Source organism: Perognathus longimembris, chromosome 20 (genome assembly GCF_023159225.1).
Source record: "Perognathus longimembris pacificus isolate PPM17 chromosome 20, ASM2315922v1, whole genome shotgun sequence".
Classification (NCBI taxonomy): domain Eukaryota; kingdom Metazoa; phylum Chordata; class Mammalia; order Rodentia; family Heteromyidae; genus Perognathus; species Perognathus longimembris.
In genome coordinates this window covers 1,994,177-2,066,265 of record NC_063180.1, presented here as the reverse complement: position 1 = coordinate 2,066,265, position 72,089 = coordinate 1,994,177, and the positions used below count along the sequence as shown (strand labels likewise).

Genomic DNA, 72,089 nt, shown 5'->3' with positions numbered 1-72,089 from the left:
TTCTTTTTGCTAAAGATTGGCATTTTACCACTTGAGCCACAGTTCAACTGCTGGCTTTAAAAAAATACTTTTTTTCATTTCTTGGAGTTATAGAAATGGGTTACTATTGAACAAATAAGTTTATAAATACAGTGCAACTTGATCTATATCACCTCTTTTAATCATCCTCCCTCATCCCTCCCAACCCAAACACTCCCCTCAGTTTTCCAAGATTCACTGAACATACATTGAGTGTTGCAACAATATTCTCCTTCCCAAACCTTTTTACTATTCATTTATTTGGGTAATTGAACGTAAGGGTCCATGGATTTGTCTGAATAACCTGACATCCAACTTCAATTCTCACATCTCAACATCCCTAGTAGCAAAGAATATAGACATGAACTAGCTACTTCACTAAGACGTTCGAATGCCAACCAGAGATACAGCGTTTTAAAATTTTAAGGAAAAAAAATGCCAGAAAGAGTTGTAGGAAATATAAAGTTTTGATGGCAACTAAAAGTCATCAGTTTACTTATGTTTTAGCTCCAAATCACATCAACTTGCCAAAATAATGGAAAACTGATGGTTGAACTATGCATCATTCCAGTTCTAAATGTCACACAGGTAAGGAGATATCAAGGTGCAAGATGGAAGAAAACCAGGTGAATCTGAATTTCAATTAAAGTTAGCTAATCTTTTTCATGAAAAGCAAGTGGCTCATTCTTAAATGTAAAAAATAGTGTTGGTAGCAGTTATCTGTACTTATTGAAGTTAAAAGACAAAAAATCTTAGATTAAAGATACCTCTTCAATTGAAAGAATGTAGAGTAGGGGAGTGCTACATTTGGGCAACAACATATACATATCAACTGTGAAGTTAAAATATTGATATAAATGAAAATAAAAGCACAAATAATAAGCTGGAGCCAATCTGCTTTTCTGAGAAATATCAAAATCTTTTATCTGTCAATTATAACTTTAGTTGGCAAAACACCAAGTTTTTTTTTTGTTGTTGTTTTGTTTTTTTTTTTGCCAATCCTGGCAAAAAAAATCCTGGCTTGAACTCAGGGCCTGAGAGCTGTCCCTGAGCTTCTTTGGTACTCTACCACTTGAGCCATAGCACCATGTTTGTCTTTTCCTTTTTATGTGGTACTGAGGAATTGAAGTCATGGTTTCATACATGCTAGGCAAGAATTTTACCACTGCTTTGTTGCTAAGCCACATTCCCAGCCCTACCAACTCTGATTTGATTGATTACAACTGCAAGAAGACTTTGGAATGTTGGCTTTGTTTAGGTGTTTTGTTTGTTTCCAGTACTGAGGCTTGAAAGCACAGTTTCATTCGGTCACTGGGGCATGTTATTTTTGCTCACAGCAGGCCCTCTAACCACTTGATCCATGCCTCAGGTTTAGCTTTTTGCTTGTGTAATTGGAAATAAAACGCTCAAGAGTTTGCTTGTTGATTTAGAACCTCAGTTCTTAGAAGTCAGTCTGAATAGTAGGGTTATAGACATAAGCTGATCTATCTATCTATCTATCTATCTATCTATCTATCTGTATACATATATACACATATATTGCATATATGTCTCTCTATATATTGCATATATACTGTCATTTCCTCTTTCTTCATGGCATCATCCCTGTGGGAAGGTGATTTTGCCTGGACATGAAAAAAATCATCATGTTAATGAATAATAAAGATCAAAGAAGTATACAAGAAGGTGGGGGAGCACCAGTCTTAGCATTTAGTTACACAGAAAGCGGCTGAGCATTGTTTATTATTCTTATTGTGGGTTCTGATAGGACCCAGTGCGATGTGTTTTCTGTAGAATGTAGATGCAGAAGCCATAATCTGTGGTGGTTAGCCTTTGTCATCTTGTAAAATTCAGTGTCTTCTCCTCCTGTGGCTGGAACACAAAGGGACCCATCCCTATCTTTTCTTTTCCCCCTCTCCAGTTTATTTGTCAAATTTCCTGAAATGAAATCTATCTTCCATGTTTCCATCATCAGAAATGGATTTCTGAAACACTGATGTGATCATGGCACTCTTTCAGGCCATAAATTCTTCCTACCGAACTTACCATTTGTCCTCCCAATAAAGCTGAAACTCTCCTAGCAAATGTGTTTCTTATTTTCTGTTTTTGTGGTACATCATAACCTGCTCTTCCTATCTTCTGCTCTTCATATTCTCTAACTTTCCCACTATGCTGAGTAACTTCCTGTGTGATAGGTGGGCAATGTCTTTGCATTACTGTATGGAATCACAAACTTTCAGTGTACCCACAACTAAATTTTAATCAAACATACTTATGAGCACCAAGGACAAATGTTATGGAAAGGAAATTATACTTTGTAATGGGACTGGAGTATTAGCAACAAAACTCTGAGTTTGATGGAAGTGTTGGCTTAAGGGTGTTAATTTGTCAGAATGTTAGTGTTCTGGTATTACTTAAAGAAATGCAAAGTTCAACATGGCTTAATAATATAAAGATGATCTGAAAAAGATGGTTCTTATCCTTGTCCAACTATAGAAAGACAGTTGGAAGTTCAAGTCTAAGGACTGTTACATGTGATATTTGAACTTGTAAGGCAGGGAAGGTTTACATGCTGTTGTTTGTTGTATGAATGAGTTAAAGATTTAAAAAAAAGATGAACCAAAAGCTTCACTTATTAGGCAAAAAAAAAAAGAATAATAAAGATCAAGTAAGTGTACAAGAAGGTGGGAGAGCACCAGTTTTAGCATTTAGTTAGACAGAAAGCGGCTGAGCACTGCTTATTATTCTTATCGTGGGTTCTGATAGAACCCAGTGTGATGCCCTTGCATCTGTCAACATAAACAGTCACAATAAAGCTGCCGGTAGTAAATATGAGGAAAAAAGAAATTCAAAAATCACAAGGACATCAATATACCAAAAGAGAACTTCACTAAGTTAAAAAAACACAGAATTATAGTATATTAGAATAAACACTTTATAATTTTTAAAAATTCAAAAGACAATAATTATTCAGGCTTGATATCCAAAACAATTATGCTTAATATACCTACAGTATCTAAAATTTGAATAGGCAAGTGAAAATATTTCAACAACACTTTATATATGTGTGTGTGTGTAGTGTGTGGGGGTGTGTGTGTATAAAACTTTTCCAATTTAAGAACTAGGAAAAGAAAAGCAAACTTTCCAAATCTAATTGAAATGGAAATGACAAGAATTAAAACTGAATTAATTAGAGAATGCAAAAACAATAAAGATGAATAGTAAAACATGTTCTTTGCCAAGTTCAAAATTCTCAAATTATTTGCTAAAATGAGTAACAAAAATAGAGAAAGATACAACTACTTGGAGGCAGATATGTGAATAAAACCACCAATATACTTTAAAAAATAACAAAACCCCACACTTTAACAATATACTGAGACCTTCAAATGTATAGTTGTAACAGAGTACTGGGTTCTTGCCTACTCTAACTACTCCGGAAGCTGAGGATTGTGGTTAAAAGCCAGCCTAGGAAGAGTTTGCGAGATTCTTATCTTAAATAAACTACCCAGAAAAAGCTGGAAGTGGCACTGTGGATCAAGTGGTAGAGTGCTAGCTTTGGGGACAAAGCTGCTCAAGGACAGTGCCCAGGCCCTGACTTCAAGCCCCAGGACTAGCAAAAAAGGGGGAAAAAGTATAGTTGTAATAGAAGCTAAAATGATAACTGTTAAATATTACTACCTTTATGTTTGAAATGATTATCATTAGGCTTTACAGGTCTATCTGTTAAATAGCTAATAGTGAAATTTAAAGAACTAAACTACGTGTTGTTCTGATTGTGAAATTCTACCATTTAATAGGCAAATATAGAGCTTCCTCATTAATAGACGGGCTAAAGACTTAAAGAGAGACTTCTCTGAAGAAAAAATGAAAATGGCCAAGAGAAACATGAAGAAGTACTCAATATTCCTGCCCATAAAAGAAATGCAAATTAAAACAACACTGACTTTCCACCTCACCCCAGTAACAATGGCCATTATGAAGAAAATTAATAACAACAGACTCTGGTGGGAATGTGGCCAAAGGGAGCACTACCTAAGGCTAAACACAGAACTCATCTAGGACTCAGGAACTCCACTTTTGGGCATTCACAAACAAGGTCATATCAAAGCTACTAGCATAACCATGTTCATTGCAGCACTATCTGCCATAGCTAAATTATGTAACCAACCCAAATGTCCCTCAGTAAATGAAAAGGTCAGAAAGTCGTGGTATATATAAACAATTAAATTATATGCTTCTATCTGAAACAATGGCTTTACCCCATTTGTAAGAAAATGGAAGGACTTGGGGAAAAAAAATCATACTAAATGAAGTGAGCAACACCAAAAGAAATATACACTCTATGGTTTACCTCATTGGTAATAATTAGTTTATGCTAGTACAGTCCTAGCAGATGATCACATTTACTTAATAGCTATGCACATATGATGACATAAGATGATACTAAGCAAAATGATGTTCAAAATATGGAAACAAATTGTTTTATTGATGTTATTTTAGCATATTATTTGAAATCATTTCTTTTTTTCTTCATTTTTCTTTCTTATGATTTTGCCTCTGTTGTCACTCTATTTGATTCTGGTATGCTGGGTATTGCATATATGTTTGTCTGAATTAAGGAAGAGAAGGGGAACCTCAAAATGGTGAGACAAAGGGTAAAAGGCGAACCAGTGTAACAGCAATACTTAAAAGACAATATGTTGTAAGATAACTATACAATTGAGTATGGGAAACTGTGGAGTAGGGAAGGTGAGGAAAGAAATGAAGGTGAATGTACTCACCACCATATGTAACTGTAACCTCTCTCTACATCACCTTGACAATAAACATAAATAAAAATGAAAAGAAAACTAACTTTTGCATAATTGATGCTTGCTGGGATGTCTAAAAGAGGATGCTAGTACACTGTTGCTAGGAATGCAAACTTGTTCATCCACTCTGGAAAGCAACATGGAGTTTTTCAAAAGACCAAGAAAGAGCACCCCTATGACCCCACAATTCCACTCCTGAGCATTTATCCAACTGGCCACAAAAAAGGACATGCTATAGCTACCAGCCCAACCATACTCATTGCAGCTTTGTTTACCACAGTCAAGATATGGTAGTAACCCAGATGCACCTCTGTGGATCACGAAAATGTGGTGTATCTACACAATGGAATTCTACACTTTCATTAAAAAAATTATATTGTACCACTCATAATGAAATGGAAAGCCTTGGAAATTTTATAATTTATAATTTATATTTATATTTATAATTTATAATTAAGAAATATAAGGCAGACACAATGACACATATATTGCAAGGTTTCCCTCATTTGTGGAAACAAGAATGTGCCTATATATCTACAAGTAAACACACAGGATGATAGAATATTTAAAAAAAAGTTATACATGATAAATTATAGCAGAGTCTAGATATTTACACAGTGAGACCAAAGGAGGATATTCTTTTTTTTTCCAATTTTTATTATCAAACTGATGTATAGAGAGGTTACAGTTTCATATGTTAGGCATTGGATACGTTTCTTGTACTGTTTGTTACCTTGTCCCTCATACCCCCCTCCCCCTTCCCCCTTACCCTTTCCCCCCCTGAGGTGTTCAGTTCACTTACACCAAACAGTTTTGCAAGTATTGCTTTTGTAGTTGTTTGTCTTTTTTTACCCTGTGTCTCTCAATTTTGGTATTTCCCTTCAATTTCATAGTTCCAATACCAGTATACACGGTTTCCAATATACTCAGATAAGATTACAGAGATAGTGTAGGTACAACCACTGGAAGGTGATACAAGAACATCATCAATAATAGAAGCTACAGATACACATGGGAGGTTGAAAGTAGTTACAACTGTGATATAACAATTGTCTCCATAACATGGAGTTCATTTCACTTAGCATCATCTTATGTGTTCATAAGGGTATAGCTATTGGGCCTTGTGATGCTCTGCTATGACTTGCCTAGACCTGTACTAATTATTCCCAATAAGGGAGACCATAAAGTCCATGTTTCCTTGGGTCTGGCTCATTTCACTTAGTATAATTTTTTCCAAGTCCTTCCATTTCCTTACAAATGGGACAATGTCATTCTTTCTGATAGAGGCATAAAATTCCATTGTGTATATGTACCACATTTTCCTGATCCATTCGTCTACTGAGGGGCACCTGGGTTGGTTCCAGGTTCTCGCTATGACAAATTGTGCTGCGATGAACATTGTTGTGCTGGTGGCATTACTGTGATTTTGTTTGTGGTCTTTTGGATAGATACCCAAAAGTGGGGCTGCTGGGTCATAGGGGCGTTCTATATTTAGCCTTCTGAGGAATCTCCATACTGTTTGCCAGAGTGGCTGAACCAGTTTACATTCCCACCAACAATGAAGTAGGGTTCCCTTTTGGCCACATCCCCCAAAGGAGGATTTTTTTATGGGAAGATCACTAAGTCTCATGATCATATGAAAGGATATTAATTTAATGAATTTGTGAAACTCTTTGAACCTTGATACTTTCTAACTACCTGTGACCTTACCCCGCCCATGATCCTCACTATGCATCCTATCTCCTGAGTCTCCTCAGTTCAGTGTGGTGTCCCTCTTCAATGTCATTAAAATTGATCGGGTCTGTTGAAGTTGGTATCTTTGTTTTTCATTTTTCTCACCTTTTGAACTTGTCCTTTCCCTGAAAACTCAACACCCACAGTTTCAGAAGTTTCTGTCTATAGCCTTTGGTTCTGTTGATTATGGGCCAGTGAATTAGTAGAATACTATGGTGGAAGTAGCTGCCCACTACATGTTACACAGGAAGCAGAGGAGAGTCAAGGCAAGATATAACCCATAAGGACACACACATTTTCAAGCTACACCTTCCAACTGAGCTCTACCAAAATAACAATTTCTGCTGGGGAACAAGCCTTTAACAATGAAGCTAAGAGAATCAGTTCATATTCAAACCGTAGCCCCTGGTACCCACAGTTTTTTGTACTGTATCATGTTATGACTTTTTGGTGAAATATTTTCTACAAGTAAGTGAAATCATGCAATGTGTTTCTACCTATGCTTGGATTATTTCACTTAATGTATCCCTCCAGCTCCTTTATGTTGTGGAAAATGTCAAGAGCTGGCTGTCTTCAGGACTGAATAATAGAGTATTCCATTATTTATTTGTGCTAAAATGTCTTCATTGGCTTATCAGTGGAGATAGATTATTTTCATATCTTGGCTATAGTGAACAGTGGTGCAATAAGCATGGGAGCCAAGAGTGATACATTCTGAGGTAATAAGCTCATGCTTTTTGTGCCCAGAAGAAAGACTACTGGCTCATACTACAATGATATATTCCTTAATTTAAATTTTAATGGGAATATTAAGTTGCACATATATAAATCTATGGCTATTTTCCCTTGCCTTAGCACAAGGGGTATTATTTAAATTCTTACTCTCTTTTCTCTTTTTCTCCTGATTTTTTCCATATCCTTCTGGGAATTCCATGTAGCCTTGGTTCTGTTATACTTACTTTTTCTTTCTGTCTCTCAGTATTGTTTTTGAAGAATTTTCTCATGTGTTTATTAAATTTTTCCATGTTTACTCTGGTGTTTTCACAGGCCTTTATAGGAAGTGTTTTTATTTCAGCAAGGGAGACAGCTATCTCAGGGTTTCCCATTCAAAGTACTTCCCTCCACCTATATGCAGTCCCAAGCTCTTGCCTCTTGAACCTTGGTAATATTAAATTCCCAGCCACTGAGCAAAACTAGCGGTAGCAAAAGAATGTATGAACAACTGTACTGCATCAAATTGAAGTCAAGAGAGCAGCTCTGACTCCCATCAAGAACATTATTTGAAAAAGTTTGAGATTACTGAGCATCATGCACTCACTTGCCAGGCTGGTGTGTTCCTCATAGCTAATGTCAATGTTAGAGGCAATATCTACTGTATAAGCTACAAGATGTTTTATTTTAATTGACAGATCTATGCCTAGCTATTTTGAAAATTCACATTTGTTGCTTATAACTATATAATAATAAATTTTAATCATATAATTTGTAAAATCTAAAAATAAATTTATAAAAATAGTAAATATATAAATATAAATGAGTGAATAAATATGCTAATAATAGGCTACATAATATGCTGTTGGTTCCATCAACAGTTCCTTGTACTTTTCTGTTGTATTTCAGCCTGTTTTCAACTAGGACTCAATTTCAATTGTCTTCATTTCAAATACATTAAAACATTTAGGATCTCTTCTTTTGATATCTCCTTGTTATTCTCATGCATTAAAAGTGATATTTTCTGGGCTGGGAATAGAATTGAGGAATAGCAGGGGTAGTATAAGACATTGGGTTTGGAAGTCAAATTCCTCCAGTGTTCTCTATACAATAAGAATCAAATGCCTCCTTTAAAAAGTATTAGTAATGCAATCCAAAGAAGAAAGTATATACAATACAAATTAAATGCGATAGTTAACTGTTAGTAGTTGAGAAAAGTAGACAGTGTGCAATTTGGAGGCACATGAACCAAGCCAGGATACTCTAGACATGTGTGTAAACTGTCTAGGGACATTACCTGCTGGGGGGCTGGAAGGAATAAAGGCATTCACAAAGCCTTGGGCCAAGAAGAGATCCATCCTCCTACCCCTTGTTCTGCATGGCGAGGCCATCCTAGGGCTTCCATTGCTCATGATGCCTACCGTAGCCTCCTCTGGCTTCATTCTTGGTTTCTATTTATGTAAGCCACTTCACAGCTTCTAGCTTACTCTTAAGAGCAAATCACCAAGTACACAGAAAATGTTTTTAAGTAGAAATAACTCCTGCACAAACACACCAGGGGTTTATGCCAACTCAAGGACAGCACTTTAATGTAGTGACTCTGTGGCTATCTCTGTCCTTTAAAGATCTGTTTACTACAGATATGGGATGATGAACTTCCCAAACCCACAATTTCTGGGCTTTGTGCCCACTAGTTTTATTTAAAAGGGGCAAAGCTACTGGCAAATGTAGCGTGCTTTCATATAGACAAAATTTAATGTGATATTAACAGTGGTATTCCTATTTAAAATAAATCCCCACACTCACAGTCCACTACTTATTGAACACCTTACCCTCATCCACATTATTGGCTTGCCTCAAGATTGCCTCTGATTTTAAGAGAAAAGAAAAGGCCAGAAAGGTGTCAGTCACAGGTAGGCAAAGTCAAAAGGAAAACATGTCTATTTCAATTTTTAGCTCTACCATCTTGGAGCAACTTCTTCAAGTCATGGTTCATTTGCATGTGATATTTCCCTCTATTAAACATGAGGGCTGTGTACTACATTTCTGATTATCCAGACACACTTTCCAATCTTTTCTGCCCCATCATGACTTTGGGAAAGGCTATCCTGTGTCTATGGATACCCCCTAGGGAGGCCATTTCAGGAGCACAGAAAGCCCCAGCCCTGACTGCTGGCACAAAATGAGAGGGGGAAAAAAGCCTGTGTTTCACTTGCTAAACCTTTGATTTCCTGACCCACACACTATCCTGCCCTGATCTATGCAGCATTAATATCTAGAAATGCTGAACACCTGAGATACTGATACATGTGCAATGCTACGTACAATATGCAGTTTATGAAACATTGAATCATGTGGCAGTTATCACTATGTTATGCTCTTTAACTCTGGGTAAGATAGTAGATACAAAGAGAAGTTACTTTTGCTATGAACAATAGTTCATAAATACTACCCTTGACCCTACCAAAAAGGAAAACCCAATGTGTGGTAGTGCGAATGGCTTTCTTTGAGTCACATTTAGTTTAGTGTCTTCACTTTCTAATTTGTTCAGCATGATAACAGAAGATGGTAACGCTCTCTTCTTTCATGCTATCATCTCCACTCTCCATCTCCCAATATCAGAATGCATTCAGCAGGATTCATACTGAACCATAAACAAATGATAAAAATAGGACAAGCAACTAGGCAGAGGTTTGAGGGCACCTGAGACAAAAGACACAGGAGGCTGAACATCACAAATGCATGCACGCAGATCAGAGAACACCCCAATTATTAGTGTCTTCCTGAAACTCTCTTGATATTGCATGGTAAGGAGAAGTTTCCTCAAACCATTTTTCTTGCTGGCTAAGGATGAATTTCATGGCTTAATTAATGATTTTATGTTCTACATATTACCCCAGTTTATAAATTTAAATAGCCTCTTGATGGTTCTTTAGGTAAGGAATGCCTTTCATAAATGTAAGATTGTTATTAATCTTAGTAATTAATATTAAAATGAATAATTAAACCTATTTTTATTTCTTTTTTATGATATTTCTGAAAATCATACATTCTTTCATGTCTACCTCCCAGATCCTCACTTTTTGGATGCTGTATTTTTCTTTAAAGTATCAAGTTTATGTCATTTTTGCATTCAATCTCTGTTCCAGCCAGTATGGGCGGCCGAAAGTGAGTCATAGATTCTTATTAGAGCTGCTATGAGCACACATGAAATTTACTGGGGTGATATCAGTCAGGAAAAGTCAGGGGTGTGAACAGCCTGGGTTGTAAACAGCTAAGAGTGAAGAGCATTTGTAGAGCATTTCTAAGTTCATGCTAATACCAATGTCACAATAGTGTGTGAATGCCAGACTGTTACTTACATCATCATATTCAGGCCACCATGGCTGAGTATGGACCTTCCTTACTTTGAAACTAAGCTGTACTGTTATATCATCAGCCATCCAAGACAGTATCCCCCAGAATTGCTGGTACTGCATTACCAGCACTTGTCCTGAGGTAGCAGCATGCACATTTTAATGAGCATGCATCACTTTAGCGGGGCATTGGAATTGGATGCAAATGTGGTTGGAAAAAGTGTTTCAGCATCACTTAGATCTCTAGCAGGATTGATTAAAAATACTCAGGAAAGTCATCCACTGGGACTCGAAAAATGAGAGATATATTAACAGGACAGTTTCCTTCCATGCCATCTTCAGCAAGGCCTGGAGGACACAGTCCATCACTTATGCTGCAGTATCCACACAATGTTTGTAAAGGGTAATAGACCTTTGACTATTGAAGCAGTTTTTTCCCCACTCTTCTTTGTCTTTAGCAACATTGAATATATACAGAGCTCTCAAAGATTTCCTGTCTTTGCATGTGGTTGAGAGGCTGAGCTTCAATCTATTTCCTCTTTGGAAATATTAACATCAACCACTCTGAGTTGCATGGTCCCTTCCAGAGGAGGCAAAGGCAGTGTTTGTCTCGAGTGTTTGTTAGACACGGATATCTCAATCCTGGTTTCTCAGAGTGAGATCTGTGGCTAGGATCAGATGCCACATTGCTGGCAAGGCCCAGGGAAAAGTGAAAATGAACAGATCTTTGTGAGTCAGCTATTAAGAGTGTCACAAATGGGATACAGAGCAATAAACAAAGCATGAGTACCCCAGGAAAGAGCGTCTAGTAAAGTCTCATAGGTCATATTTACATAGGCAGTTTTGTTTTGTGGAGCATGTCCCACAAACATGTTTGGGAACAGGTACTAAACTTTACAGACATTGAGAGGGAACATTTACATATATTTTTGTAATTTGACATTATTATGAGTGTGATCAATACATTCATTTTGTTGTGGGGATAAGAGAATGATTTTGATGCTATCAATTTGTGTACGAAGTTGCAAGGGGCATAAATTGGTCTTGCCATATAAGATATTGATCAACTCAGAACAGGTCACAAAGGGAAAGTATTTATTCGAGATTAATACCTTGAGAAAAATTATGCTATCAAATATGATCTTCTGTGACAGCACCTGACAGACGATAATACGTCCAACAAATGTTATCTGCTTTATTTATCGTTTCCAGTTCTTTTGTGATTTGTGTGTCTATCTGTGTGAAGCCATCAAATCTGTTTTCTCAGGATGTTTCTATCTTGTTTCTATCTTCTATATCCCTGACAATTCATTATGACTTCTTTATTTCATTTCCTTTTCAGAAATTCTGGCCCTCTCATCCCTCTAAGAGACAAGTTGCCCCATATCCTTATCTTCATGGGAATAGCTGGAGCTTTATCTTTTTGAGCTCTTGCAAAATGACTTCCTTCATTGGTCAGTCATTATGCTCAGCCTAAATGGTGAATATTCTATGTATGGCTTCTCTGACTTCTAGTGAATTATTGAAATGGAAGGTGGTATTTGTCCTAAAATGCCAACAATCTGGTTGGGTTCACATCTATTAGAATTTTATTCTGATGCCAATTGCACTCTCTCAGGAAATGCCAAGACAGCATTTGGTAGATCTCCTCCATGCTGGGAGACACATAGGTAACCTGGCTGATCTATGGGATTCTTTTTGTGAATCCCTGTTTGCATCAAAAGGAAAACTCATGGAAATTGTCCTTATTAAGGAAGAAGAATTAATAAAGTTATTGTTCACCATCAGGTGAAATATCAAATATCAAGTCATAATAAAATGTTTGTGCAAAGACACTTTTTAGCAAAGAATATCTTATTTAATGAAAATCCCAACACTGGAGGAATGATTAAGTAAACTATTAAGTAGCCTTTCAACAGAATACTAGATAATCATTTTGGATGCACTTTGCTAAGAATATTTAATTATGCTCAAAAACATTCATCTGTATTGGGAAATAGCAAAAGACCAGGGTGCCAAATTTTGCTTACCTTGATTAAAAAGAAGTACAATAAGCAAAAACACAAATTAGATGTTACTATATTTATTTTGTTTTTCATTACTTTTATTTTTTTCATTTTCTATTTAATTTTATTTTGTTGTAGAGGTGATGTACAGAGGGGTTACAGTTATATAAGTAAGGTAATGAGTACCTGACTACATTTCTTTTTTTCTTATTATTGTCAAAGTGATGTACACAGAGGTTACAGTTTCATATGTTACACATTGGATACATTTCTTGTAATGTTTGTTACCTCTTCGCTCATTCCACTCTCCCCACTCCCCTTTTCCCTCTCCCGCCATGAGTTGTTCAGTTGATTTACATCAAATGGTTTTGCAAGTATTGCTTTTGTAGTAGTTTGTCTTTTTATCCTGTGTCTCTCAATTTTGATATTCCCTTTCACTTTCCTAGTTCTAATAGCAGTAATATACAGTTTCCAAAGTACTCAGATAAGATACAGTGATAGTGCAGGTACAACCACAAGAATGGGATACAAGAGGATCATCAACAATAAAAGCTACGGTTTCACATGGCATGTTGAAAGTAATTACAACAGTGATATAACACTCGTTTCCATTACATGGAGTTCATTTCACTTAGCATTATCTTATGCATCCATAGGGTCATAGCTATTAGGCGCTTGTGATCCTCTGCTGTGAGTAGCCTAAACCTGTGCTAATTATTCCCTAGGAGGGAGACCATAGAGTCCATGTTTCTTTGGGTCTGGCTCATTTCACTTAGTATAATTTTCTCCATGTCCTTCCATTTCCATACAAATGGGGCAATGTCATTCTTTCTGATAGAGGTATAAAATTCCATTGTGTATATGTACCACATTTTCCTGATCCATTCGTCTTCTAAAGGGCATCTGGGTGGGTTCCATATTTTAGCTATGATAAATTGTACTGCAATGAACATTGTTGTGCTGGTGGCTTTAGTGTGTTCTTGTTTGTGGTCTTTTGGGTAGATGCCCCAAAGTGTGGCTGCTTTATCATAGGGGAGCTCTATGTTTAGCCTTCTGAGGAATCTTCATACCACTTGCCAGATTGGCTGAACCAGTTCACATTCCCACCAACAAAGAAGTATGGTTCCCTTTTGGCTACATCCCCTCCAATTTTCATTATTGTTAATTTTCTGGATAAAGGACATTCTTACTGGGGTGAGATGGAATCTCAATGTTGTTTTGATTTGCATTTCTTTTATAACCAGTGATGTAGAGTACTTTTTCATGTGTCTCTTGGCCATTCTCATTTCCTCATCAGAGAAGTCCCTTTTTAAGTCTTTAGCCCACTTGTTGAGGGGGCTTTTGGTTCTTTGCGGTTTTGTTTTGGAGGAATTTAATTTTTTTAGTTCTGCACATATTTAACATATGGGGCCTTTTTTCCTTTTTTGGCTGGTAAATATCTTTTCACAATCTGTGTGTTTTCTGTGTATCTTGCAAACTATGTCCTTTGCCCTGCAGAAGCTCTGCAGTTTCATGCAGTCCCACTTGTCCATTCTTTCTTTGATTTGTTGCACTTCTGGGTCTTTGTTCAGAAAGTTCCATACTGTGCCAAGGAGCCTAAGTGTTTCTCCTACTCCTTCTTTTAGTGTTTTCAGGTTATCTATTTTAATTTTGAGGTCTTTGATCCATTTGGAATTGATTTTGGTGCAGGGTGCTATATAAGGATCTAGTTTTAGTTTTCTGCGGGTGTTGAACCAGTTTGGCTAGCACCATTTGTTAAAGAGGCTATCTTTCTTCCATCCTATTTTTTTAGCTCCTTTATCAAAGATTAACTAGTCATATTTCTGTAGGTTCATTTCTGGGTCTTCAATTCTGTTCCACTGGTCTTCAGGCCTGTTCCAGTGCCAATACCAAGCTGTTTTTATTACTATAGCTTAATGATACAGCTTGAAGTTTGGTATTGTAATTCCTCCAGAACTGTTCTTTCTGCTTATGATTGTTTTTTGCTATTGATGGTCTTTAATTGTTCCATATGAATTTCTGGATTGCCTCCTCTATTTCATTAAAAAATGGTGTTGGGATATTAACGGGTATTGCATTGAAACTGTAGATAGCCTTTGGCAATATTGCCATTTTGACAACATGAGTCCTCCCGATCCAAGAGCATGGAAGGGTTTTCCATTTCCTTAGTTCTACCTTAATTTTGTTTTTCATGTTTTTAAACTTCTCATCATAGAGGTCTTTCACTACTTTGGTTAAGGTTATTCCTAGGTATTTTATGTGTTGTTTTTTTTTGCCAGTCCTGTGCCTTTTGACTCAGGGCCTGAGCACCACTGTCCCTGGCTTCTTTTTGCTCAAGGCTAGCACTCTACCACTTGAGCCACAGCGCCACTTCTGGCCATTTTCTATATATGTGGTGCTGGGGAATTGAACCCAGGGCTTCAATGTATAGTAGGCAAGTGCTCTTGCCACTAGGCCATATCCCCAGCCCCATATTTTATGTTTTTTGAGGCTATTGCAAAAGGAATTGTTTTCCTGATTTCAGCCTCGGTGTTCAGGTCATGAGCATATAGAAGACCATTGATTTTTGAGGGTTTGTTTTATATCATGCTACTTTGCCAAAGTTTTGGATCAGCTCCTAGTAGCTTGGGAGTAGAGACTATGGGGTTCTTTAGGTATAGGATCATGTCATCTGCGAAGTAAGTTTAACTTCATCTTTTCCTATTTGGATCCCCTTTATGTTTTCTTCTTGCCTAATTGCTCTGGCGAGGAATTCTAATACGATATTGAAGAGGAGGGGAGAGTGCAGACATCCCTGCTTTGCTATTGATTTTAAAGGAAATGCCTTCATTTTTTCACCATTTAGAGTTATGCTTGCTGTTGGTTTTTCACAAACTGCCTTTATTATATTCAGGAGTTTTCCCTGGAATCCCAATTTTTCCAGGGCTTTTATCAAAAATGGGTGCTGCATTTTATCACATGCCTTTTCCACATCCAGAGATATGTGGTTCTTTACCTTGCTGCCATTGATGTGGTGTATTACATTAATTGACTTGCATATATAGAATCAACTTTGCATCACTGGGATGAATTCAGTTTGATCATGGTGTATGATTTTTTTCGTGACCTGCTGAAGTCGATTGGCCAGAATGTTGTTGAGAATTTTTCCATCTATGTTCATCAGTGAAATTGGTCTATAGTTGTCTTTCCGTGATGAGTCTCTGCCTGGTTTTGATATGAGGGTTATACTGGCTTCATAGAATGTGTTTGGTAGTGAGCTTTCTCTTTCAATTTCATTGAAGATTTTGAGAAATGTTGGTGTGAGTTCTGTTTTGAAGGCCTTGTCGAATTCTGCTGTGAATCCATGTGGACCTGGGCTTTTGTTGGATGGGAGATCTCTCATTACAGTTTCTATTTCTGTGCTGGATATGGGTCTGTTTAGAAGGTTCAAATCTTCATGGTTGTTTTTGAGGATATGAGTTTTTTCTAGGAAATCATCCATTTCTTCAAGGTTCTCGAATTTGTTGGCATAAAGGTTGGCAAAATACTCCCTTATTGTGTTCTGAATTTTGGTTGTTTCTGTGGTGATGTTACCTGTTTCATCTCTGATCTAGTTGATTTGGTGTTCTGCCTTTGTTTTTTGGTCAAGTTTCCTAGAGGTCTGTCTATCTTGTTAATTTTTTCAAAGAACCAACTCTTTGTTTTGTTGATTCTTTCGATTTTTTTTGTCGCTAATTCATTAAATTCGAATTTGATTTTAAATATTTGCTTCTGTCTATTGACTTGGGGTTTGGCTTGTTCTCTTTCAAGGAGATTAAGGTGCTTTCTTACGTTGTTGTGATGCTGTTTCTCCAGTTTGTTGGTGTATGCACTCAGAGATATAAACTTTCCTTGGGGTACTGCCTTTGCTGTGTCCCAAAGGAGCTGGTACTTTGCATACTGATCTTGGTTGAATTACATAAACATTTGAATTTCTGTTCTAATTTCTTCAAAAACCCACTGATGGTTTAGCAGTGTGTGGTTTTAGTCTTCATGAATTGTAGGATTTTCTGTTGTGGCTGCTTGAGTTGAGCTCTAATTTTATTCCATTGTGGTCTGAGAGAATGCAGGGAATGATTTTGATACTTCTGAATTTGCACAGATTTTCTTTTTGCCCTAAGATGTGATCTATTTTGGAGAATGTTCCATGTGCTGCTGAATAGAATGTGTATTCTGTTGTTGATGGATGGAATATTCTGTAGATGTTGGTTAAGTCTAGTTGGTCTATGCAGTTGTTTAGTTCTGCGGTTTCTTTGTTCAGTTTTTGGGGTATTGATGTGTCCAGAGGTGACAGTGGTGTATTAAAGTCTCCAACTCTCAATGAGTTTGGGTCTGTGAGTGTTTTTAGAGTCAGTAGTGTTTGCTTGATGAAGTTAGGTGCTCCTGTATTTGGAGTGTAGATATTTAAGATGGTTATATCCTCCTCTAGGAGAGATCCCTTTACTAGTATCTAGTAACCTTCTTTGTCTCTTCTTACCATTTTTAATTTGAAGTCAATTTTATCTGATACTAGGATTGCAACTGCAGCCTGCTTATGGGGGCCGTTTGCTTGGTAGATTTTATTCCAGCCTTTCACTTTTAGAAGATGTTTGCTTCTGCTGGATATATGTGTCTCCTTGGAGGCAGCAGAAAGATTGATCTTGATTTTTGATCCAACTTATGAGCTTATGTTGTTTGATTGGAGAATTAAGTCCATTAATGTTGAGAGTTAAGATTGAGAGATGATCGTTTGTTCCTTTCATTATGGCTATCTTGTTAAAAGCTGTGTCTTCCCAATTCTTGATCTAATATTCTGTTTTTCTATTTAGGGTTCATCTCTCTTTCTGTATTGTGATCTTGATTATTTTCCCTGTATAGTATATCTTTGAGGATTTTCTGTAAAGCTGGTTTGGTGGAGATATAGTGTTTCAGTTTTTCCTAACTGTGGAAGACTTTTATTTGACCTTTGGTATGCTGGGTACAGTATTCTTGGTTGATAGTTATTTTTATTTAGGGTTTGGTATACCTCATTACAGGCTCTCCTTGCTTTCATGGTCATACCGAGAAGTCTGGGGTAATTCTGATTGCTTTTCCTTTATATTTGATTATTTTCTTCTCCCTAGCAGCTTTAAGGATTCTTTCCTTGGACTCTGTTTATCCTGTATTGATCACAATGTGTTGGTGGGATGTCCTATTCTGGTCTGGTTGCTTTGGGATTCTAAATGCTTCTTGTATCTGTATAGGCCTATCCTTCCGGATATTTGGGAAGTTCTCAGCTAACATTCTGTAAAATAGTTTGCCTGTTCCATTAATTTATTTTTCTATGTTTTCCTCAATACCTATTAGCCTTAAATTGGGCTTTCTGATTGTGTCTTGATGCTCCTGGAGTGATCTGTTTTGTCGATTGGATTGGTATTTTATTGTTGTTTTTTAATCTTCCTCCATGATTGTAGTGAATCTTCAGTTCCTGAGATTCGATCTTCTGCTTCAACTAGTCTAGACTGTAGGCTAGCTACTTGATTTCAAATCTCTTTTCCTTCTGACTGGTCTTTCCTGATGATTTCCATGTCTTTGATATAATTATCTCTTATGTCCTTCATGGACTTCTTACTTCATTAATTTGGTTTTGAGCGCTGTCTTTCAGATCTTTTAGCTGGGTAGCTATCTTTTCAACGATCATTTATTGAACAAATATTTTTTATTTTTATTTTATTGTAAAGATGATATACAGAGTGGTTATGGTTACATAATAAGTAATGCCATTTCTTTTGAAGTTTTACCACTCTCTCCTTTCCTCCTCTTTTTCCTCTTCCTCCACCCTCGCACCCCTCTCCCCCTCCCAGTTGTAAAGTTCATTTCTAACATATTATGTTGCTTAGGTTCACTTTTTGTCCCACCATTTCTGTGATTTCTCTTCTCATCCCCTAATCAGATAAACCTACAAGACAAAGTGTACAGAAGTCAGAAACCTTGACCAAAGGGAGTAAGATAGGGAAGATGGAGGGAACGAAGAAGAAGAAATAACTTCACACATTACACTAAAAAAAGAAGAAGGAGGAGGAGGAAGAGGAGGAGGAGGAGGAGGAGGGAGAAGAGGAGGAGGAAAGAGAGGAGGAGGAGGAAGAAGACACTCTTGTTTATCATGGAGTTCATTTCAGTTAGCATCATTTTATATAGTCATATGTACATAGATATTGTGCTTTTGCTCAAGGCTATCACTCTACCACTTGAGCCACAGTGCCATTCTGGACTTTACTATTTATGTGGTACTGAGGAATCAAACCTTGGCCTTCAGGCATACTAGGCAAGAAGTCTATTTCTTTGCTTTCTCAAAATATAGGAGTTTAGACTAAAAAATTCTATTCATTTGCGTGTTTATATACTTCCAAAGTTTTAAAGTCTAAATTTAATGAATTGTCATTAATGTTACATTACAATGACTGTTACTCTAGAAGATCACTCATATATATTGTGTGACATTGTTTTTTTTTGGTTCTCTCCAGATTCAGATGTGAAACAGATGTTTCCTCCTTTGTAGAACAGAGTTACCAATGAATTCTTTACTTGACAGTTGACATTTAGCAGTGAAAAAAGTTTTCCTAAATGTAAGAAAATAGACCACCAGGTAAAAAATTCCCCCCCAATTGTCTCTGAAGTTATTTCCATATTCTTTTATCTTTACATTATCTACTTGAAGTAAGGAGGTCAGGTCTCTCCACCATTGTGTGTGGGGGAGGTTGTCCTGAGTTCCTAGAGGAAGGGAAGTCCTACCCCCAGGTGGAACATACTGCAGGCAAGAAGAAAACTTACTAGAAGCAAGAAAGAAAGTTGCTAAAATATAAAGTCCTGTTGTGATGGGAATGGAGATGGTTTTCCTTTCTCTTTATTGGTTCCTGTGGTCCATGCTGCAGCTATGTCACTGAGAGCTCAAATTTGGCCAGGAGTCAGAAGATCAGTTTTGCCAAGCTATGTCACGCTGAAGTGAGGTTAAAGAACTCCAAGCCTCAGCTCAGAGCTACTGCATAGAGGAGAATAAGAAAGTAGGGGCATTATTCCTAATACCAGCACAAACCAACATCAGTCATAGCTGGGTCTGTGGGTGATTCTGTGGAAGTCTGTAACACTTTTGATACTCTACAAAACAAACCACAAACTAAGGTAATAATGTAAATGATGCTTGCCCTTTTTGGATATTGTAGAGTCATGATCAGCTGTAAGTAATGTTTTCAAATGCAAATATATGGATGAATATTGTTGCACTCGTAGAAATCGAAGTTAAATAAAAGTTTAGGTACATAGAAAAATTAATCTCTGAAACAATAGAACCATCTAGGAAAGAAGAAAAGGTAAATTAAGTAAAGATAGTTCTTGACTATTTACTATCAACCTGACTGTGTTTGCCGAAGGACTGGTCTTCTTGCTGAAATAAAACCAAGCCAACAAAATGGGGAGGAGGGAGGGTGGTATGAGGGATGAGGTAACAAACAGTACAAGTAATGTATCCAATGCCTAACGTATGAAACTATAACCTCTCTGTACATCAGTTTGATAATAAAAATTTGAAAAAAATAAAAAAACAAGCCAACTAGCAAAAACAACAAAATACATCAAATAAAACAAAGAACATCAAAAATAATTTTAACAATGGATATGTCCTTACATATGGACATATGTATATGAATATATAAGCAAACAAACACATGAATATGTGTATATAGACCCATAGATAATAATTTTAGAGTGATGAAGGGTGTTAGATTCATTGGATGCATTGTATGTGGAAGTGTTGAAATTAAACTAACACATGTTAATAAAAATCTTTTAAAATCACACACACGTAAACATATTGATTGCACAAGATTATACATTGATTGCACAAGAATCTTATTGAAAACCTTTTGCCTAAAGGCAATTAAGGGGTGGAGTTTGAATAAACAAAGAGTAGTAGAAGGGGGTATTCTGAATCAAATGAGCATATCTATATATGACATAAAGGTGAAAATTCTTGGTATGATTAATATACACCAAAATATAATTCATAAAAGAAAGCAGAAAAGTCTCTGTGTATGTGTGTGTGTGGGGGGGGTACCAGTGGGAAGGAGGAGTGTGGGTTCGGAGAGGGCAAATAAAAATGAATATTATGGGTTACTTCATATGCATAATAGAACATTGCAAACTACTGAGACTGTTCTAAAAGTGGTAAGGGAATGAGTGTGAAATTGATCAGGGAGCATCGTACGCTTTTACAGCGATGCCATAATGAAATTCCTCTTGTACAACTAACATATGCTAATAAAGTCTTAAAATATCAATAAACATATCTCAGTTGAAGTTCTTGTTATGACTTAGTCCTGTTTCTAGAAAGAATTTTAACAAGTGGAGACGAATAGAAATTCTCTTCCAATTCAAAGCTTAAGAAGACTGTGCCCTTTGACTGCGTGCTCTCTGACCTCATTTCCCTCAGGACTCACCTCACTCTCATCAGCAGGATGCTATGGCCAGAGAAGAATGTCGACCACATGCGTACTTCTACACCTTTTGTTTCAGTGCTTTTCTCTTCCAAATACTTCTTCCACCTACGAAGGAGCTATCCATCCTGCATTTTCTTTTCCAATAAATATCTCTCTTCCTTCACTAATAGTGCACTCAGCACATAGTAGCTTATCTTCTTGTTCTTTTGGTTGTAAAGTATGTTAGAGACAAGGACTGACATGGGGAGGCTATATGAGTAAGCAGTTGGGAGAAGCAGGTTCCATTGCAGTGATGAGATAGAGGGGCTACTCTAGAGGCTGCGACATGGAAGGCCCATGCATCTCCTGAGAATAACAGTGCTGAGCACAGAAGAAAAAAAAAAGCGAAGAACAAAGCAGGAAACAGATGCCTGGGGCCTAAGATAATTGTGACATGGCAAAAACCACCAAAAGTTGAAGGGAATAAGGTTCTGGAGTCATTCTGTTGAGCAAGTTTGGGGCTTGCTATGGAAACATGGAATGATAAAGTCAGGGGGGAGAAAGGGAATTCTTTGAAGTTATATGTTGCAGGATTATGAAGAACTCTTTCTATGTGAGTGAAATGTTTAATGTTACTAACCAATAATCACTTTGTTAGCAGTTCAGAGGATGTGTACTATGATTGTAAAGAACACAAAAGATGCGAGTCCTTGAGTAGATCCTCACAGTAGTGAACATGGGTGTAGGTAGTATTGATAGACTGATATACAAGATCACAGGACAAATAAATTGCAACATTTAGGCAAGGATGATTTCATGGAAATTCAAATATATCTAGTGACATGATTTCTTGTGTGGCGAGCAGCTACTGGCGTCTCCGAACAAACAGATAGGAAAGGCAATGGTTCCCAAGACTGATCAACGTCACCACTGCAGAGGGTGCCTGATCGGACCAGAAAACCAAGGTGAACCACACAGCCAACTCCTCTCAGGAGAAGGTCTCCCCACCCAGGTGGGAGGTCTTCCTTGGGATGAGAAGCTTTCAGCCAGGTAAACAAATCGGGGAGAGCGCCCACCCTGCTGATGTCCTGCTGATGCCGCAGCATAGCCAAAGGCAGGCGTTAAAAGCAGCAGCCACCAGCAGACAGGAGAGTGAGCTCAGACGCTACAGCAGAAAAGTACCACTGTGAGTGTGGAGACCAGACAGCAAGAGCTCCAACAGGACCCAGACTGCTCGCAGATCGGACCAAGCTGGACCACAGTGAAGAGCACAGAATGCAGAATGCAGAATGGACTGAAAGGGCTGGGACCAGATATCAGCGAGGGAGCTGGGCACAGCAGAGGAGAGTAGAGGCCTGTTGCCACCACCACACCCTGCCCTGGAGAAATCCCACAGCACTGAGGGACACAGACATATTCCAGGACCAATGTGTAAATCACAAAGAAATATTATAAATTTTATTACAAATTTCAAAGTTCAAGCCAACTCACCAGCTACAAAAATCAGCACAACCAAAGAAGAGATGGAGAATACAAAAGCACTTCAGGATATGATAGCAGAAATGGCCAAAACGCATCAGGAATGAATTCCAGAAACAATTTCAGGAATTCAGAATCGAATTCTAGAAGGAACTTCAGGAAGTCGAGAAAGAAATGGAAGTAAAAATCGATTCAGTCCACTCCTCACTTAGAGAAGACTTTAACATCCTGAGAATTGATGGAATCAAGGGTGTCAATTCTGGAAGATGACTCAGCCGATAAGGATCAGAAGATTATCACACATACCTGGTAAGGATCAGAAGATTATCACACGCCAAGAAACTGTCAACCTTCATGAAAGACTAATCGAGGCGATAATGGAGAGCTAGAAGAGATATAATCTGCGTATAATCGGAATAGGTGAAGGAGAGGAATATCAGAGCAGAGGTACAGAACACATATTCAATAGAATTATTACAGAAAATGTCCCCGATTTTAAAGAGGAAAACCTTACCCAAATAACAGAAGCATATAGAACACCTAGCAGACCAGACCCTAGAAGAAACACACTCAGGCACATCATAGTCAAGGCCTCAGAGCTTAACAACAAGGAACATATCTTGAATGCAGTCAAAACAAAGAAAGAACTATACTACAATGGAAAAGATCAGAATCACAGTAGACCTTTCCACACAAACTTACAACACACTAAGAGTCTGGAAGAACACCATCCATGTCCTGAAGGACAACAACTGCCAACCCAGACTTAGATACCCAACAAAATTAGAATTCACTTTCGATGGAGAAACCAAAACCTTCAACAGCAAAAAAAAAAAAAAAAAAAAAAAAAAAAAAAAAAAAAAAAAAAAAAAAAAATTAAAGGAATAGATGAACACAAACCCTGCCCTACAGAGAATTGTAAGAGGAGAATGTCACCCAACAGAAAACAGGACCAAGAAACCCCAATAGCCAGAACCCAATAGGAAAAACAGCTTAATAAACATAAGAAAGAAAGAATCAAAACACAGGGTAACAGGAAAATGAAAGGGAAAAAAACACATCTATCCATAGTAACTATAAACTGTAACCATTCCATGAGGTGAAGAATCAATGAGATAATAGGATAAAAGAAAGAAACAATTTCAAAACAGGAAAGAATATTATGGAGTCTTGATGAAAAAATGTTATAAGTAGATTTAGGGCATTGAAAAGTGAGATATTTCCGTTTCATTTAAGGCAAAATTGTAGGTACAGTAAGCTAAAGATATTGTCATTGGCTTCATACTCTTGTGGGCAAAGTATTAGCAGTGGCAGCATCGAAAGATGAACGTAGATCTCAGCACCTTCAACATTCTCATCTTCATGAATATCTCCTTTCAGCGGTATCTGAAAATACAGCAGCCAAACAGGAAGCGAAAATCTGCCAGCTTTGTCCCAGTTATTAATAACATGAGATCAATATTTGATGATTAATTACATTAATCTGTGGTCATAGTGCACATAAAGTGTAGACTTCAAATACAGCTGCTACCTGGATGACTGAAGCAGGCATTTCCATACAGCACATATGAAATAATAAAGAATTATTGAACTAATATCCTTTACAATGTATTCCCTACAAAAGATAAAACCACACTTCTTCTACATGCTAGGCAAATATTCTACCACTTAACCCACCCCAGCCCCAGTAATTGACTTTTACATGAGGGCTTAGCAAATCTAAGTGGTAATAGGGATTTGTGACTCTATTTACCACGTGGAAATTGTTCTCAGTTGAAATTAAACACCATTCTTCAAAGGAGAAGAGCTTTCTGTGGTGGTTTCAGAGTGACAGGCAGTGAGTTAGCATTAAATACTATATTTAGCATTTCACTATGGTCTTATACTTAGAAAAGAAATGTATTGATTTCATAATACAAACTATATGTTGAAGTACCTGACAATCTTTTTTATATGATGATAAGGAAGAAATTCATAACCTCATGAATTCTTGGCAAGAATTCTCAGCTTTACTGCCACCATTTCCAGACCTTAGCTTCCTACGTAGCTAAGATTATAAATGTTAGCCACTGAAGTTGGGGTCAAAATAAATTTGGTTGGAGAAACTGAAGAAACAACTATTAAGTATGACTAAAACCAACCATAATGTTTTTGGAGGCCAAAACATTTTTCCCATTATTTCTGTCTCCTTTTCCCTTTACTGGTTGGCTCCTAATAGTATTATCACTTCTTTTGATGGATCCTCATTGGTTGTGACTTATTTAATATAAGCCACCCCTTACCTTATTCCAAGGTAATTCTAAGCCAGGCACTGTAGACTTAAGTCATACTCATCCTTTTTTATTGAAGTTATATTTTTAATAAAGTCTCCCCATTTGTTGTTCCCCTTCCCTTTCCCAAATCAGATAAGCATATATATACAAGACACAGGGTATGAAAATAAAATGACAACAGACTAAGTTAAAGGAAATAAAAAAATTAAAGTAAAATAAATAAATTCACACGGTGCATTAAAAAAACATCACATTGACAATGAAATTGAAATAACAGAAAATAAATAAAATACAACTTTAATGAAGTCTTCTATTAATGTATTTTTTCTGTTCCATGATCCTTCCTGATTTCTGCCTTCAGAGTAGCTAGGATTTCACCAGCAAGCCACTGCATCCTGCATAAATTGCTTTTAAAGTAATGTTTATAACATTAAGAAATATACCAAACCGGATGTATAAATCAGATCCCTATTCATTTCCGTTTTGCATGTGGGCCTGGTGTTGTCACAAGCAGGGCATGAATGCTACAGAAGGTTCTACCATGCAGAACCCAGCCCCATTGTATAAGAAGGTCAGTGGACCATTTTATATTATATTGTGTTATCAGAAAATACTCTTTATGAATGAATTGTTCTTTTTTACTTCCTTTGGTATTGTTGGCCTCTCTGACAAAACAGAACAGTAGACTGACTAGAATCTGAGCTGGTCTAAGATTTCCTACCTTTCAAGTCAAGCACTATTCAACCTAGAATCTTCCCCAATGTTAGGCTGTGAATTCTAGATATTACAGTTCTTCTTGCATGGAGTATAAAAAGAACCCCGATTATGTCACCCCATGGACTGAAGTTTTCTATGCTCTCCTTGCAGGCCCACAGCTATTATAAGACTCTAGGAACACTTCTTATTTGAAATTGTGTATATAGTGATATGAGTTAATAGAAGAAGCTCAGCATGGTTCCTAGTACCAATAAATATTATTTTAAATACAATGCACGTGTTGAACCTTTACATTATATCTCTGGAACATAGGCCATATGCTTTTTACAGCTTGTTTTCATTTTCAATCTTTTTTTTTTTTTTTTTTTTTTGCCAGTCCTGGGGCTTGGATTCAAGGCCTGAACACTGTCCCTGGCTTTGTTTTGCTCAAGGCTAGCACTCTACCTCTTGAGCCTCAGTGCCACTTCCAGATTTTTTTATGTCTATGTGGTTCTGAGGAATCTAATTCAAGGCTTTGTGAATGTTCAGCAATCACTCTACCACTAAGCCAAATTCCCAGCCCACAAACTGTAATCATTCTTAACGTTGTGAAAACAAGATTTAGCTGAGGAGAGTTCATTTGTACATACAGTCAGGAGGTACCAGAGGCAGAATTATCTTAGGATTTACTAATTATGTAAAATTTGTGTGTTACTTTGTTTTGAACACATTTGGAATAATTGCAGAACATTCTATTTTGAGTAATGAGAGGAATGGAAGTCTCATTTATTTCTGAAAATAGCTTTTCTTACCGTAAACAAGTTTGAAGACTTGTTTTACTTGAACATAATTTGTCTAACAGAACAGTAAGAAGGAGCAGAGCTAAACATGTCCCAAGATGTTCAGTGTGCCTAAGAGCCACCCTGGAGCTGAAAGAAATACTGAACTCTCTCCTTCTTTAATCTCAAGGGGGCAGAGGGTGATGTCTTGAGTGCTTTTCAAGAAATCTTTCATTTTTTAAAAGTATGTCAAGACTTTTGTTCATCCAATATGATTCTTCTTGGCTCTGAAATGAATGTGTGCATGTGTGAGGAAATGCATTTGCTTTTGTGTGAGGTCATTTATAAACAAAAGGTTGCCACTAATCCACGATGGTTGCATTTAATGAATAATAAATAACAAATGCAGAAGAAAATTGATGAAAGGAAAATACAACTGTGAATTCACACTCTTCTTCTTCTTCTTCTTCTTCTTCTTCTTCTTCTTCTTCTTCTTCTTCTTCTTCTTCTTCTTTTTGCCAGTCCTGGGCCTTGAACTCAGGGCCTGAGCACTGTCCCTGGATTCATTTTGCTCAAGGCTAGCACTCAGGCACTTGAGCCGCAATGCCACTTCTGGCCATTTTCCAAATATGTGGTTCTGGGGAATCAAACCTAGGGCTTTGTGTATATAAGGCAAGCACTCTTGCCATGAGGCCATATTCCCAGCCCCACACACTTCTCATTAAACTAAATGAAGCAAGTTTCTCTTAATTTCCATAAACTCACAATACACAATTTAATACTTATTTTGACAAAGTAATAATAAGAAAATCAGCCATGTTTTGGTCTTTTAATGTGAGCAGGCTACCTTTCATACATTACCTCACATACATGAGTTGGCTACATTTCTTATTTCCAGACCAAAACAGTTGGAGAGATCAGGTAATTAACAAGGGCACACTACAAGTGACAGTAATGACTGTAAGGTCCACCCCCAGGAGGTCTCCATGCAGATCCCCTGCCCCAACCTCCCTTCTAATTATCCGCCCAGTACCTACTTTGGTAATCTCCTTTTTCTGAGGAGATCTCGACGGAATCCACTTGGCCACATCTCCCACCCCTGTCTTAGGCCTTGGCATGGCGGGATGGTTCATCCCACTCCAAAGTGTGATCTATTCCGGAGGCCAGCAGTTCCAGACTTCTGCTCTCCTGACTCCAGTCCCTTCCCACAATGTAAGAGTTACTAAAGTAGGTAGCCAATAAATGAGAACTCCACCTGGTGTTCAAGCAGAAGAGAAAACTGTATTTTGGGAACTGCTGGCATCTGGCCAAGTCCAAGGTGTGCCTGAAAGGCAAGAGAGAATATCACCTCCAGTTATGCCTTATCTGGGGCAGAGGCTGAGGAATCGGGTCCAGGATGTGACCTCAGAGAAGGGGTGGGGGCGTAACTGCTTCCAGGTGTGCCAGAAACCGAGGTAATACAGATTCTGGGTGGACACTTTAGGCAGGTGGGTGGGGTGGGGTGAAGGGGGCATGGAGCCATATGGTGGACCTTACTATCATATTGTGATCTCTTAGTGCATGCTACCACAGTGTCATCTATCTTGTTTGTTGACATTGAAGTCTCATGAACATTTTGCCCAAGGTAGCTTCAAGCCATGGTCCTCTACTTCTCTTCCTCCCTAGTTAACAGAATACACTAAATTTTACATGACAGTGAGGAGGAGGAGGAGGAGGAGGAGGAGGAGGAGGAGGAGGAGGAGGAGGAGGAGGAGTCTTATAGAAAAGAACCTAAGAGAATTCTTCATAAAGTGCTGGTGAGGATGAGCGAATTTTCTGGTCTCATTTCTCACCTCCCTCTTCCTTACTGAATTTTCTCCGTTCATGCTATCCACCATTGCTCTCACCCATATCTGTCAGGCACAACAGTGCTTGAGTATTTTGTTCTTTAATTTGTTTTTACTGGGATCATATTTCCCTAGACTTTCTCATGGCATATTCAATCATGTTGATGACTTTCAAATCTTACCTTCTCCCTAATAATTTGTAATATTTTCTCTGAAATCAATGCCAATGCCTCCTTCATTGTTACCACACTGGCTAACAGGGCCAGATATCAACACAATGCATACAGGACATAGAGTTCAATATCCAGGAGGAAATTTCTCCAAAGAGAAATAAGAAGACCCAGCACCTATATCAGAATACACTAATTATAAAGAATAAGAATCATAGGTGTTAGAAGAGGAGAGGGAAGCTGGGTAATATATTTGGAGAAGCGAGGTTAATGATTTTGGAGATTATACCTGTAAGCTCCATAACCCCCTCTCTCAGAGCTTAGGTGCTATTTCCCCAGGCAACACAAGACCCATTTAGTAAATGATTAGCTTCCACCTCCCTTTACCATGAGATGGCACTCCTTTGGAGTAGGTATAGCCATATCAGACAGAAAGATCCCCTTAACTCCTCAGGTGATCAGGGTCACCACAGATGGCAATGCTTTGGGGAAGTTATAGCCAAATATGGCAGCAAGATCTCCCAAGCCTATGAGGTATTCTTACTTCTCTATTGGGAGAAGGGGTCTTGCTTCTCCTTTGGCTGGCAATAAACCTTTCCTTTGTTCATTTGTGTCTGGATGTCTGTGTGGTTTTCTGGGAAAATCTCATTACTCTAACAATACCATTTCTTTTTTATTTTTATTATCTTTAAATGGTTGTATGAGTTGCCATGGGACAAACCAGTTTATGACTACAATGTGTCTTGGTTACTGTCACCCCTTTCAACATTATCACTCATTCTCTTACTTTTCTTAATTTTGCTGGATATACATTGAATTTTTTGTCTGTATCCTGTCCCATTTTTTCTTTTCATTTGTCTACTCTGTCCTCCTTATCCCACCCAGAATATAGCTTCTGAAGTCTAAGATCCTCGAGAAGTCATCTAGACGCAACCACCATATGTTGTAATAATGCTCATTTGTAATTAGCTTAAGCGTAATTATGGTTAATATGGATGCCATACAAATGGTTAGCATCAAGGGAAAAACCAGAAGATTTAGGAACATCATGAAAGACCCTCAGAGACCCGCACCCAAGGACACGAACACGGACCACTGGATGCAAGACGCAAGAGGGTTTTATTCAGGCATGCCCGGGCTCCCAGGTACACGTGACCTCGAGATCCGCAAGGTTCGGGTCAGTGGCTGAGAGCCCCGGGCTGTTTTGGGGATGACTTTTTATAGAACCTTACAGTCCATTACAACAGAGCCCGCGCTTTTTCAGCCAGTAAATTCAAAGTATTATAACTAGGTCTGCACGCAGGCAGCCAGTTCCTTTAAAACAAATCATACATTTTAGCCAATCATCCCTTAGCAGGGAGTGTGCTGAGTTGCTTCTCTTCGGCCTTTGGTATGAGGGAATGACCCTTATCTGAGTTAACACATGTTGTTTGTTCAGACCAGGATGTCCAGCTGCGGGGACCGGTTCAGCAGAATGCGAGCTTATTGATTAGCTTGTGAGGTTACTACTTAGTTACCAAGGGGAGAGGGTAGGGTAAGTGATAATATAATTTTCTTAGCAAAGCATATTTGTACAGAAGCCAGAAACTGCTTGGTTAGACACAAAATTCCGCTCCCTAACAATCAGTGGTGTATTCACCTAGTGAGGAGGATGCCAGTGAATAAATGTATTTCCTTTAGTACCTCAGGTAGGTAGTTGTAATGGGAGGGGAGGCCAGATCTGCCCAGTGCCATCAATAGCTGTGGAGGGACTTCAGGTTGACTCCAGCTCAGATTAGAGCAGAAGCCAACTCCATCTCCACTAAGCCCTCCCCCACCCTATTCAGGGAAGCTCCCTTTACTATGTAGAATGACTACTTGAGGCCTGGGAGCTTCAAGAGAACCTGTGTCCTCCTCTTTATTATGATAAGTTATGTAGATTAACCACCTGAGGTCTGGGAGCTTCAAGGGAACCGGCTGTGAGTAGGCATACCAGCCTGCATCATGTGAGCCCCGCCAAACCCATGCATCAATTCTAACTAGAATGATAGGTTAGTTCAAATGAATATTATGAGACAGACTGTAACTCTATTGGCCACCTGCGTGCGGCCTAGCATGCTCTGTAAGTGTTGTATCTTCATTGGTCACCTGCGTGTGACAAGTTTGTCTGTGATGTTTGCCTTATAACCAGGCTGGAAGGCCACACGGGGGCGGTCCCAGCTCCCGAGTCTGGGCCGTCCAGGTGTGTACAAGCCCAGCTCCCAAGTCTGGGCTCCACACGTGGTCTGCGACCAAGGCCGGTCGGTTCACTTTTTGTTCACTTTTTACTTCCCCAATAAAACTGTCTTTTTGTCACCTTGTAGCTGGAGACTGTGTGGTGGACTCTTGGGGGAACCAGGAATCCCCTCCCTTGGGGGGAACCCTGTTTCATTGTAGCGAACCCCCACTCTACTTCAGTAGTTACTTGTCACAAAGGTCTCTGGTAATGAATAGCCCAGAAATGAATTATTTTCCTCCTTTTTTTGCTCACTCCTACATCCCTCATATCTGATATTTGAAATGACATGGAAATGTACTACAGTATTTAGTGCTCAAGGGCTAAGCCCAGAATGTACTTCAGCTGAGGTAGGTGCTATGCTACTTAGCTACACCCTCAGCATGGAAGTGTACTTTTCAGAAAGTTGGAAAATTACCAGTTAAAGAAAACTTCCATTTAATGGTTGGAAGCAATCAAAAGCAGTTAAGGACTTGGGGCTTTCTGCAAAGCTAACCAATACACTGAGGAACACTATCACCACAGCTGGTTTGAAAAAAAAAATCATTCTTTTGCTTGTTCGTAAACTTGTACAATGTGGTTCAGTCTCCTGTTCACTCAAGAGACACTTAACTGCTTTTCTCTAGACCTAATGATAAATCAAAGGAAACAAAACTTTTGTTTAAAGAAGACAGAATGACAAGTGGCTAGTGTCTTAGAACTAGGAGACCAGCACCTCCTGGGGCTTTGTGAATATTGAGACAAAGTCTTTGCAACAGCTTACCTAATTAGTTAACAAAATCTTGGCATCACTTAACCTGTCAGATCCTCCTCTTTCTCCTCATTACATTGAAGCCTTCTGGAGATAGGAGTTTCAATGAACACAGATCTACCAGGCAAAGCAGAGCTGGGCTCAGAAGGGAAATTCCTCCATTATCAAATTAATGGTTTGCTGTTGTTGTTGCTGCTGCTGCTGCTGTTGTTGTTATTATGTTTGCATTCACTTGGAAATAAATCATGAATGAGATGATTCTGTCACAGCTTGAGAGCTTGAGAGATGTGAGTATGCCTGGCTAGTAGCTGTTTCATTTGAAGAGGTTCAAACTCTCAGATATCTGTTCACTGATTGCTGAAAGGATATGTTCCAGCCATCCCAGGGGATCATGTGGAGATAATCACAGACAAGAGAAAAATGTTCATAAGGAGGTTTATAAGTGGGGCCATAGTTCCCATGGGAGAATGAGCTACATGGCATCTGCACCTTATCCAGGTGGCAGCTTCTCTCTCTGGGGGTAAAGGGGAAGTAGGTAGGTCTTAACAGTGAGTAAGAGTGGCTCATTAGGTATGGGTGGATCTGGGGCTAATGGGAGGAGCTGAGGACCTGAGGCTAGGGAAATGCTAACAACTGCTGCTTCCCAAGCTCTTCTCTCTCACCTATTTTTCTTCCTCACTTCCTCCTCTTGCATCTCTCTTTCTCTTATATGTATGCTAAGAAGACAAAGATTTAGTTAAATATTAGATAGACAGACACTCTGAAGTGGGAGAGGAACTAGCTACTCCCTCATTCCATTCCTCACCAGAAGCAATACAAATACTCAAAATCAAGTTCTTCAGAATTTTACAAATTGACAAATCATGACATTATAGAAAATGTCCATTCCGAAATAACATTGCACCTGGAGAGGAACATCGGGTTCTGTGTCTTGGTGCTGTCCTATTCCCATTCCCCTTCTCTAACCCTGTCCTGAAAATCAGCAGCCATGCAATCACTGAAGGTGGAAAAGCCAGTTTTGGAGACTGTTCTATCATGTTTTCTTAATGCAAAACATGTTATAGGCACATTTTGTTCTATTCAATAGCAAGGAACTAACCTGTCATAGTGGTTGTCATTCTAGATTTAGACTAACTCAGAGGGTATAGTCCTATATAGCAAATTGCCTGCTAAGGAACTCTGTCTGAGATAATGTGATGGAAAAATATTTTTAGATAATTCAATGCTGCATGCATGCACATTAGGGTTGGAAATCATGACAAAATTTCTCAAGGAGCAAAGGTCCCATATGAAGCTAGAATTTCAGTTGCATGCTTGCAAAGAGAAGGTCACAAAAGAGGAAATAATCCCCTAAAGGCATTTACTATTTTAAAATTTACAATTTTGTTTCCTCACAATTTGTTCTTTTAAAACTTTTATTGTAAATATGATGTACATAGGGGTTATAGTTACATAACTAAGGCAATGAGTGCATTTATTTTGGAACCATGTTACTCCCTCCCTCACTTTTTCCTGCTCCTACTACCTACTCTACTCTCCCCCAGGTTGTAAAATTCATTTCCAATATAAAGTCTAGTGAGTATCATTTTTGCATTGTTTCACCCTCTGCCCTACCATTTCTCTGATTTCCCTTCCCTTCCCTAAATTGGATAAAGTTATACAAAACACAAAAATACAAATTATACAGAAATTCAAAACAGTGACAACAGGGAATAAACCAAAGAGGGAAAAGCAAGAAAGCAAGCAAGGAAGGAACGTAGGAAAGGAAGGATGAAGAAAGTGGGAGGAGAAATAACTTCAAATAGTACACCAAAAAAAATCCTCTTGTTCCCATTTCTTGGAGTTCATTTCAATAAGCATCATTTTAAATGGCCATTTGTTTTATGAAATGGAGGAGAAAGGAACCAAACAAGCCAGACTCAGTGTACAAAACTAACCCATAGTAGCTTTTCTGTATGCCAACAAAGAGAAGAGCAAGGATGAAATCAGAAAAGCAACTCCTTTTGTAATAGCCTCAAGAAATACCTAGGAATTAAATGAATTAAAGAGGTGGAGGACTTCTATGAGGAAAAATTTAAAAACATGGACAAGGAAATTAAAACAGACTTAAGAATGTGGCATAACCTCCCATGCTCCTGGACTGAAAGAATTAACATCATGAGAATGGCAATACAGTCCAAAGTTATGTACAAATTCAATACAATACCCATCAATATCTTAACAACATTCTTTAATTAAATAGAAGAAGAAATTCAAAAGTTCATATGCAATAATAAGAGACCCTGAAGAGCAAAAACAATTCTTAGCAGGAAGAACAGGGTTGGAGGAATATCAATACCAAACCTCAAAATCTATTATAAAGCTGTAGTTTTAAAAACAGTTTGGTCCTGACAAATGAACAGAATTCAAAACCCAAAAATGATCCCACAGACCCATGGCTACCAAATCTTTGAAAAAGGAGGAAAATTTTTCATATGGAAGAAAGACAAGCTCTTCAACAAATGGTGCTGGCAGTACTGGCTATACATGTGTAGAAAACAAATGTTAGGCAGAATCAAGTCCAAATGGTCAAAGACCTTGAGCCAAAAGCAGATACCCTGAAAATATTGCAGGAAGGGGTAGAGGATACAGTAGGGCTCCTTGGCTATAGTTGATCATCATTTAAAAAAAAAAAAAGAAATGTTTGAACCCTATGACTCAAGTGCCTAGCAAGTACAAAGCCCTGAGATCAAGCCCCAAGACCACAAATTAAGAAAATTACACTGTATTTAAAGATGACAGGAAGTGGTGCTGTGGCTCAAGTGGTAGAGTGTTAGTCTTGAGCAAAAAGAAGCCAGACCCAGTGCTCAGTCCCTGAGTCCCAAGATGGAAGACTGGCAAAAAAGAAGAAAAGAAAAGATGACTATTGTACAATATGTAAAAGCACCATGTAAAAATGTACTAGTAGATAGAGTAAATAAATAAATAAATAAATAAAATGCAGCCCATTAAATATCCAAAGAAGAATAGGAGAGGAGAAACATTTATCAGAAGAAAACTATTATCACCAACCAAATGTGGAATCTAAAAGTAATTTCAAAGACCCTAGAGGTGAGAAAAGTTGTCCAGTGTTACGGTACCTGTGTACCACGTTCAAGAACCTGGTTTTGATCATTTTAGTACATTCACACATCTCAAAATAATTTTAAATTCTTTAGGACAAAGATGAAATCAGAAGTACTTAAGATTTACTGACTTATTTATTTATTTAACCAAGTAACAAGAAGAATGGGATCTGGAATTGAAACTATCAGTCCAAAAATAAGAGAGAATAATAAAGAACTTTAGAATCTAGCATAAAGAAAACATAAACATTATTGAAAAGAAGAGAAATGGAAACAATATGCATATACATGATAAAGAAATAATGAGAAACAATGATTTAAATGATAATAGCAATAAATATCCATTAGGAAAAACAAAGCATACATAAGTAAAAGTACTGTCTTTATATACATATATAATGTATGTATACAAAGCATGCATACATTACAGAAGTATTGTCTTGTTGGAGTAAAATATCATTTATGGATTGAAAGGAAGAGACCATTCACCTAAAGAAATAGAAAAAAAATATTGAATATGAGATTTTTTTTGAAAATTAGGAGATGGATGCAAAACCTGTTGGAGGTGAAGGCATCAGTTTCTCATGTTTGTAATCCTAGAATTACATCCTAGTTACTCACAAAGCCAAGATCATAGTATTGTGGTTCAAAGCCATCCCTGATGGAAAAGTTTATGAGATTCTTATTTCCAATAATTTACCAAATATCACAGTAGATCTGGAGCTCAAGTGGTAGATAGCTGGGCTTGAGAAAGGAAACTCAGGAATAGCACTCTAGCACTGAACTCAAGCCTCATGATGGAGGGAAAAAATCTGTTGGATGATATTAAAGCAATACTTCCAAATCTCCTTGAATGCAGGTATGTGAAGCTCTGGGAACTGTGAAATTACAAACAAATCTTTAGATGGATAAAATGAACTGTGAAATTACAAACAAATCTTTGGGTGGATAAAATGGAATCTGACAAATATTTTTGTAAAAGGAAATTGTAAGCATAAATGACACAAGGGATATGTATGCATAGAGGAAGAACTATCTAAGAGGCAGAAAATACATGACTATTGGAGAGTGAAAGAAAGAACCCTAAGGGGCTGGGAATGTAGCCTAGTGGTAAAGTGTTCACCTTGCCTACATGAAGCTCTGGGTTTGATTCCTCATCACCACATATATAGAAAAAGCCAGAAATGGTGCTGTGGCTCAAGTGGTATAGCCGTGAGGAAAAAGAAAAAGAAAAAATGGAGCCCTTAGAAGAAACATGTTCTTCCAGATCCATACTCTAGGCCCTCCAACTTTCAGGACAATGAGATAGTAAAATGTCACTGCCTATAGCATCTAGACTTAGGCATTTTATTACCATGGTCTTTGAAAATTAGGACAGGAAGGTTTAATGCAACATAAACTATAAAGCTATGCATGGAATGAAAAAGAAATTTAAAGCATGTCTTAAATTTCAGTGATATAAATTTTGAGAACTATCTGTACAATGAATTCCTGCTAAGTCCCAAGAGACAGAGCAGTTCAAGAATTTTATACAAAGTCAAATTGCTACAACTCAAATGTTACAGATAAATATTTATAAGATGTGAGCTCTCAGACAATATATTTTGCCAACTTTTCAAAAACCCTCTATAGGATACAATTTAACAGGAATTTGATGTGTCTAGAAAAATATCTCACTATGAATTTTGAGTTGAAATTTACTAAGTCTAAAAACATGCTAGTGTGATTTGTATATATAGAAGAGAATGTATATCTTATTGTCGGGGCCTCTGAGGACCCCTTCCCCCCCATCTCCCGGGGGAATGCCTGAACCTCGATTCTATGGAAGAAGCTCCGCCCTACCCCTCATACCAGCAGAAGGAGTAAGGCGTGTCCTTACCGGACAAAAGCCATGCTGCCATAATATACTTTAAAGAACAGCCAATATCATACTAAACAAGAGAAAAATGAAGTAATGTGTGATACAATCAGGAACAAGAAAGCTCATCCATGCTCCCCAATCTTAAACAATATGGTACTGAAATTTCTAGCGGAGTAGGAGAATGATATAATAAAGATTCAACTAGGACAAAAAGAAAGTACATTATTTCTATATTCAGGTCTGACTATCCAATATCCCCAAGATTCCACAAACAAGCCTCTTAAATTTAATAAATACCTACAACGACATACTGAGATATAACATAAACTAGTAAAAATCAGCAGCATTTAATCAAGAAGGCAATTGCAGTTTTCTCAAAAATATACATAACTAAACAAGGAAGTGATTTATGTAACAGAAACTGTAAAACCTTAAAGAAATTAATTGAAAAGACATGAGAAGGTGGAAATGCTTACTGTGTCCATGGATTGGCAGAATGCATATTTTGACAATAAAAAAACTATAGAAAGCAATCAATATGTCCACAGCAATATCCATCAAAGTCCTAATATCATTGGTTTCAAACTAGAGAAATCAATCCTAAAAAACACATGGAAGATGAAGTACTTTAAATAGCATCATTAATCCTAAAAACAATGCTGGAGGTAAAGAAACACTAGAGTTTACATAAAACTACAATGTAATAGTAATACACAGAGCATGACTCTGGTGTGGAAACAGACAAGGAGATTAATGTAATGGAGAATGGAATACACTAAATAAGATATCACAGCTACAGCTATCTGACTTTGACAAAGGAACAAAAAATTTAGTAGAGAAAAAGCAGCTTCTTTAACAAAGGATACTAAGAAAATTCTATCTGGGGCTGGGAATATGGCCTAGTGGTAAGAGTGCTTGCCTTGTATACATGAAGCCCTGGGTTCGATTGCCAAGTACCACATATATAGAAAATGGCCAGAAGTGGCGCTGTGGCTCAAGTGGCAGAATGCTAGCCTTGAGCAAAAAGAAGCCAGGGACAGTGCTCAGGCCCTGAGTCCAAGGCGCAGAAATGGAAAAAAAACAAAAACAAAAACTCTATCTACATGCAGATAAGTAAAACTACAGCTCTATTTCTCACCCTGTACAGAAATCAGCTCCAAATAAACCAGAGATCTTAATGCAAGATCTGAAACTGTAACTAACAAAAGAAAAAATTTTATTATGACTCAAATTTCTCAGAAAATAATTGACAAATGAAACTGCATTAAATTTAAGTTTGTCTCTATCAAGGGAAATAATTACTAGCACCAAGAGTCAGCCCAAAGATTTGGAGCAAAACTTTGCCTTATACTCAAGCAAAGGAGATTTATTGAGAAGTATAAACACACACACACACACACACACACACACACACACACACACACACACACTGGATAAATAAGAAGAAAACTAGTACTCAAATTAATAGTCAAGTTAATTGAGCACACAGTTCTCAGAGGAAGTACAAATGAGTAATATTCAGTACTCTTAGCTATAAAGGAAATACAAATTAAAATTATACTTTACATACATCACACCCATCAGAATTGACAGTCATCAAGAAAAAAAACAGTAAATTCTAACATGGATGTAGGAGAAAAATTGTTATACAGTGGTGATATTATAAACTACTTAAACCACAGTATGAAACTTCCTCACAAAATGAACACACACCAATTTATTTACCCATCATCCCAATCTTGGACATATATCTAAAGAAGAATAATTCAACATAGAAAGGAATATACCTATATACTTTTGTTTATTGTCCCCAGTGCTCAGGCTGTTAACTCAGCTCAAGTGCCCAGAAAAGATGATTTGATAAAGAAGATGTGGTATGTATAAAATATATGTTGCCTTATAAAGTGCTACATGATTCTGACTTTGTGGTGGCTACTTGGAGATAAGAATCTCAAGGATGTTCCTGTCTGGGCTGGCTTTGAATCACAGTCCTCAAATCTCCACCTCCTGGATAGCTAGAACTATAGTCAGGAGCCACCAGCACATAGCAAATATAGCAGTGCATGTATAAATATATTTCTAAAAGAATTATACGCATATATGTGTACACATATATATCTAAGTATCTCATCCTTTCTTGATGTTGTTGCACATTCCATTTGCACGCACACACATATATAAATATATATATATACATAATGCACATAAATACATACGTCTTTCACCCTTCACCTGAAGCACTAAGAAAGAGGCAGATTTTTTTCTTTTAGTGGAACTATATTAGGATTAATTTGCAAATGACTTTAATAAATCTAGTTATGTATTGTAATCTCTAGAGAAATATCTAAGAACAAAACTTTAATAACAATAAATAAAATGTGATATACATATACAATAGAATTTTACCAATCCATTAGAAAAAGAATTTATTGTTTATTTTGCAGGTCATTTGCTTGAACTCAGGCCCTGGGTGCTCTTTCTGAGCTTTTCTGAGCTTTTATGCTCAACTCTAGCACTTTAACCAGTTGAGCCCCAGCTCCATTTCTTGCTTTTTTAGTGGCTCAATGAAGTTAATTCTCATGAATTTTCCTGATTGGGCTGGATTTAAAGCACCTCACCCCAGGAAAACTAATAATAACAAATGCTGGAGGGGATGTGGCCAAGAGAGAACTTTACTACATTGTTGGTGGGAATGTAAACTTGTTCAACCACTCTGGAAAGCAGTATGGAACATTCCTCACAAGGCTAAACATGGAGCTACCCTATGAACTAGCAGCCTCACTTTTGGGCATCTACCCAAAAGATTAAAAGCAAGATCACACTAAAGCCACAAGTACAACTATGTTCATCACAGCACAATTTGTCATTGTTAAAATATGGAACCAACCCAGATGCCCCTCAGTATATGAGTGGATCAAGAAAATGTGGTACGTGTACACTATGGAATTCTATGACTCTGTCAGAAGGAATGACACGGTCCTGTTTGTAAGGAAATGGAAGGACTTGGAAAAAATCATACTAAGTCCCAAAGAAATATGGACTCTACAGTTTCCCTCACAGGTAATAACTAGTACATGTCTAGGATAGTCATAGCAGATGATCACAATAGCTCAATAGCTATGCCCCTATGAACACATAAGATGATGCTAAGTGAAATGAACTCCAAACAAATATCACTGTATCACTGTAGTTTCAACATGACATGGGAAACCATACCCTTTTATTCTCTCCTTTTCCCTTCCTGTGTTTTTACCCCCGCTATCACTGTAACTGATTTTAGTACCCTGGATACAGTGTATACGTGTACTGGAACTAGGGAAAGGAAAGGGAATGCCAAAATCGAGAAACAAAGAATAAAAAGACAAACCATTGCAACAGCAATACTTACAAAATTATTTGGTGTAAACCAATTGTACAATTCATGCTGGGGACAAATGGGGAGGTGGGTGGTGTGGGAAAATGAGGAGATAGAAAGTTGGATAATAAATGTACTTCCTTTACGTATGAAATTGTAACCCCTCTGTACTTGACTTTGACAATAAAGAAGAAAAATATCTATCATCTGTTATCAGCATCCTGAGGAGTTAGGATTACAGGCATAAGTAAGAAAATAGAAAGACTTGGAAACAGCATATTAATCAATGTAAGTCAGACCCAGAGAAACAAAGGTTGCAATTCTTCCCTCATTTGTACTAGCTAGAATTTGCCCATAACCTATAAATCAACATATTGGGTAATGTACAAATGGTTACATATGTATCAAATGAAATATTGTTGAATCCAAGAGGAAGGTTCATAAACCACTTTGTTAAAGGGCAACTTCTTTGTGCAGCTATTAAGAATAATTTTAAACGTAAATTGATAACTTTAAAATATATGTATTTAACAATAAGGAATATAATAAACAAGTAGAGGAAGAAAATGTATAGGAAGCTAACAGAGCTTAATTAGGAAAATTTAAATGCGAATACATTTGAACCTAGTCAAGGTTAATGAAAATGTATCCTTGAATCATATTATCAACAGTTTAACCTATTATGTACAGTAAGTTTAACCTAATATAGACATGCAGCATCTCACAGCATGCTTAGAAAAATTCTAGGACATGCTATATGGTAGGCCACAAAGCAAAAGTATGAAATATTGAACTCACAAGTCACAGTCATCCTTTCTGTCCACAACAGATTTAAATTTGAAATTACACGACAAAGAGTCCTCAAATTAATTTCAAATTCAACTTTTAATTTTGAAATGAGTAGTGAGACATGATAAAAATGAAAGTATTTGAACTTCGTGAAAAAATTTAAGTATTACTAACATGTTTGGATAGCAGGTTGAAAACAGAAAAATTCATTTTTAGAAACCTTTGAAATAAAGTATAAAACAAAAGCAGTGATTAATGAAGTCACAACAAAAATAAAGTAAATGGAATCAAAGACTGGTTCTTACAAAACATCAACAAAAGTATATAATTATTTATGTAGTGCATTGCTTGGCCAACTGCACCTTATGAGTACAGTATGTGTTCTTATGATTCCTTCCACATTGTACTAGTAAAGGTTGAAAGCATAGGTATTGGCCATCCCAGAGGACCAGGCAGAGATAATCACAGGCAGGAGAAGGTTTATAAGGAGGTTTATTAGTGGGGCCATAGTTCCCACGGGAGAAGAAGCTACATGGCATCTGCACCTTATTCAGGTGGCAGCTTTTCTCTCTGGGGGTGAAGGGGGAAGAAGTTAGGTAGAGAGTAGGAGTGGCTCATTAGGTATGGATGGATCTGGGGGCTAGTGGGAGGAGCTGAGGACCTGAGGCTAGGGAGATGCTAACATTCTCCCATTTGTTCTTTATTAATAATAGAGGAGGGGTAACAGGCCAGGAATATGGGTGGAGGTTGTCTCTTCTGGAACTACTTCCTGCTGAAAAGGGGCGAAGTAGTCAGGGGTCCCTGATTCGTCATTTGGCCTGGTACCGTCCAGTTTGGTTGGTAAAAGTCCTCATCATTGCCACAAAAATGGTTATCAGGGCCAATGGGTGTCATGGTCTCCTCTGGCTACCTCCTGCAGCTTGGGCACATCAAGGAGTCCCTGGGCATGGGGTCTTCAGGGTCCAGATCTGTGCTGGGCAGAGAAGTGTAGTAAGAGGATGGCCTTGAACTGCAAGTTCCCAGGTGGCGTCCTAGGTGAGGGATGTTTTCCTGTTAAAAGAGACTTGAAATGGGTCAAGCATAAGGCTGACAACATGATCGACATGGGAGAACACACCCTGGGAACAAGCCAGAAAAATTCCATTTGGAACATAAACCTAATTGTGGCCCATTACAAGGAAGGAGGAATAACTGGACTGGGGGCAGGCAAGACGTGTTTAGGGATATTGGACTTGTTGGGAGTAACCAGTCAGAGGCTATATAGATATATATACAAATAGCAAGTAACAAAGGCAAGAATGTAAGTTTCTGCCCAGATGGAAAAAGGACAGGTATGGACATTAGGTGGGTAAACAACTATCCCTCTCGATCTCCCACCTCTGATTAATTTTGAAAGGGCGAGACAAAGTGACTCCATTTAAGATGAGACATCATTCTCCTCTTACTCCTCTCCATGATCCTTGTTCCCTGGACTGGCTGAGTCCCATGGGTCTAGGTGCTTGTTCCTGGAATGGCATGCTCCCATTGGCATTCATGGGGTTTGAACTCAGGGCCTGGGCACTGTCCCTGAACACTTCTGCTCGAGGCTAGTGCTCTACCACTTGAGTCACGGTGCCACTTTCAGCATTTTGCTGGTTCTCTTGAGCCAAGCTTCCTGCCTAGTTCTTTGATGGTTAGTTGGGAGATGGACTTTTAGAGAGATTTTCTGCCCGGGCTGGCTTCAAACTGCAATCTGAGGAGTTCTAGCTATAAAAGCCATTTTTATATCCAATTACAGCAACAAGAAGAACAGTAGGAATAGAGCTCACCTGTAATTTGTTGAGAATTGACCAACAAACACTTGCCAGAGTTTACAGTTAGAGAACAACTGACTGAATGAGATCCATGTGCCATCAAAACAAATCATATCATTTAACCTTACCGGCAGGTGGAAGAGAGTACAAATTAATGACAATCAAGAGGGCAAAGGGTCAGGACAATGTAAAAGTCTCAGCTTCAGCAGATCCGAAGTGGCTGTGTCTTCCATCCTGGATCAGCAGGCTTCATTAGTCATGTGTGATGGAGGCAGGAAGGAGAGATGGGTTGGATCTGGGCAAGGCTTCAGTGGCATCTCTCAGAATCTTGATAGATTGTCACACCTCCTGCTGGATTGCCTGCAAAATTCTACACAGACTGGTTAAAGACATTTACTATGGCTTTTGTAGGCTGGTGCCCTACTGGTTTAAGCAGGGTGACAACTTTAAAAGATTTTAGGAGGCTTGGGCCTTTAACCATCTTCCTAGTCACAAAATCCACATAGACCGAAGGCCAGCCAAGTCTGCAGTCTGCTGCAGCCATGACAGTTTCTGAGACATGGAGGGGAAAGACACCAATGCTACCCCAATGCAATCCTGTGGCCACCAAACACAACTCTGATGTTTTTAACCTTGGAGTAAGTCTCGATTGCAACTATGTCATCATAGGCCTGCTATAAACCCAACACTAACCTGGCGGGGGGGGGGGGGGGGGTGGGTCCAGAGCCAGGGCAGGAGCACTCTGGGCCTGTCAAAATCTTCACAGGAAGATCACCAGTGACTCCCGAGATTCCCTGACCATTTTTCCATGCAAGAGAGAGAGAGAGAATAAGGAATCACTAGTAGTGAAACCAGGCAGTTTGGGAGCAGACTGTGGAGGCAGCTTCCTGTAGCCACAGGCTGCCACAGTCCATATGGCTAGCACACATTTCCACAGTCCATGCAGCTAGCACACATTTCGACCTGCATCCTATAATCCTCGGTCAGGAAAGTTGAGGTTAGCAGCCACACTCATTCCAAAATGATTCTGGTCCCTTGATCTTAAAGAGTTTATGAGAGCATAGGAGAGAAAAAATGGAGAAGCAAAATCTTAGTCTATACCAAAGAATTGTCAGGATCAGATGTACACTTGACTCTTAGCATAGATGGACATAAGGAATAGCACACTGGTTTTACATCATTGTACTTATACCACATGCTGTATATTAGAACATTTGGGAATTTTTCTTGGCACAAACATGATCAGTTTGGGTTTAAAATCTGGGTTTGTTTTTGTTCTTTTGGCTTGGAGTCTGGTGATAAGAGTCAGGATTGCCTCCAGGCTGTTCACTGTGACTCCACCCACAGGCTGCAAAGACCAGTTTAACACAAGAATTAAAGTAAGTTAAAATAGTATTCAAAAGCAAGTAATTTTGAAACCATGATGCCAGATTTTACATGTTTTACCAACACAGACAGACAGACAGACAGACAGACACTTGTGCACAAGCTTTGATGCATGCTTAGATTTTTTTTTTAAATTGGCCATGTAAGTTTTCTGGATTTCCAGTGGCAAAATTATATTATTTTGCCCATATTTTAGAACCATGTGGTCAGTTAGAAAACAAAAATCTTTTCCTAGGAAACAAAAATTTTCAGATTATCTTGCGAGGAAATGAAGAACCCACATTTTGAGAAACCAATTTAGCATTTGAATTCCAAGGCACATTTGAATTCAAGGCCACAGTTACCAAATTTACAGTGGGGGCTCACAGGGTTACCAGGAGCTTGAGTCTCCCAAGTCCCTGCCCTGCCTCAAGGAATTTGAGGAATTTTGCATGCCCATTACCTGGGGAATGGGTGGGACTCCACCTCCAAGTGTTTTTTGGAACTTTGAGGGAACCAAGATGGTGCTTGCTGAAATTAATTCTCTTGTCCATGTGGTCAATGCTAGAGAAGCAGGATTTAGCCAACAACAAGCAGAACTTAACTGAATCTCCAAGCTTAACAAACATCAATCAAAGCAGATGTTAAACAAATATTGGTACATTTGGAAGCTAATACCAGCCCATCACGGGCAAACAGGCAGGCAGAGAGAGAGAGAGAGAGAGAGAGAGAACTCCATCTGCCTGAGCACTCATTGAAGTTATGTAAGTCCCAATTTGTAAGATTGTGAGCAGCTTTAGACTGTTCCCCACTTGATGAGTGACCAGCGGAGCTGAACTAGAGAAAAACCAAGCTCCCGGCTAATGGTCACTCACCCTGGTGTAGTTTCAAATCTGTTCTGGTGGATGATTGTGCCCCTTCCATGGTAAGTGATTAGCGGAGCTGAGGAGTTAATACCAAGCGTCCTCAGTATTACTCTGGTCAGCTGAAATGTGAAAGACAATTAGCGATGGAATCGTCACCCCAATCACTGTGTCTCGGACCGAGCGCGGAGTTAGCCCTGTGGCTGCGGCCCTGTGGCCCTATGCTATGGTCATTGAGTGGGGCTCGGAACTTGGTGCCAAGATTTTTGGTGTGGCCCAGAAGCCACAGCCCTGTGGCCCCGTGGTAAATCGGAAAATCGGATTCGAGCCCTGATTTACATGATCACTTACCCTGGGTGTGAGGGCAAATTTGTAGATTGTCATGGTGAATGGAAGTAGAGCTCTCAGTCAGGGTAAGTTACCTCAGTGGTCGTCTGGGTAGGCTTAGGACAGCAGAATAGGTCCCGGAGGCAGCTTGGACCCCCCAGAAATGGGAGAGCAAATCCACCGGGGAGCCTATCTCGGGTTCAGCACCAATGAAAGCATACGTATTGGCCATCCCAGAGGACCAGGTGGAGATAATCTCAGGCAGGAGAAGAAGGTTTATAAGGAGGTTTATTAGTGGGGCAATAGTTCCCATGGGAGAGGGAGCTACATGGCGTCTGCACCTTATACAGGTGGCAGCTTCTCTCTCTGGGGGTGAAGGGGGAAGAAGTTAGGCAGTGAGTTGGAGTGGCTCATTAGGTATGAATGGATCTGGGGGCTAGTGGGAGGAGCTGAGCACCTGAGGCTAGGGAAATGCTAACAAAGGTCACTATTTTCTAGAGTGGAAATAATGGAAGGTAGGTTTAGCTTATGAACTTGTAAGTAAATATGTTGGGTGGTAGGCTAGTGTATGTAAATGTATTAACTAAAATATGGTAGATTCAAGAAAGACCCACAAATTCAATCCAGTTTTATGAACTCTCAGAAATTATATATCTTCACTTGTAAAGTGGAAATGGAAATAGTACTCAGTAAGCCTTCTAAATGGTAAATGGCCCATCTTGAACCAGGTGAACCAGGTAAATGCTTACTGAATACTGGAGTCATTTCCATTGTTTTATTAATGCAAATTTTATCCTTCTTTTTTTCTGTGAGAATTTAATCTGTTTGTTAAGCTGAATATATTTTTCAAGACAGCATCTGCCAAACAAAGGAGTACTGATTAACCACATACTTTTCATTCTTTAGCGATCTCATGGAAGTCACTTGAAAAGATGGAGAACAGAAAGGACAAAGGGGTAGGGAAGTGGGCAAGCTACATTCACACTGTGCTCCTGAGTGCCTTATTCTTCCTATGATTAAGACACACTGTGTGCTCATTCTTTATATCTTGCTCAGCATGTTGTATTTGCTTCAAAATTCTGGCTTTTCTCCTTGCCAACGCTGAAGCCTAATTAACCTCTGTCTTCCACAATTATACCTTTGATAGCCTAGGGACAGTCACATACCTGACTCAGTGCAAATGTGAAAACTTCATGTACATAAGATGCTTTTAGCTGTGTGGTGTATGATACATAAGAAACAGAGGGGTGATGTTATTCATTGGATAAAGAGGTATGTTTCGGACCTTCTAAGCAAATAAATCAATCATTCAAATGTGCTTCAGTACTGGGGGAATTTTGTTTATTTACATACTCCTTTTTGTTGATTGATGTTTTAAATATTTTTTGTGATGATACCGATACTTAAACTCAGATCCAGGACACTTTCCCTTAGCTACTTCAGTAAAGGTTGATGTTCTATCACTTGAATCATAGCTTCACTTATAACTTTTTGCTGGTTAATTGAAAAAAATCTAATAGACGTTCCTTCCTGACTATCTAGGATTACAGATTGAAGCCATAGTCACACAACTACACAACCACACTGGCTATGTGTCGCTAGCAGTCCATGTTGTAACTTGCACATTTCTTTATTTTGTGCAGGTGGCAGACTACAACAGAGAGACAATTATATATGGGTGTATACTGGCAGAGCCCCACCTCCTTGAGTAATCATATCCAAGCTGACAAGTTCACAACCATGCATCTCTTGCTGTACTGGTTCCTTGTTATCTTGCCAATGGGATGATTTTGAAATTAAACCTTTGACACATCCACTTTACAAGGCAGACTTGCAAGTTTGACTGTCTCAACTAATGCCTTTCGGTATTTTAATAAACACCTGTCATTTTTGGATCAATATAATTTACAGTACTGTTTATGTGCTTTTCTTTCTCTTGCTAAATAAAGGTTATAGAATTCCATACTTCCCAATTGTCCCTCCCCACTCCACCCCCACATATTCTCCTATAAGCATATCAAGCCATGCTGTTTTATGTCTAATTTGTGTAGCGTGATAAGAAATGAGAGAATCTTTGGCAGAGATCATTAATTTTATAGCTTGTATTTCACAAAGTGGTTCTTGGGCTATTTACATCTCTTCACCTGAGAATTGAGTCTGCTGAATGTGTAAAATTCAAAGCAAGTGTGTTTACCATCCCCCTCTAAATATAATTCATGGTTCATAACAGGTCTTTATGATATATGATTAAATATTTTCCTGAGGTTGGATTTGATGTTTGTTAAAATGATGCTGAATATCTTTGGGTATATAGATTCAGGTTTATTAAATATTCTATATTTTCATGTTCAGAATAATGTGTGACATCTAGAGATGTCATTTTATTTTTCTATCATTTTTTGTCACTTTTGCTCAAGGTGCAAATTAATTTGCCACATAAACATAGTTCCTCTTTCAAAATGGTACTTAAATAATAGAGACAAATTTTAAAGTTTAACTAATGAGAAAGGGGGATAGGACATTGAAGCATTTGGTAGCATTCTGAAAGACCATACATAGAGCCTTTTACCAGTGACAGTTCAACCCACAGAAGCTGAAGGAAGTTGAGAACAGAGAGAATTTTCATCTGGGATAGTGTCTTTGTGATATCAGTGGACAGAGAATACCACTGTGGGCATGGAGCAAAGTTGAGAAGGTATAATTAAACAGGGCTTTTAGATTGATTCTTTCCTACCAACCCTCATGCAGAAATCACAAGCACAAGACATTTTACTCCAATCTATAGAGAATTCCCACCTTGCTGTGTGCCTGGGACAGTCAGTTGTCCTAGCTTGTACTTAACATAAAGACCCAGGCTTTAGAATTATGGTGTGGAAGTATTCATGCAAATAGAACATCTCCATATACAGGCTCACAGTGAGGCAGGCAGGCACTTCAGATACTGAAGAAGCTTGCTTCAGAAGAGAGGAGGCCTGTGATGCCCTCTTATATCAATCAATACTTTCATTTTCCAACTTGAATTAATATCTCTAAGAGACCAGCAAACATTTGAAAAGCCAGACATAATAAACATACTCCCAAGAAACAAGATTTATAAAATCAAAATTCATGCACACAAAACAGTTTTTGAGGGAGTAAAAAAGAACTTAAGGAGAAAAATCCTTCTGTATAATTAAATATATTAGGCAGGTACTGGTGGCTCAAACTTGTAATTCTACCTTCTCAGAAGTCTAAGGTCTGAGGATTGCTGTTCAAAACCAAACCCACCAGGAAAGTCCATGGTATCCTTAGCTCTAATTATTCACCAGAAAACTGGTAGTGGAGACTGTGGCTCAAGTGATAAAGTGGTAGCCTTGAGCTGAAGAAGTTCCAGGACAGCTCCAGGTGCCACATTCAAGCCCCAGGACCAGAAAAAAATAAATAAATTTGTTAACTAATAAATATAAACATGGTATCTCTCTGCCAGAAAATGTAGCAAAAGACAGAATAAAAAGCAAGACAGATGAGTCCCATAATTTACCCTTATAGAAATTGCATACAGTTTGGGACAATAGACACTAAAGAAATTAGAAAATATATTAGCCATAGGGGCTGGGGATATGGCCTAGTGGCAACAGTGCCTGCCTCGGATACACGAGGCCCTAGGTTCGATTCCCCAGCACCACATATACAGAAAAAAATGGCCAGAAGTGGTGCTGTGGCTCAAGTGGCAGAGTGCTAGCCTTGAGCGGGAAGAAGCCAGGGACAGTGCTCAGGCCCTGAGTCCAAGGCCCAGGACTGGCAAAAAAAAAAAAAAAAAAAAAAAGAAAAGAAAATATATTAGCCATAGCAGCCCACATCTATATTCCTAACTACTTGGAATACAGAAATAAGATGTTCTAAGTTGACTAGGACAAAGTTAACAGTAAACCCTATCTGAGAAATAAACTAAAGGCAGAATGACTGAAGGTGTGGCTTCCCTTACAACCCCAAATTCTAGGGTTTATTCTCTGCTACCACAGACAATATGTGTAGACATATGTATGTGTGTATACATATATATATATATGTAGCATATAATATATTGTGTATCTTACATATAATTTAATTGCAGCAAATACTAAACTAATGAAGCAGATTAGATATCTACAATATTTCAAACAACAAAATTGAATTTCTTCTTCTTTACTGTGGCAGAAAATAAGTGCATTCATAAAATTTCAAGAAAGTTTGAAGAATCTGGCTTTTTATAAGATTAGAATCAAATCACCTATGACCCAGCAGCCCCACTTTTGGGTATCTATCCAAAAGACTACAAACAAAATCACAGTAGTGCCACCAGCACAACAATGTTCATCGCAGCACAATTTGCCATAGCAAGAATCTGGAACCAACCCAGAGGCCCCTCAGTAGACAAATGGATCAGGAAAATGTGGTACATATACACAATGGAATTTTATGCCTCTATCAGAAAGAATGACATTGTCCCATTTGTAAGGAAATGGAAGGACTTGGAAAAAATTATACTAAGTGAAGTGAGCCAGACCCGAAGAAACATGGACTCTATGGTCTCTCTTATTGGGAATAATTAGTACAGGGCTAGGCAAGTCATAGCAGAGCATCACAAGGCCCAATAGCTATACCCTTATGAACACATAAGATGATGCTAAGTGAAATGAACTCCATGTTATGGAAACAATTGTTATATCACAGTTGTAACTACTTTCAACGTCCCATGTGTATCTGTAGCTTCTATTATTGATGATGTTCTTGTATCACCTTCCAGTGGTTGTATGTACACTATCTCTGTAATCTTATCTGAGTATATTGGAAACCGTGTATACTGGTATTTGAAGTAGGAAATTGAAAGGGAATACCAAAATTGAGAGACACAGGGTAAAAAAAAAAGACAAACAACTACAAAAGCAATACTTGCAAAACTGTTTGGTGTAAGTGAACTGAACACCTCCGGGGGGGGGGAGGGAAAGGGGGTGGGGAGAGGTGGGTATGAGGGACAAGGTAACAAACAGTACAAGAAATGTATCCAATGCCTAATGTATGAAACTGTAACCTCTCTGTACATCAGTTTGATAATAAAAATTTGAAAAAAAAAAAGAATCAAATCACATAATCTAGGCAAGTGGGAATTTATTCTGTCAACATCGTGTGTTGTCTCTATAGCAGGAAATCTGTAATGGGTAGTATAGAACATGTTTAGTTAAAACTCTAAAAATAAATGTAGTAGGTTATATATTTATAATAGACAGCTCTTGTGATTTACGAAGTAAGAGGTTAAATATACTAATTCACAAAAATAAAGGACAAAGATGTGGCACAAAGAATAAATAGATCAGTATGTAATTCATATTTTCATATCCTGTCTTCAATGACTTTGTTTCCTAAATTTAAAAATGAGTCTATTATTTTTAAAATCTTTTCCATTTTTCCATTCTAAATTTTTCTGATTCAAGCAGAAAATAACCAAGGTTCAAACATGAAATTGAGAAAGGAAACAGAGAAAGAAAAATGAAAGAGAATTTTGCGTCAAACTAGAAACTCAGTCTGGTCTTCCTTTGGAATATGACAGGAGGCAGACCTAAGATATATAGACACACACACACACACACACACACACACACACACACACACACACACACACACACGGGGGGAGAGAGATACACAGAGAGAGATTCAAAGAGAGGGATACAGAGAGAGACAGAGTGGTTAGAAAAGCTGACAAATACATTTGAGACAGTTGAATTTTTCTGCTTTGAAACAACAATCAGCTGAACTAATTGGTAAAAATATAAAACCATAGTTATTAAAATGAGGAGGTTGTATATCACATGAAACTTAAGAATTGAGTTTCTTACATATGTGGGAAATTCTAGAAAGATGGAAAAGATATCACTCATTGCTCCTTTTATTTTTCAGACATTTTATTTCACCACTCATAAAGAATGAAACATGTTTTTCTAGCTACTAATACTACCAAATAATGATCTAATCATCATGGCAAATCATAGTATTTATACATCAGTAACTGTTATGACTTTAGAAAAGAGAGAAAGTATGCCATATAGCCAGAGAAGATTATATATGGGAACTCAATTTACAAATTCTATACTGCATGCATATTTTATAACAATGTATTGTATATGATACACATGTACACATGTATAAATATATACATATAAACTAAAAAGTATTGAGTGCATTCATATTTATAAGTGTCACAGGTGAATACACATAGGTAGGTAGATAGATATAGATAGATAGATAGATAGATAGATAGATAGATAGATAGATAGATAGATGTGTGTGTGTGTGTGTGTGTCTTTTACATGGGACATTATAGAATTGGTACAAGGAATTTATTGGATAATGTGATACTAGTAGTTCTGGAATCAATTTGGTAATTTTTCAAAATTTGCTCTTTGATAGTATGATAGGAGGAAATTAGAGATAAAATAGCCTCATTCCTACTTGTCATCCCAGTGCCAAAAGGTATTTTGGGACAAAGATGCTGACTCAGTGGATATGGGTGGAACCTGAGTTTCTGCATCTGTGTGGTTTTTAGCCACTAGAAGACTGAACATGGTAGCCATGGGGCATTCTGAATACAAGCATTAGGAGACTATTTTTCAGAGCCTTGTGAACTGTAGCTATTGATAATCACCTAAAAGATTGCTTAACCCGGAGGTTTCTTGGCAAGTTACATTCCCAATAGGTCATCTATACAAGTGTCCTGCAAGTGCTATGATCTGTAACCATGTAAGAACTTTCATGTAACCCTGGACCTTTAGGCTTCTTCTTCATGAATTAGGCCTGCTTTTTCATATAAGCTCCTGTTTCACTTACAAGTGAGTTCTGAGTAAAGCTATGAACTCACCTGACTTTTTGTAAAGGGAATATAAATCATAACCCAAGTAGAGTACACCTTTTGCAACGCTCAAAAAACAAAAGTAAGTTTATTTTCCTAGTTAGTGATGCTGTTCAAATTATAGATGCTGCTTAGCATCCTGTGTTTAAGCAATTATGCATCAAGGCTACTATTTCCTTTCTTGTGACAGCGATTTTAGGACCCATACCTGTCAATGACAGGGTTTTCTTTTCATTATTCTTGTGTGCACCTATAATTCAATTTGAACATTGGTTTTTACATAGGTCAATATCAGAGTTTATGCAAAATTTTGTGTGTTTTTTCCAGTTAGGCCAATCTGCTCCCTAAATTAACATTTCTTCACTGGCTTTCAACCTTTGAACACGTTATTATCCAAAAGCAATGCAGTTCTAGGAGCTATTTTGTTGTGAATATTTTTTCTCCACTTAGGAATCTTGTCTCTCTTTACCTCTACCTGATATTTATTCTTTCTCATTTCTTGGACCCATTTCTAATTTGACTTGTAAGCTTAGCTAATTAAAATACTTTTCAAATTTTTCCTAAAATTTTTTGGTGCTTAAGTCACTATGAAGTATTTGTGTAACATTGAAACACATAATTAGGTCTTTTTACAACAGTGATGAGACAGTGGTTTTAAACTATAGATTAGCTTACTATCCTTTCATGATCCTGAGACAAGAAACAAATCTCCAAAGAAAAGAAACAAGACTCCCCCCAGCCAGCCACATAAAGCATCATGTCCTAATTCACAGCAAGCAAAAGTTTATTGACTTCCACTATAATAGAGTTCAGAAAGGTATATAACAAAATATTAAAAGTATCAGGAGGCTGGCAACTTGGTCATACATCAACCAAATTGTGTTGACTTCAGTGACAGTAATTACATTAAAACATTCTTGGAACACATGTAGCTAAGTATCAAATCACAGACTCTGAGAATGGGAACGGAAATTAGGTCATCTATATTATCCCTCAAACTAAATGCATAAATTCCAAATAAGTAGCCATGTAACCTCTTATTGCACACTTGCAGTGATGGGGAATTCACTGACTCACCAGGTACTTACTTCATTTTATTTCAAGACAACTTTAATTATTGGAAATCCGTTCTTCCATTAAGTTCAAATCTAGCACATAATAGTTTCCACTTATAGACTGTAGTTCTTGTTTCAAGGGCTACAGAACAAAGGCAAGAATGAAAGAAAGAAGCATCATTTCTTCTTAATATAGGGTACAATACTTTTGAAGAGGACAATTAACCATCAGACTAAGTCTTGGTTAAGGCTAATAATATGCTTTATTTGTTGTTTTCCAACTCTGCTTTTTGTGTGCCCTCAACTTTCCCTTTACCTTCTTGTGTTCTCTATTTCTTACCTTTTATTTCCTTTGGGCCTTTAAAGAGTCTTATTCAGTATTTAATCATTGACTTCTCTAAATGAGATACAAATTACCCAAAGCAAAGTAGTACCATCACCATCTGGTCATGATCACTAGGTTTATTATCTTGCCAAATACATCACTAACTTTTTTGAACCAGCTGGTGATGTGTGCTTAATCAATGCTTTATCATCTACAGGGGTATTTAGGGGCAACTTCTCCTCTCAAGCCTCTTTTTTTCACTGAGAGATCAACAGTGGCTCAATAATCCTTAGGTTGAAACTGTAATTTCTCCCTTCATAGTCCCATGGTGGAAGATACACAGTGATTTAAAATTGAATATGCAAAGGCATGAATCCTTATTTTAAGTTATTGGCTGAGCAAACATAAGGACTAGCAAAGTAAGTGAAAATTTTGTACAGCAGAGGGAAGACTACTAGAGAAATGCAAGTCTAAAGAAAACCACACTGCTCTAACTCATCTATTTTCCCATAGTGGTTCCTAAGAAATATGTGATGAGGCAACAATGCCACTTTTGGATGCAAACAGACCTGGCATTGGAACTTTCTTATCTACTTTCCGAATTCACAGCAATGATATGACTGCTTAATTCTCAAGTTTCTTCCTTTATAAATATTAGAAAATTCTAGTATATGCTTCAATTATTAACAATAAGAGTTAAATGGTATAACATACTTCACTGATGAGCATAATTAAGCAGAAAAGGTCTCTATGAAGTACTTGCCCCCAGTAATGGTAGGATACAAGATAACATTTCTGAGCCTCAGTTTCCTGCACTAGAAACCTTCCTGGGTATATTGTGATGGTTTCAATAGTGCCATCACTGAGCTTAGCATGAATCATATAGTTCCAAGTACTGGAATGCATATGTATAAAGAATTTAATATAAAGCTGGATAGAAGTGTTATTATAAAGCAGAGCCTGGATTTGGATGGAAGAAAATGGCAGAGGAGCAGCAGAGCCCTATCTAAGCTCTCTCTAGGAACCCAATTTTTCTTCTAGAGGCAAACTTCTAACTCTAGAAAGATAGCCCAAGTAAGGTATAACAGTTTAGATATTCAATTCAGGAAGTAAAAAATAAGACAGCAGATCCAAGAATCCAGATTTCAGCCACAGGTGGTGGTGCCACCTCTAGCCCACCACTTATCCGGTGGAACCAAATCCACATCCACCTCCAGCACACAAGAGTGATCAGGAGAGAAATCTGCCAGACAGGCAGCAGAGATGTAGGCTGCAAGCAGAACGTGAAGGCTCCAAAGAATCAGAGGAAGCTTTCTCCAGCTGAAAAATATTTGGTGTGCTAAAATGCCTAGATAACACAAGCAAGCCCTGGTAAATGAGACCAGAGACTGCTAAAATCATTTCTTAAAAGTTTTGTCCTAAATTTTGGTCATTGCAGGAGTAAGATTGGCAGAAATGCCTCTTGCACGCTTTAAGATCTTTTGCATGAATGCAGGTGTGGGTGTGAATATGTTCAAGATTAAAACTGTCAGCATGATGTTGGAATGGGTGAATTTAAGTTTAAATCCAAAAGGTCATCAAGTTTCGTCATTACCAACTGTCTAAAAGGATATTGCATTGTCTTAAAGAGAAACAACAATTAAAAAGATTTCTCTAATTTGTGGTTGAAAAACTTGGTATCTTAATGCATAAGATTATTTGCACTGTAATCAAGCTATCAAGCAAGTCAGAGTGACTGCACGCGCAGAAAGAGTAAGGACCAGGTAGAAGCCCAAGAAGGTGTGGCGTCTGTGTTTTCGCAGGCCCAGAAGGGAAACTGCATGGTGGAGATCGCTGGGAGCTGAGCATTTCAGATGATCTTAGCAAACCTGGTTCATCACTTTGCTGGCTGCAAGGATGATGTATCTTCTGACACTACCTTTTTGGGTTTTCTACCCAGCTTTCACTAAGGCCTCCACCATTGTGAAGAATTCCATCACAAGGAATCAATGACTCTTAACACCCAGCAGGGAATATGCACCGAGACAAGAGTTGTTATGCATCATGGGAAAACTGTCCAAGAACTCAAAGAAGTGGCATTGGAACCACCAATGGAAAAAGTATTTAAAATTGAAGAGATGGGATGGTGGTTTGTTGCTGCAGGGGCTGCTGTGGGTCTTGGCACACTGTGTTACTCTGGCTTGGGAATGTCTAATGAGACTGGAGTTAATGAAAAAGCTGTAATCTGGCCTCAGTATGTGAAGGATAGGATACATTCTACCTATATGTTGTTAGCAGAAGTATTGGTGTAACAGCTTTGTCAGCTTTGGCAATAGCCAGATCTCCTGTTCTCATTAATTATATGCTGAGATCCTCTTGGGTGACAATTAGTACAACTCTTGTAGCCATGATTGGAGCTGGAATGTTCGTTCAATCCATATTGTATCACGAGAATATAGGCACAAAGCATCTTGCTTGGTTTCTTCATTCTGGTGTGATGGGTGCAGTGGTGGCTCCTCTGACTATACTAGGGGGACCTCTTCTCATAAGAGCTGCATGGTACACTGCCGGCATTGTAGGAGGCCTCTCCACTGTGACCATGTGTGCTCCCAGTGAGAAGTTTTTGAACATGGGCACACCTCTGGGAATAGGCCTGGGTCTTGTGTTTGGGTCCATGTTTCTGCCACCAAACACTGTGGCTGGTGCTACTCTGTACTCAGTGGCAATGTATGATGGATTAGTTCTTTTCAGCATGTTCCTTCTGTATGACACTCAAAGTAACTGTAAGGTCCGTCCCTGGAAGGCTCCATGTAGATGCCCCTACCTCATTAAGTCTCCACCCAGTTACCTGGGTAACCTGCAGGCCTGGAGGCAGTTACCTCCCCTTTCTCTGAGGTATCATCCTAATCCACCTGGCCACACCCCCTTGCCCCTCCCCTAGATATAAGGCAGGGCTGGGTAGGGGTCAGCGCCTTCTCTCCCTTCTCTCCCTTCTCTCCCTTCTCTCCCTCTCTCCCTTCTCCCCCATCTCCCCCTTTTCCCCCTTCTCCCCCTTCTCTCCCTTCTCTCCCATGTCTCCCTTCTCTCCCATCTCTCCCGTTTCTCCCATCTCTCCTGTCTCTCCCTTCTCTCCAGCCATGGATCATCATGGCCACAGGCCAGCAGTTTGGTAATAAACTATCTCTCCTGCCTGAATACCACGTGGTGTTCTCCTTTACCAGCTACCTACTTTAAAAAACCTAACGGTAACCAAATGTGCAGAGGTAACACCAATGTATGGACAGAACAGATATGACCCAATCAATGAGATGTTGGGAATCTACATGGATGCAATGAATATATTTATGCACATCACAACTATGCTAGCAACTGAAAGTAACAGAAAGAAATGAAGTGGCAGTTCCTGACTCCCCAGTATGTCAGAAATCTTGCTGTTGAATAGGAGCAGATATCCGTGGCACAGTTTGGACAAGCATCCTGAAGCAATGGGTACCTGTCTAGGCTTCAGAGTTCTTCAAATGAAAGCTAAAGTGTAAGTGTTAAAGCAGAGGTTAGAAAAATGCTTTAGAAATCAAGAATGCATTTCTAGATATGAAAGTTGGAAGAAAAACTTGTCCTAAATGTTTGTTTCAAATTGGGTAAAGGAAAAATTATGGTTACCAAGATGATTGTTTAATTGTTACTTCAGTTTGCCTTGCAGATTTTCTGTAAAAATTGTAGGTAAAGGACAGACGATTTTTACAAGTTTGTCAGATGTAGCTTTGGCCCTTAATAAGTTCCAGGTAAGAGCATGCTTAAAAACTACTTCTGTGTGGACCACGTTGTTACTTTTAAGTGGTGTAAAGTGGCCTTTTGTAATACTCATTGATCTGAAATCTGCAGTTTGAAGCCATACAGGGCAGAAAAAGTTCCCTGTGAGAGTTTTCATCTCTACTCATCCAGCAGAGTGCTGGGAACAGAGTTGTGAGTTGTGTGGAGCTCAAAGTGGCAAAGTGCTAGCCTTGAGCTGGAGAGCTGAGAGACAGCACTTAGTCCCTGAGTTCAAGTCCAGTGACCGGAAAAGTCACTCCTGCCTGGGACAAAAGTGATGGTGCATCAATAGGCAGTAAGCCACTGATGGGATGGCAGAGATGGTGTCAGATCCTAGAAGCACTTGTGTTTGGCCCTTCAAAAGTTAATCGGAGTCAGGAGGTCCTAGACTAATTTGTAAGCATGTCTTTCTAATGCCCATGTCTATCTACTTTGTAACTAAGCAGGTATTTGTCAGTCATCTGTGACAATGAATAGTAAAGCAAAGTTTGTCAAATGGGGATATAGTTTAAAATCCCAACCCCTGTGTCTGCTCAAAGCCTAAGTGAATTTTGAACCAGCATATCTGTTCAGGAAAGCAAGCTTATGGACCTGTGGTCATGTCTTTATTGAGATCTAAGGCCTGCAAAGGTAATTTAGGCATTGTTAGGTCATCAGAAATCAGTTTCCCCAGACAATCAGGAAAATGCTTCTGCAAACCAGAGTGCTAAAAGACTACAATGTTGTAGCCCAAGTAGAGGTCTGTGCAGTTGTAAACAGTTAACTGTTGTATGTCATTTCCACTCTGGAGTAAAGCTCCTAAAAGATATCAGATACCTGCAACCCCTTGGTAAAATGGGCAATAGAAGGCTGTAGTTTCCTGGCTAAGTAGGGTTAGAATCCTTGAGTCGTCCTGAAGAAGTTTCAGAAGATGGATGATCTTTGCCCATCAGATTCCCTTTAAGATCAAGGCACCAGTGCCATTTTTGGGAAAATGAGGCCAGATAACTTAGATTCATGGAAGACAGTGGTAGCAAATATATAAGAGTGGAGACTTGCACTTGTGAGAGATGGTTCTTTAACCAGTCTATGCAGAAAATTGCAGGCAACCCAGCAGAAGATGTGACATTATATTGGAGACACTGGGAGAAACTGCTGCCTGCTGCTGCCACAACCCCTGCCCATACCATTTAGATTGAGATCTTGGATAGCCTGAGAAACATCTGGAGGGAACTACATCTTCACCCTGAGCACCTCTACTGTGGTAAAAGTAGATGAAACTTCATTACACACAACTGATTCCTGCTGGAAGGTTGCTTTGCATCTGCTGAAACTAAGATTTTGGGGGGACATTCTTTCTGTGGTAACCTCCCCACTCCTGAGTCGACTGACTCACCCTATTAAGAAAATTGGATAAATCATGTGTGGCCAGCTAGAGAATCACTCCCAGGCGATGCCTGGGGTGAGAGGTGTGTCCAAGTGTATCAGTGTGTGTCTAGACGGATTAGGGTATGACCTTAGAAGGGAAGGAGATAACTGCTTCCAGGTGTGCCAATTACCTAGGTAACTGGATGGAGATTTAAATAGGTGAGAGCATCTGCATGGAGCCCTCCTGAGAATGGACTTCACAGATAACTGGCCAACCTCAGGCACTTAGAGGCACAAGTACAAGAGGTACCAAAAGTGGAGCCATAAAACTGATGGTCCTACCCACCAGTACACCCCGCCCAATGTAAATGAAATAAGTCAAGGGTTTGACTAGGCTGAAAGAAAAGGGGGGGGTGTTGTAGAGCTGACTACATCTTGTTTAGGCAAGCCTGGTAAGAAATATTGGGGGGCTGGGGATATGGCCTAGTGGCAAGAGTGCTTGCCTTGTATGCATGATGCCCTGGGTTCGATTCCCCAGCATCACATATACAGAAAACGGCCAGAAGTGGCGCTGTGGCTCAAGTGGCAGAGTGCTAGCTTTGAGCAAAAAGAAGCCAGGAACAGTGCTCAGGCCCTGAGTTCAAGCCCCAGGATTGGCCAAAAAAAAAAAAAAGAAATATTGGGGGGAATAGAGCTGACTCCATCTTGATTATTAGGTCAACCTGAACTCAAACTTCTGTTTCTGTAAATGGCTTGCTCATTTGTTGCTTAGTCTATCCCCAGCGTCAAGCCCCTACATCTGTGCTATATTTTCATCTTTATAAACCCTGATAACTGAAGGGTTGGGGCTCTCAATCCAGATCCACTGCATTGGTGACGGTTGTGAGTCCAAGCTCGAGCTTGCAATAAAGACTCTTGTGCATTTGCGTCAGAATCAGCTCCTTGGTGGTTTGGGGGGAACCCCAAATCTGGGCATAACAGAATAAAATCGAGCAAGCTAATGGCCCCGGCAAGCAGGCCAGTGTCTCAATCTTAGTATCAGAGAAAATTGACTTCAAACTAAAAACAGTGAAAAGAGACAAAGAAGATTACTACATACTAATAGAGGGTTCTCTCCTACAGGAGGACACAAACACCCTAAACATCTACACACCAAATACAGGAGCTCCCACCTTCATCAAACACTATTGATACTAAAAACACTCATAGAGCCAAAAATATTGATTATCGGAGACTTTAACACACCACTCTCACCTTGCCTAAAATTGAGAAGAAAAAAAACAACACTGCAGAATTAAACTGCACAGTTCATCTAGACTTAACCGACATCTACAGAATATTCCAATCAGCAACACCAGAATATATATTCTTTTCAGTACCACATGGAACATTTTACAAAATAGACGACATGTTGGGACACAAAGCAAACCTGCACAAATTCAGAAACTTTGAAATCATTCCTTGCATTCTCTCAGACCACAACGGGATAAAACTAGAGCTCAATGCCAATGACTACCAAACAAAACCCACAACTCATGGAGACTAAACAATACATTGCTGAAACACCAATGGATCATCGAGGAAATCAGAACAGAATTTCAAATGTTTATGGAACTAAACCAAGATGAACACACAAATTACCAGCTCCTCTGGAACACAGCAAAGACAGTACTCAGAGGAAAACTTAAAGCCCTGAGTACCTATAGCAACAACTTAGGAAATCTCAATTCAACAACTTAACAAAGCAACTCAAACTTTGTGAAAGAGAGCAAGAAGCCAAAACCCTAAGCCAGTAGATGGAAGCAAATAATTAAAATCAAAGCAGAATTAAATGACTTGGAATCCAGAAAACCCATAGAAAGAATAAACAAAATCAAGAGTTGGTTCTTTGAAAAAAATTAACAAGGTAGACAGACCCCTAGCATACCTGACCAAAAAATGAAGAAAAAACACCCAGGTAAACAAGATCAGAGATGAAACAGGTAACATCACCACAGAAAAACAAAGATCCAGAATATAACAAGGGACTATTTTGCAATCCTATAAGCAAACAAATTTTGGAACCTAGAAGAGATGGAAAAATTCCTAACAAGAATTGACATGCCCAAACTCAAGCAAAAAGATTTATATGTACTGAACCAACCCATATCCAGCAATGAAATGGAAACTACAATAAGAGATCTCCCTTCCAAGAAAAGCTTAGATCCAGGTGGATTCACAGCAGGATTCTACAAGGCTTTCAAAACAGATCTCACACCTACACTCTTCAAACTCGTCAATGAAATAGAGAGTAAAAGCTCACTACCAAACACATTCTATGGTGCATACCATAATGCTAATCCCCAAAACAGAGAGGGACACATCAAAGAAAGAGAACTATATACCCATCTCCTTTATGAACATCTATGCAAAGCTTCTCAACAAAGTTCTGGCTAATCGATTTCAACAAGTCATCAAAAAAATCATACTATGATCAAACTGGATTCATTCCAGGGATTCAAAGTTGGTTCAATGTCCTCAAGTCAATTAACAGAATCCACCGGAGCAAGGCAAAGAATCACATGGTTATATCCCTAGATGCAGAAAAGGCATTCAATAAAATCCAGCACCCATTTATGGTGACAAACTGGAATTTCAGGTAACATTCCTGAAGAGAATAAAGGCTATCTATGACAAACCAACAACAAGCATAATACTAAATGGTGAAAAACTAAAGCAATTCCCTTCAAAATCAAGAGCAAGACAAGGATTTCCACTCTTTCTTCTCCTCTTCAACATAGTAGTAGAATTCCTAGCCAGAGCAATTAGGCAAGAAGAGAACATAAAGGGGTTGCAAATAGGAAAAGATGAAGCTAAACTCTATCTCTTTGCAGATGACAAGAAACTGTATCTAAACAGTGCCATTGATTCTACTCCCAAGCTACTAGAGCTGATCAAAATCTTTGGAAAAGTAGCAGGATACAAAATAAATTCTCAAAAAAACAATGGCTTTTATATATGCCAACAACCTGAAGAGCGAGGTTGAAATCAGAAAAGCAACAACTTTTGCAATAGCCTCAAAAAACATAAAATACCTAGGAATAACCTTAACAAAAGAAGTGAATGAATTCTATGATGAGAACTTTAAAAAACTGAAAAAGGAAATTAAGGCAGGACATAAGAAATGGAAAAACCTTCCATGCTCCTAGATTGGGAGGATTAATAATGTGAAAATGGCAACATTACCAAAAGCTATCTACAAATTCAATGCAATACCCATCTATATCCCAACATCATTCATCACTGAAATAGAGGAAGCAATTCAGAGTTCACATGGAACAATAAAAAAATCCTGAATAGCAAAAACAATTCTAAGTAAAAAGAACAATGCAGGAGGAATATCAATACCAAACTAAATTTTACTACAAAGTTATAGTAATAAAAACAGCTTGGATTGGAACAAGAACAGGCCTGAGGCCCAATGGAACAAAACTGAAGACCCAGAAATGAACCTGCAGGCTTATGGCTAACTAATATTTGACAAAGAAGCTAAGAATATAGGGTGGAACAAAGACAGCCTCTTCAACAAATGGTGCTGGCAGAACTGGGTAAACACCTGTAACAAGCTAAAGCTAGAGCCCTAACTATTACCCTGCACCAAAATCAACTCAAAATGGATCAAAGACCTGGAAATAAAATCAGGCACCCTGAAAACTCTACAAGAAGGAACGAATAGGCACTGGAAAGAACTACCTCAACAAAGGCCCAGAAATGCAACAAATCCAAGAAAGCCTGTACAAGTAGGACTGTATCAAACTGCAGAGCATCTGCATGGCAAAGGATATAGATTCCAAGTTAAATAGAAAGCTCACAGATTGGGAAAAGATCTTTACCAGCCATACACTGGACAAAGGCCTGATATCTAAAATATACACAGAACTCAAAAATTTAACTACCTCGAAAACAATCAAAGAACCAATAGCTCTCTCAACAAATGGGCTAAAGACCTAAAAATAGACTTCTCTGAAGAGGAAATGAGAATGGCCAAGAGTCACATGAAAAAGTGCTCTACATCACCAGCCATAAAAGAAATGCAAATAGAAACAACATTGAGATTCCACCTCACCCCAGTAAGAATCTTCATTATCAATAAATCCAATAATAAGAAATTCTGGAGAGGACGTGGCCCAAAGGGAATCCTACTACATTGTTGCTGGGAATGCAAACTTGTTTAACCCCTCTAGAAAGCAGTGTTGCGTTTCCTAAGAATGCTAAACCCCTACGACCCAGCAGCCTCACTTTTGGCCATCTACCCAAAGGACCACACTAAAGCCACCAGCCCAGCTATGTTCATCGTAGCACAACTCATCATTGCTAAAACATGGAACCAACTGAGATGCCCCTCAGCAGATGAGTGGATCAGGAAAATGTAATACATATACACAATGGAATTCTATGCCTCCATCAGAAGGAATGACACTGTGCCTTTCGTAAAGAAATGGAAAGACTTGAGAAAAAAATCATACTAAGTGAAGTGACCCAGACCCAAAGAAACATAAACCCTATGGTGTCCCTCATAGTACATGAACAGACTAGTCATGGTATAAAATCAAAATTCCATAATAACTACACACATATGGTCACATAAGTGAAATGAACTCCATGTTACCGAAAAAATAGGTATACCACATTTGTAATTATTTTCAACATGCCATGTGAACTCTTACGGTTTCTTTTTTGTTATCTGTTTGTTTGTTTGATTGGTTGGTTTAGTTTTACTTCTCTTGTGCTCCCTTCCTGTGGCTGTACCCTGGCTACCACTGTATCACATCTGAATACAGTTTATATGGGTATTAGAACTGGGGAAGGGAGAGCGAATACCAAAATGGAGAGACAAAGAACAAAAGAAACACCATTCAAAAGGCAACACCTACAAAACTGTTTGGTGTAAACCAACTGCACAACTCTTGGGTGGAGAGGGGATGAAGGAGGGTGGAGGGCCGGGAAAATGAGGGCGGAAGTAACACGTAGAACAAGAAATGTACTCACTGACTTTCAAATGAATCTGTAACCCCTCTTTATCATACCTTGACAATAAAGAATAAAAGCAGAGCCTGGTTTTATAATTATTACTGTTCTATTATATGTAACATCACAGTGAAAACCACATGTAATTATCCAGAATATGATGGCTACATGGACAATATGCCATTAACTAGAGGGTAATTACACAAGTAGAGCAGGTGCTGTGTCTAGCATTTGTAGGACACCTTTGATAACTGGCTGGTTGTTACAAGAATACAGCTCCCACTGCAAAAAGTAATCATACAGAAATTGCTTTAACAGGAGCTACTAATTGTCCTCCAGAGCCTACCACACACCTTATTCTGCTTCCATCCATCCTCAGATGGATGCTACATATTTGTGCTTATTTACTGGATTATCTTTATGTTAGATAAGCAGCTTTCATTTTCAGCAATCCCTAGGCCTTTTGTTTTGTTCTCTCTCTGTGTCTCTCATTCTCTCTCTGTGTATTGAAATGTTCATGCCTTATTGGTGCAGAGCTTATCCAAAACAATGAGTTCAGTAAAAAGAAAGAGGTACTTGTGTTGCAAGGTAGATGGGATGTTTACTGCAGATGCTGCTCTACTGATGGGGAGAGACTCTACATCATGCTGTCAGTGAAAGGCTTAGAGCTGACAATCACTAAACATGCTCTCTGCAAAATCAGTTATTGGAGATAAATGGGGGAGGGGATAACAGTACTATTAAGGAATTGTCATCTGTGCTCATTTCTTAGAAGTTGGACCACAGTCTAGCATTAAATAGGTCTGCCTTAGCCATGATTCAAGAACATACTTCTGAGAAAAAGTACTTGGGAGAGGCAAAAAGAGAAGAGAGCTGATAGTTTTGAGGATGTTGTGTTGTTGTCCTCCTTAATCTCTTATTGGATTAAGACTTATAGTTGAGTAAATTCACCCAAGATTTACTTTAAAAGCACACATATACCCTCCATATAGAGGAAAAAAATATATTGAAGTACTATTTGACACAATTTAAGAAAATCTTAGTATGATGCCTTAGATTTAGATATCCTCAAACTATGTACTTGTTGGAATGCAAGCCTAAGTCTCTAGCTCAATGAAATATCAGTGATTTTCTTTTCTGTGTGTTTTGTTGGCTCAAGCCCATCAGTTCTTTGCAAGACATCTCTCATATGCTTGATATTTGCAAATAGCCTGAGATTTGTAAAGAAGAAAAAGCCATGAGTAAAATTAAACTCACAAACTCTGGTCTTCATTGTGGAACCTTGAATGTATTAATTCTGTACCTCATCCACCCCTTGTGGAATAGCACAGAGACTTAAATGTATTCCAAATAAATAACTGTCAACCAGTATGGAATATGGATTCAGGTCAAATGAAAAAGAAAAGGGAATACTGGGTGCTTTTGGTCCACACTTATAATCTTAGATACACAAAAAGCTGAGATCTGAGGATTACAGGAAAGTCTATGAGATGCTTATCTCCAATTCATCACCCAGATCCTTGAAGTGGAGCTGTGGCTGAGGTGAAAGAGCACTAGCCTTGAGCTAAAAAGGTAAAGGATAGTGCTCAGATACTGAGTGCAAGCCCCAGTGCTGGCATACACACACACAAGTCAGGATTTAGGACTGAAACACAGAGCCTTTAAAAGATGGAGAATTTTAAAGGGTAATTTCACTCTAGTATGACAACAAAATGCTTCTTATTAGGTGTTAGAAACCAACATATATGTGTACAACCCACTGAACAAAATGTATGAGTGACTATTTCAAATTCACACACGCAGAAGCCCATAGCTCTTTCTGATCCGTTTGTTTAAAAAAAAAATCCCCTCAAGCTGATTGCACATATTTAAAATAGTGGTTAGTATTTTAACAAAATCTATCACTAGGAATTTTAGCAAATCAGATTCAAAACATAAAACTATGTTCTCACTTGAAATATGCTGGTTGTCACTGGAGCATTATTTTATTTATGTGTTCAATTTTCTCTGATGGTGCTTTGAAGGACCTGGAAAGCTGTTTGCCAAAGAGAACAAACCACTTACTTTTCCACCATTTAAGTATGTTTGGTTCCTGCCATCCTGCTGAACACTTGTCACTCTATTAGTGATTAAAGCTACCCTAGATATAAAGGTTTGCTCTTAAATTTGATTTGCATTTCCTTGATGGCTAAGAATAACAGTCATCCTTTCAGGTACCTATTGTACACTGAAATAGTGCCTTAACAGAAGTTTCTATTCAAATTGTTTGCACATAGAAAATTTGGTTATTATTGCATTGAAGAAACTTGTAGTATGCAGACACATGATTTGCAGATATGTTCTCCTGTTCTGTAGCTTGTCTTTTTGTATTTTCAGGAATATTTTTTTGCAAATCAGATATAATTAAACAGGCCTTGGATCTTATGAGTATTTTTTTTATTTCTAAACTTCAATTATATTAAATTAAAATATAATAATATATAGCCTTTATATGTACATCTATGTATAGTACTATATATATGTTTGTATGTGTGTATGGGTGTATGGGTGCATGTGTGTATGGGTGTATGGGTTCATGTATGTATGCATGCATGTATGTATGTATGTATGTATGTATGTATTTATGTATGTATGTATGTATGTATGTATGTATATAGTCTGTCCTTATGCCTCACTGTGTTTTACCCAGACTTTTGTGTGTTTCCAAATTAAAGAGTTAAGAATAATTGTGAATAGTCAAGATATTCTGGTGGATGTTGAAAATATTTCTGAACTCCATGAATATTCTAAAACCATTGAATTTTGCCTTTGAGATGAATGGATTTATGGTTTGCAACTTATATTCCAATAAGGATGTTTAAAAGGAAAAATAAAACATTTCTTGGTGGTACAGGTCACATTTAGTTTGATATACGTATTTGCAAGTAGAGAGGAAAAGAAAAGAAATTCTAGGCAGGAAAACAGGAACACAAGCATAGAATGGCTTGAGAACACATTTAGTTATAAGCCCAATAAATTGATATTATTAAAGTAAATACTATAATAGGGCATTGTGGCTGATACTCTGGCAAGTGCAAAAAAAAAATTCCACTGACTATCTCATTTGGAGTAAGGAGTTCAGATTTTATTTTGTTGGCTGGTAAAAAAATTGACTCAGTGCCATTTTTTCATGTACTTACATAGTTACAAATTTTTAAATACACATATATGCTAATAAAATATTTGTTCATTTTTAACTTTTAAATCTTATAGTGTTTTATAATATATAATATTACATCATTTACTAATACATGTCATAGTAATTTTTAAATAATATTTTATTTTTAAGATGTATAAATTATATTTTTAAATTATTTGGATGCAAACTATACTAAGAGGTAAACAAAGATATTCAATAATCATAATGTTTTCTCCCCTCTCAAAATATCAAGTTATGTTTTTGCTTGGCAAGTTACAAAATAAGAAAGAAATACAGAAAATAGCTAATTTCTATTTTGGTTTTGTTTGTTTGTTTCTCTGTTCCATTGTTTTGTGTGAGGAAATGTGGACTAGTTTGCATAATGAAAAATCATGGGGAAAATATTTGGGGAGCAGGAAGAAAAATATTCTCTTATTCATAGAAGTATGGAGTAGAATAAACAAGTAAGTCACAGTTGTTTATTCTAGTTCCCATCCCAATTTAACATTTTATTAGAGACCCTCTTACTTCTGAAATTTTCCTCAGTTGCTGATGAGCAATTGGCCATGTGGTGCTGGCGAATCCAACCCAGGGCTTCATGTATAGGAGGCAAGCACTTTTAACACTAGGCCATATTCCCAGCCCAGTAATTCATATCTCATGAGGCCATCTAGGGGAAAGGATTCATTTTCTCTACCCATTAAAGAGTTAAAGGGCAGGAAAGTGTTAATTCTAAACAGAATAAGTTTATTTGAAAGTGGAAGGAAGGACATGAAAGTAGTAAGGTTTTCCACCTGGAGACACTGCCAATCAGGAGTCCAATGGAAGCCTCTTGGAGGATGGTTTTTTGTAGTGTAAAATGTACCGTATCTCCTCCCTTGGGTTTTGCACTGATTCTTTGATAAGCCTGAGCTGCCACAGCTTTTTCTATTGTTTGAGCAGACACCTAGTGTATTATGGGAAGAAGAAGTAATTGAGCAGGAGCCCCAGGCACTACAGGAACAGAAGTGCCATGATGGTACTCATGTTATCTGCTTCATGTTATGTTTGGCACATTTTATCCCTATTTACCTAACAGTTCTTCCTTTTTCCCTCACAAGAACAATTTAGAATTCAATTGACATCCTGGGTGTCCTAGTGCAACTTCCAAAAAGTGCTGTGGCTTACTTCCAATAACCTGGCAAGCTTTGAAGCCATCAACTGTTGTACCTTGAAGGAAGATATGAAGGACTTGGAGTAAGGAGGAGCTACCAATACCACGCACCATCAGAAATTATGCAGGAATATAACGGTTTTGCTTTTTAAAGGGTTGAGAATTTTTTTTCTGTTTTTGCACATTTCTTTTTTTTTTTTTTTTTGCCAGACCTGGGCCTTGGACTCAGGGCCTGAGCACTGGCCCTGGCTTCCTTTTGCTCAAGGCTAACACTCTGCCACTTGAGTCACAGCACCACTTCTGGCCATTTTCTGTATATGTGGTGCTGGGGAATCGAACCCAGGGCTTCAAGTATACGAGGCAAGCGATCTTGCCACTAGGCCATATCCCTAGCCCATTTTTTTTTGCACATTTCTGTTGAGAGATTTGCATTTAGTTTTGTAGATATCTGTGGAGTCCATCGTTTTATGCCTGTTTTTTCCCTTGAGGGACTCAAAGTCTACTAACAACAATAATACACAGGTAATTGTCAGAGAAGAAACATATTTGGATAAAGTTCAGAGTGAGGGAATAATATAAATTTTCCACATCAACCAGAGAGCCCGGAAGCCCTGCTTTCTCTACTTACTTTTTAAGAAAGTAGAGAGTAGATGTTCCAGAAATTCTAGAAAGATAAAAATTCAAAGATATAAAAGACAAACACTGAAAAGCTAGTTCAATATACACAAATCAAGTAATGTAATTCCACACATCAACAGAAGCAAGGACAAAAAACCCACATGATCTTCTAAATAGAGGAAGGAAAAGCATTTGACAAAATTCAACACCCCACTTATGATAAAAGCTCTGGAGAATTAGGAATCTATGTCACTTTCTACAATATAATAAAGGCTGTATATGGCAAACCTGAGACCAGCATTATACTTACGAGTGGAAATTTAAAATCATTTCCTCTAAAATCAGGAATGAGATAAGGAGGTCTGTTCTCTCCACTCCTTGTCAATATAGTACTGAAATTCCTAGCAAGAGCAGTAATGCAAGAGACACACTTAACTGGGACCCAAATAGGGAAAGAAGAAGTAAAACTCTCCTTGTTTGCAGACGATATGATCCTGTCTATAAAAAACTCCATCAATTCCTCTCTCTCCCACAGTACTTGAGCTGATTCAAAACTTTGACAAAGTGGCAGGTGTAAAATTAACCAACAAAAAGCAATAGCTTTTCTGTATGATAGTGAGAGAAGTGAATTTGAATTTGAAATTAGGAAAGCAACTTCATTTTTAATAGCTTCAAATAAATAAAATACCTAGTAATTAACCAAATATGTGAAGGACCTCTATGATGAAAATTCTGAGACTCTAGAAAAAAAGAAGTTAAAGCTGATTTAAGGAAGTGGGAAAAACCTTCCATGTTCCTGGACTGAAAGGAATAACATCATGAAACTGGCAATGCTGTCCATAGCTATCTAAAACTTCAATGCAATACTCATCAATATTCCAACAACATTTTTCAATGGTATAAAGGAAGAAATCCAAAAAGCCATATGAAATAACAGAAGACTCTGAATAGTAAAAACAATCCTTAGCAGGAACAACAGTGCTAGAGAAATACCAATACCAAGCATCCAACTCTATTACAAAGCCATAGTAATTAAAACAGCTTGGTACTGGCACAAGAATAGTCCTGAGCACCAGTGAATAGAATAGAATACTCAGAAATAAACCCACATATCTATAGCTACTTAATATTAGATAAGGGAGACAAAGCCATGGGATAGAAAACAGCCTCTTCAACAAAGCATGCTGGCACAATTGGCTATACATATGCAGAAAACTTAATACCCTGCACCAGAATCAATTCCAAATGAAACAAAGACCTCAATATAGAGCTAGATACCACGAAAATGTTTCAGTAAGGGATACAGGAAACACTAGAGCTTCTAGGAATGGATCAATAATTCCTAAGCTATAAAACCACAGTAAATCAAAGTCTAGATAAATGAGAGTGCACCAAACTGAAGAGTTTCTGCATAACAAAGGACATAGCTAGCATAGATTTTTTAAAAAAGCTCACAGACTAGGAGAAGATCTATACTAGCTATGCATTAGAGTCTCATAGCAAAAAATTAAAAAAAAAATTAACCCCACCAAAACAAATCCTCAAAGAAACAAACAATGATATGAATAAATGGGCTAAAGATTTAAACAGAGACTTCTCAGAAGAAGAAGAAGAGGAAATGAGAATGGCCAACAGACATATGAGAAGATGTTCAACATCTCTGACTATATAAGACATGCAAATCAAAGCAATATTAATATTCCATCTTACCCAAGTTAGAATGGCCATTATCAAGGTAACTAATGATAATAGGAAGGAAGGAAACACTATTACACTGTTGGTGGGAATGTAAATATATCCAACCAATCCAGAAAGCAGTATGGAGGTTCAGCACAATCATGTTCATTCCATCATTGTGTACTGTAATCAAGGTATGGAATCAACCCAGATGCCCCTCAGTGTTGGACAAAGGGATCTGGAAAATGTGGTATATATACACAGTGCAATTCTATGCTCCCATCAGAAAGAATGACATTGCTCCATTCATAAAGAAATAGAAGGACTTGGAAAAAATACTAAGTACTGTAAGCCACATCCAAAGAAACATAGGTTGCATAGGTTCCCTCATTTGTAATAATGAGACTGTACCTATAATTCTACAGGTGAACACAATGGACGGTAAAAGACCAAAAATTTCTCTTGGACATTGTAAGTTAAACAGGCTTGTTCAGTGAGACCAAAGGAGGATATTCTTAGGAGAGGATCACAAAGACTCAGTAGCTATGTGAATATGATCATATAAAATGGTGTTTTTCAAAATGAACTCCAATGAATAAAAACAAGTTTTTATTTTTTATTACTTTATTTTAGTGGTTTTTGTTTCTTTGTTTTCCCCCTTTCTAGCATGGCTTGCGATTTCTGTACCTTTTTAAAATCGTATGTTAAGTTTATCTGTTTGGGAAAATTTTTCATTTTTCCCATTCTAAGGAAGGAAGCTTCTGGTATAGGAAGCGTATAGGATAGAAACTTGTGATGTAAAAGGTTCAAGCATCCAGCCAGCTATGAAATGGAATGGTCTCCAGCAGAGATTTACCTAAGTCTTAAGTTAGCTACTCTTATGGATCAGCCACTCTTCAAACTAGGAGAGGCACTGAGATTTTCCTGATAGATAGGGACCATTTTGCTTGGATGGGAGTGGGAGAACTCCCTCTGGCCTCCTCATGGCACATATTGAAAAGTGAAAGAAATTTCAGGACATTTATCACTGAGGGTATATGGAGTGCCTACCACCTGCTCACCTAGCCAAACATAAAGACAACTTGTTCAAGTCCATTCATAGCAGTCCAGAATGTGTCCATCCCTTTATTTCTGTGGTAAGTATGTCCTTGACATGCCAGGGTCAGATACTCTGTGGGTCTCTGTCCAGGTAATAACTGCCTGAGTATTTCAAGGTAGAAAACTGAGCAGGTCTTTAGGAGCAGCCAAAGATAAAAGGACTGATTTGTTGCATGGGAACTCCTTTGTACAACTACTTAAAGATAATAAAAGTATTTTAAAAAGAGGAATTATGCATCTCTGAAATCAACCACATGATCAAAGACAATGACTAGGACTGTCACCCCTTCTAATGTATAGTAACTCCTTGCCTGGACACCAGGGATAAACTAGGTTTCTACCTTCTGAGGTAAGCTTTAGATGATCAGGAATACCCATGGAGGAAGTATCTAGTTTCCAAACTTGTATTTTATTTCATCCTCTATGACCTTAGGGAGATCAGAAAAGATACAATGTCCCTGATCCTCCCCGTCATCTGCCAGACGTAGAGATCATATTTAACCTCTTTCTGTTCTGCCCTGTCCACAGATAGAGCTATTCTCCTAACTCCACTATAGGGTCTGAACTATGAACATCTATTATTGAGCTTCTCTCACCCTATGCCTGTCTGTTCGTTTTTCAATAGAGATTGTACAGGATAAAACTATGAGTTGGAGACATTGTATATGTGCCGTGTGTGCCTGTAAATGTATTTGTGTATGCATTTGTGTGTGTGTGTTGGAGTTCAACATGGAGATGTTTGTTTTTATGAGTTAATAATATTATGTGTTTTTGTATGTGTAAGTTTATGCATAGGACTTTGGCTTACTCGTGTATATATGCATGAAAATTGCCTAACTCATTCATATTAGACCCAATTTGGCTACTTAAATAGTTTCAGTGACCAAAACACAAAGATGCAGCTTCTGTGTCCCCATTTAAAGCTTATGGATCATGTAATCAAGAACTTTGATTTAAGAATGTGTTAATTAAAATAAGAATCGAAATAGAATATTCAGAGCTAAGGAATAAAAGTCATGACCCTGACTAGATTTTTAAAAAATTCATTATCAGAATTTTTATTCAATATTACCAGAGTAAAATTTTTCCCCCAGTCCTGAGGCTTGAACTCAGTGCCTGATCACTGGCTTCATTTTGCTCAAGGCTAGCACTCTGCCAACTTGAACCACAGCACCCACTTCAGGCTTTTTCTGTGTATGTGGTACTGAG

The 72,089-nt window shown here is 38.2% G+C and overlaps 1 pseudogene; it reads left to right on the top strand.

Moving 5' to 3' along the window:
- The first annotated feature begins 29,291 nt into the window (after positions 1-29,291).
- On the top strand, positions 29,292-56,461 carry LOC125338900 (annotated as a pseudogene).
- The last annotated feature ends 15,628 nt before the right edge of the window (positions 56,462-72,089 follow it).